Source organism: Lathamus discolor (assembly GCF_037157495.1).
Source record: "Lathamus discolor isolate bLatDis1 chromosome W unlocalized genomic scaffold, bLatDis1.hap1 SUPER_W_unloc_1, whole genome shotgun sequence".
Classification (NCBI taxonomy): Eukaryota; Metazoa; Chordata; class Aves; order Psittaciformes; family Psittacidae; genus Lathamus; species Lathamus discolor.
This window is the reverse complement of record NW_027069096.1, coordinates 265001-319780: the sequence shown is the minus strand read 5'-3', so window position 1 is coordinate 319780 and position 54780 is coordinate 265001. Positions and strand designations below refer to the sequence as shown.

At 45.7% G+C, this 54780-nt stretch overlaps 2 long non-coding RNA genes across 3 annotated transcripts; one reads left to right on the top strand and one right to left on the bottom strand.

Moving 5' to 3' along the window:
• Positions 1-11431: 11431 nt before the first annotated feature.
• Positions 11432-17519, bottom strand: LOC136006183 (uncharacterized). The gene is made up of 2 exons (XR_010609002.1): positions 16823-17519; positions 11432-12745 (listed from the first exon to the last, which is right to left on the bottom strand). It is a non-coding gene; the product is annotated as an uncharacterized LOC136006183 (long non-coding RNA).
• Positions 16795-38552, top strand: LOC136006182 (uncharacterized). 2 transcript variants are annotated; one of them, XR_010609001.1, is made up of 5 exons: positions 16795-17711; positions 19302-19645; positions 20548-26227; positions 26949-27101; positions 33237-38552. It is a non-coding gene; the product is annotated as an uncharacterized LOC136006182 (long non-coding RNA). The 2 variants fall into 2 exon arrangements; XR_010609000.1 differs by having other exon boundaries at positions 20548-27101.
• The last annotated feature ends 16228 nt before the right edge of the window (positions 38553-54780 follow it).

Genomic DNA, 54780 nt, shown 5'->3' with positions numbered 1-54780 from the left:
ACTTTTTTCCAAGGATGATTATTTACCTGATTTTTAAAAGGTAGTTATAAGACACTACCAGCTTGGAGTAAAGCATTTGAGTACATTTGAAAAAAGAATCTTTGTTTAGATGCAGTCACTTCCAGTAATGCCAATTTGAAAACCCATATGTATTCAGTGTGCAAGAACCTGAAGTGTAGGGAAATGAAAGATTTTCTTCTAAATATTCTGGTGAGGAAAACAAGTGTATACATAAATGGGATTAAATGCTATGTACTTATTTAAAAAACCAAAATGACACCACCCCCACCCCCCCACCCCCCAATGTTTCTAATGTCACTTAGCAACCAAAAAGAATGATTGTAACATACAGGAAATCTATTTCTTGTCATGTTAATAATTACTAATTGTTTTGAACCCACAGCCAACCTTATTATCTCTTAATGTTTACTAGTCTAACCTGATAAAGACTACAACATAGTCAAATACTTGCATTCCAAATATGTTGTGCATGTATACTTATGTTTGCCTTAATTTAGATGGTTTTAATTTTTGCTTATAGAATGACAAAGTATAAATAAATAAAAACTTGATTTTTTCCCCCAAAAATAATTTAAAATTGGTAGTTGAAAGAGGAGGGTTTTTTGATTGGACTGTCAGTATAATCTTCATCCAAATAATAGCTGTTAGACCATGGGGAACTTCTCTAAGAGACTTTCATTATTGTCATCCCCCCCACTAGTGCCTCCCATTTTAGTATCATCAGCAAACTTGACAATGGTCCATTCAACTCCTACATCCAGATCATTGATAAATATATTGAACAGAACTGGCCCTAGAATTGAGCCCTGAGGAATAGCACTGGTGACCACTCACCAGCAAGATGGAGCCCCATTCACTACAACCCTGGTAGCCCTGCCCTTCAGTCAAGTATTCACCCAGTGCAATGTATACCTGCTCATCTCACAGTTAGACAACTACATCCACTGTGGCTTCAGACCCATACACCTACAGAGAAGCACCACTGAGTCTGAAGCACCTTGGACCCTGGTGACTCAGAAAAACAGGGCTCCAACTCGATCTCCAACCTCCAGATCAATAACAGATATGATGCTTTAAAGGCTTTTGCTATCCATGAGTAAGTACAAGAAGAACTTGTACCAGCTGTGCATTGTGGTTAACATAGAAAGAAATGTCGAGTGATCATAGTAGGCAACTGTAATGGATGGGAACCTAGCTGAGAGTTGGTTCCTACTCATGACTGAGAGACATAAAGTATATTTTTTTTCAAAGTGTATTTGGTAGAGTATATATGACTGTTTGTTGGAAAGAGACAGGAAAACAGGTGTGGAGCTGTTCTATGACCTTCATACTTGGCTGCGCCGGGGCGCCTGGCCAAAGATCTCAGGGTGGACAACAGTGAGATCATGAGAAACTGGGCCCTACAAGTAAACAATGACAGATCTGGCATAAAGCCACTTGTTTTTCTAAAGGTATAAAAGCAGGACCCTCTTGTGGCTGAATCCAAAGCCACATGGCTGGACACACTGTGTAGGAACTGTTCCAGAGTTCGAGGATTCCAGGTTGAGAGAAATGCAATGCAATAAAGAATCACAACTAGTTTATTAATACAGGGAAGATATAGAGAAAACAAAAGATACAGTAAAAGATATTTCTGATGTTTGGTCATCTTATCAACCCCAAAGACCATGTAATGACAACCAACTCTGAGAAACATCATCACAATGCGAGGTGGCAGGCTCAACCTTAGCGGGTGTCCCCGCAGAGGCAACATTGACCTAGGTGGTATGAGGTTCTGCCTCCCCGCATCGCGTGAGGCTCAGGCTGTTATACTAGCAAAAATGCACACTCATTCTGATGTAGGGGGCCAGCTATACCTAGAAAGGTCTCCAAGGGTTGGGACTTTTCTGGGGATGAGCCAAAGCGGGACCTTCCAGGGAGGAGCCAAAGCGGGGCTTTTTGGGGAGGAGCCACCGTGGACAAACAGTACTTTTCTATTTTTGTGTGTTTCAAGATGGACCATTATCTATTGTCACTGACACAAGAACTTTCCCAGTTACCTAAGACTCCTGGCATTGGCTGCAACGGGGCTTCACAGCTTGAAGTGTGGGCCTGGATGATGATTTGGTGGTAATTGGTGATGTATTTCTTCTTAATCTGTTCTCTCTATGCAGTGATGATTTGGTGCATTGCTAATTTTCCTCTGTACTTTAATTATATCTCTGATTTGCTTTTTTGTACTTATTTACTATAGAAAGAGAGATATAGACCTGATTCACATTAGTGTGCTTGTTTGCTTTAGTGTGCTTATTCGCTTTTGTGTTCTTGTTTAATAAACTGTGCATGTTATACAGCTGGTATATGGTGGTTTTGTGGCATACCCTGCCTGTCAGCAGAGCAGTGACTCTCTGTTAAGGGGCACTGAGGCACCTGTCTGCCAGCCTGAGAGTTAGAAGTATGCTGCCTACTGGGGGCTAGGATCTGTGGTGTTGCCAAGAGCGTTCCCTGCCTTGTCAGGAGCACAGAGTACTACCCACTTACTTTTTCATGTGGGTACAAATGACACAAGCCAAAAAATAGGTAAGAACAAGGAAGAATACAGAGCCCTAGTGAGGCAGGTGAAAAACACTGGTGCCCAAGTCATCTTCTCATCTATCCTACTGCTTTGTGAAATGGGGACAGCCAGAAGCAGATGCATAGTGCAGATCAGTGACTGGCTTCGTGGCTGGTGTTGTCAGGTTTTTGGCTTTTAGGACAATGGGTTGTGCTTTAGTGATTGTAGACTGTTAGGGAGGGATAGGATCCACCTGTCTGAAAAGGGCAAGAGAATTTTTGGCTGCAGGCTGGTCAATTTGGTGAGATGGACTTTAAAGTGAGGACTTGGGGGGTGACGTCCAAAGTGGCAATGCTCGTGCCATTGCTTCCTCTGAGGGAGTAGGTCATACCAACCTGTGCAGTGACAGAGGTTCCATGACTGCCTTTCAAAATGAGGATCGAAGGGCTAACCACATTGAGGCTGTTTATGGTTACGGTGAATCCTCTTGCACCCCTTCTAGGGAACCTGGTTGTGAAACTACCTCTCTGATGTGCCTGTATATGGGAAATAAACAGGATGAACTGGAAATCTATGTGGGGTCACAGGGCCGTGATCTCACTGCAGTTAGCAAGACATGGTGGGATAGCTCACATGGCTGGAATGTTGTCATGGACATCTATGTACTTTTTAGAAAGAACAGGTTAGGGAGGTGAGGTGGTGGAGTTGCTCTTTATGTGAGAGAGCAACTGGAATGTATTGAGCTGTACCCAGGGACAGATGAATGAATTGAAAGTCTATGGGTGAGTATTAAGGGATAAGCTAATATGGGTGACACTATTATGGGCATTTATTATAGGATTAGGAGGAGGAACTTGATGAGGCTTTCTATGTGCAGTTGGAAATAGCCTTGTGGTTGCAGGCCCTGGTTCTCCTGGGGGACTTCAACTACCCAGATATTTGTTGGAGTGACAACATGGTCAAACACACACGGTTCAGGAAGTTTTTACAGATAACTGAAGTTAACTTACTGTTACAAGTGGTGGAGGAGCCAACCAGGAAAGGTGTGTTGATGGACCTTGTACTAACAAACCAGGAAAGACTGGTTGAAGACATAAAGGTTGGGGGCAGCCTTGGCTGTAGCAACCATAGTGGAACTCAGGGTTCTGTGTGAGGGAAGCAAAAGAGTAACCAGGACTAGAACCCTAAACTTACAGAGAGAGAAATTCAACCTCTTCAAAGACCTACTTAGTGGAATCCCATGGGATAGGGCTCTAGAAGGGAAGGGAGTCCAAGAGAGCTGGTCAATATTTCAGCACCACTTCCTCCAAGCCCAAACTAGTGTATTGCCATGATGAAATCAGCAAAGGGGGCAGGAGAACTGCATGGATGAGCAGGAAGCTCCTAGTAAATCTTAAGCTCAAGAACAAAACTTATGGGATGTGGAAAAAGGGTCAGGCCAGGTGGGAGGAATATAGGAACATCATCAGGGTATGCAGGGATGCAACAAGGAAGGCCATGGCCCACTTGTATTTGAGCCTGGCAAAGGACATCAAGTACAACAAGAAGGGCTTCTACAAGTATATCAGCAGCAAAAGGAAGATTAGGGAAACTGTGGGGACACTGCTGAATCAGATGGGTGTCCTGGTAACAGAAGACACAGAGAAGGTAGAATTACTGAACACCTTCTTTACGTCAGTCTATACCTCTAAGAATGGCCCTTGGGAGTCCCAGACCTCAGAGGTTAAAGGCCAGAGAAAGGAAAACTTCCCCCTGGTTGTAGAGGGTTGGGTTAGGGATAGGCTAGACAGACTTAACACCCATAAATCCATGGGCCCTGATGGGATGTACCCAAGGGTACCAAGGGAGCTGCCACATGCTGTTGCTCTGCCACTCTTCATCATCTCTGAAAAATCATGGAGAATAGGAGAGGTGCCTGATATTTGGAGGAAGGCCAGCATTACTCCCACCTTCAAAAAAAGCAAAAAGGAGGATTGGGGAAACTACTGGCCAGCCAGCCTCATCTCCATCCCTGAAAAGGTGATTGTCCTGGGTTCAGCTATTGCAGTCATTTTTCTCTTTAGTAGCTGGTGCAGTGCTGTGTTTTCAACTTCAGCCCAAGAACAACGCTGATAACACACCGATGTTCTGAGTTGTTGCTAGGTATTGCTTACTACATCAAGGACTTTTCAGTCTCATGCTTTGCTGGTAAGGAGGGACACAAGAAGCTGGGAGAAAGCAGAGACAGGGCACCTGACCCAAACTAGTCAAAGGGGTATTCCATACTACAGCACGTTATGCCCAGTATATAAACTGGGGGAGTTACCTGGAAGGCCCAGATCGCTGCTTGGGTTGGGCTGGGTATCGCTCGGCAGGTGGTGAGCAATTGTATTCTCTCCACTTGTTATTTCCCTTATCATTATTATCATTGGTGGTAGCAGTAGTAGTTTTGTATTATACCTTAGTTACTGGACTGTTCTTATCTCAACCCATGGGAATTGCATTCTGTCAGTTCTCCTCCCCATCCCTGCAGGAGCAGGGGGAGGAAGAAGGGGATAAGTGAGCAAGTGGCTACATGGTTCTGAGTTACTGTCTGGGCTTAAATCACAACAGCTCTTTTTGTGCCCAATGTGGGGCTCAAAGGGTTGAGATAAGGACATATCTGACTGGAGTGTGTCTAATTGTATTTGTGATATGCACTCATTATTTTGGATTAATAGTCACTCGTTACAATTTTGATTTATTTGCTCTCAGAGTTATGGTGCTTGGTCTCAGAGTATCAGCATGTCATACCTTACTTGCAGCCAGTATTTGCTATTCTACCGTTTATCATCTTTGGGGCCTGGGCTAAGGTTCTTGTTTTGCTGTACTTCATGGTAATGACTTGCAATACAATAGACTAATTGATCATGAAACTGGACTGGTATGTGTCCTTGGTGTGGTCATCACCTCTATAATATGGCAAGCATGTAATGGGAACATTTAACAATTACACATTTTTCTTTTTCCTCCCCTCTGGTGGTCAACCTAAGGAGGAGATATTCCGTCTCACCCTCCAGTCCTCCACCAGGCTATTTACAGTAGGAGTAGATTCTGGAAAAGTTAAAGATCTTGAATATCCTTTCAGTGCCCTTGAAAGCATTCTGCTCCTTTTGCTGGGAACCAGCTTGTTGCTGCATATACTCTCTACGTTTTGCCTACAGCGTGACAACCCTGAGAACAGCTGACCTTGTCCAATCTCGGAAACTAAGCAGGGTCCGGCTTGAGTCTTGTCTAAGGTTAAATGACTATTTAAGTGTACTACCAAGAGATCTTCCCCAAGTCTGGACAGCCATGAGTGGCAGGGTGTGTGGGATTGTATGGACAAGCACTTAAGCCAGTGGGCCCCTCCAGTGCTTTGGAACTTCACCCCTGAACAAGTGCGAAATCTAGAAAAACTAGTAAAACACTTAAACAAGGTGTGCAGTCATCCTGGCAATACCAGAGAGTGAAAAATCATGGCAAGGTGCTGGGGCTTAGCCTACACCTACAGAGCGTCTTTGGAAAAAGATATCTATGTATATGATGGCAAAGCAACAGACAGTGCAGCTACTCAACCCCAAGTACAACAGCTACACCAATCCCGACAACAGACACTGCAGCCACTCCAACCACAGTAATAGGCACTGCAGCCACTCCAACCCAAATGACAGACACTGCAGCTAAAACAAAGGACCAATCTGTGCTAACATAATTTGCCCCATAAGCAATGGGAAAAGCAAATGACAGCCACAAAGAACAACCTGTGCAGTAAAGAAAGATGAAGGCCTAATGCGCGTACTAGAGGGGATGACATCTGAATGAGAGTTACTAATACATGAATCAGAGGAAGAGGTAACTTCTTGACCCCGGACCTCAACCGAGCTATAGAATATGCAAAAAGATTTCACCCATCAACCAGGGGAGCACATCATCACCTGGTTGCTCCGATGCTGGGACAATGGGGCTGAAAGTGATGAACTAGACGGTAGGGAAGCCAAGCAGCTGGGATCACTTGATAGGGAAGGGGGAATTGACAAAGCAATTACAAAAGAAAAATGGTCCCTCAGCCTTTGGAGGCGGCTCTTGGCAGCTGTGAAAGAAAGGTTTCCGTACAAGGACAATGGTATGAGTTGTTCGGCCAAGTGGACTTCTCTAGAGAAAGACATGCAGTCTCTGAAGGAATCAGCCATTGTAGAGATGATCTATCGCAGGCCGGATGCCGGGAAAGGACCCATAGATCCAGATGAAGTTGAAAGTACATGACCCATGTGGTGGAAATTTACACAGAATGCACCGTCATCATATGCCCACTCATTGGCATCAATGACCTGGATTGAGGCTGCACCACCAACAGTCGCTGAATTGAGTCATCAACTCTGAGAGTTCGAAGGCAATCTCACCCTTTCCATCATTTCAGCTGTGGAAAAACTCCTGTCCCAGGAGGTCAAGCAATTGAAAGATGATCTATCCAGCTCCCCACATGTAGAGACCTGCATCTCAGTTATTAACAAAAGGCTCCCTATTGCCCAAGAGAGAAAATATAGGAGGTACACGCCACGGGTCACCCTACGGTTTTATCTGTGAGATCATGGAGAAAACATGAGAAAGTGGAATGGAACAGGTCCGTGAATTCAAGAAGAAAATGATGGTCAAGGATGATTGTCCCCAGAAAGTTGCTGCTCTAGTCTTTGGTGAGCAGCTTAACAGATGGAGTAGAAGAGCTAATTTTACTCCAACTCCTGTGATAAGGAATTCTCATCCCTTTCTATAGGATGTAAGTGAAGAATCTTATGATCACTATTAGAGGGGCCCTGCCTCCAGCCAGGTGGAGGAGAGGGACAATCGGGTTTACTGGACTGTGTGGATCAGGTGGACTGGCACATCCATCCTACAGGAGTATAAAGCTATAGTAGATACCGGTGCACAGTGTACCCTGATGCCATCAAGCTATCAAGGGGTGGAACCCATTTGTATTTCCGGAGTGACAGAAGAATCCCAAGATCTGACTGTACTGGAGGCTGAAATCAGACTAACTGGGAAGGTGTGGCAAAAGCACCTCATTGTGACTGGTCCAGAGGCTCCATGCATCCTTCACATAGAATATCTCAGGAGAGGGTATTTCAGGGACCCAAAAGGGTACCTATGGGCTTTTGGTATAGCTGCCATGGAGATGGAGGCAATACTGCACAAACTGAGACTCCCTGATTCCCATCCATAAGCTGATCTATACACTGGAGAGACAAGGAGCAATCAGCAGGACCTGCTCACCCTTTAATAGCCCCATGTGGCCAGTGCAAAAGTCTAATGGAGAGTGGAGACTAACAGTAGAGTATCGTGGCCTGAATGAAGTCATACCACCATTGAGTGCTGCCGTACCAGACATGCTAGAACTTCAGTATGAACTGGAGTCAAAGGCAGCCAAGTGGGATGCCACAACTGATATTGCTAATGCATTTTTCTCAATTCCTCTGGCAACAGAGTGCAGGCCACAGTTTGCTTTTACCTGGAGGGGCGTCCAGTACACTTGGAATTGACTGCCCCAGGGGTAGAAACACAGCCCTACCATCTGCCATGGACTGATCCAGACTGCACTGGAACAGGGGCAAGCTCCGGAACACCTGCAATAAATGGATGACATTATCGTGTGGGGCAATACAGCAGAAGTTTTTGAAAAAAGGAAGAAAATAATCCAAATCTTCCTGAAGGCTGGTTTTGCCATAAAATGGAGTAAGGTCAAGGACAGAAAGTTCCAGGGGAGACTCAAGGTCAACCCCTCAGCTTTTGGAAACCGGATGCAGAAGATGTGAAGACAGCTCTACTCCAACTGAAAAAGAGATACTGGCAGCCTATGAAGGAGTTTGAGCTGCTTCAGAAGTGATTGGCACTGAAGCAAAGCTCCTCCTGGCACTGCAGTTGCCCGTACTGAACTGGATGTTCGAAGGCGGGGTCTCCGCTACACATCCTGCAACCAATGCTACATGGAGTAAGTGGGCCACACTAATCACACAAGAAACTCAAGTAGGAAATCCCAGCCATCCAGGAATTCTAGAAGTCATCATGGACTGGCCAGAGGGCAAAGAATTTGGAATGTCACCAGAGGAGGAGGTGATGCATGCTGAAGAGGCCCCACCATATAATAAACTGTCAGAAAGTGAAAAGCAATATGCCTTGTTTACTGGTGGGTCCTGCCATATTGTGGGAAAGTATCAGGGATGGAAGGCAGCTGTATGGAGTCCCCAATGACAAGTTGCAGAAACTGCTGAAGGTGAGGGTGAAACAAGTCAGTTTGCAGAGGTGAAAGCCATCCAGCTGGCCTTGGACATTGCTGGAAGAGAAAAGTGGCCAGTACTTTATCTCTACACTGACTCATGGATGGTGGCAAATACCCTGTGGGGGTGGTTGCAGCAATAGAAGCAAAGCAACTGGCAAGGCAGAATAAACACATCTGGGCTGCTGCACTGTGGCAATATATTGCTGCCCAGGTGCAGAACCTGCTGGTGAAGGTACTCCATGTAGATGCTCATGTACCCAGGTGTCGGGCCACTGAGGAACACCAGAACCACTGAGGAACACCAGAACAACTGAGGTAGATAAAGCTGTGTCGTGGTTTAAACCCAACCACAAACCTCATTCACTCACTCCCCCCCTTCTTGCCCTCCCCCTGCTTCTGGAGGGATGGAGAGGAGAATCAAAAAGAATGCAACTCCCACGGGTTGAGATAAGAACAGTTTAGTAACTAAGGTATAACACAAATCACTACTGCTACCACCAATAATAATAGTGCTAAAGGAAATAACAAGAGGAAAGAATACAACACCTCAATACCAGCCAACCAATAACTCGCCCCACTCCCCACAGCCAAGCACTGACCAATACCTCCTCCAACCCTGCAGTCCCAACCCTTCCGGGTAACTCTCCGTTACATCCTGGGCATGACGTGCTGTGGTATGGAATACCTCTTTGGTCAGTTTGGGTCAGGTGTCCTGTCTCTGCTTCCTCCCGGCCTCCCCTCCTCCCTGGCAGAGCATGAGGCTCAGAAAGTCCTTGGCCAGACCAAACATTCGAGCAGCAACTGAAAACATCGGTGTTATCAGCACTGTTCCCAGGCCAAAAGATCAAAACACAGCACTGCACTAGCTACTAAGAAGGAGAAAAATGGCTGCTACTGCTGAACCCAGGACAAGCTGCTAAGATTGAAGTGGCTCAGATGGATTTATATTGGCAATATAAGGATGAATTATTTTTAGCCCAGTGGGTACTTTTTCGATGTCACTGCTGAAAGAAAACTGGCTAAATGTAATGCTATAGTATACATGATCTTCAAAGGTCTCTTCCAACCCTAATAATTCTGTGATTTTGTCTTACTTTCATCCAGTAGTCAGGTGACCTTATTGTAGAATATCAGATTAGTTAAACAGGACTTTCCCTTTTTGAACCCATGTTGAATATGCCTGATGATTGCATTGTCCTCTCAATGTTTTTCACTATCAGCCAGTATGATCTTCTCCATAATTTTTCCAAGTACTGAGGTTAGTCTAACAGGTCTGTAGTTTCCTGGGTCGTCCCTCACACCCTCTTGTAAATTGGAATAACACTAGCGAGCTTCTAGTTCCTGGAATCTCCACAGATTCCCAAGACTTTTGGTAGGGGCCCTGCTTGTTATAAAAACTTCGTCTTAGTCATGATCTGATTCAATTATTTTATTACAATTGATTAATATTGGGAGGCAATAAGCAAGCAGTGCTGGGTGCGCCGGGGAGTCTTCGCTCCACCTAGGATGCACGCCGGGGTCTTTGGGGTCTAGTCTCTTATACTTCTTGGTCCTGGGTCTCAGCCAGTCCCTTCTTCTTCTGTACCCAGATGCTGACGTGGCCCCTTTTCATTGTTCTTTTCTTGTTGCTGAGGTCTGCTTTTCGGTGAAGAAACTTCTTAGAAGAGGAAACTGAACTCCTTGGTAATGTATTAACAGGAAAACGTTTGTCACAGGCTTAACCTCAGCCCTACTTCTATTTGTTCCGTATCTCATATATTTATCTGTCGAATACCCAAGTTTCACAATATCCTGCAACAGGATTTGTCTCTCAGTCACCAAACCATGCAAACATTTAGGTAATTGAACAAAGGGATTATCCCTTTGTTTCTTCTTCTCTTTCATCATTGCATTGATATGAACAAACATCATAGTCATGATCATTCTTATACATCTTACACAAGGTACAATGATCACAAGGAGTTCCAAATTGTTGACACGAATCATTCCTGTATATTCCACACTGCTGATTGAGTGGGTCTTGCTGGAACATCTGCTAGCTCCTTCAGTACTCTGGGATGAATCCCATTTGGCCCCATGGATTTAATGAACATTCAGCTGATACAGCTGGTTCCTTGCAATTGTGTTCACAAATGATAAGTCACTGTTTCCACAGTTGTGGTCCTCCAACTCAGAGGACCAGGCAGCCCAAGTTCTATCTGTATTATTAAAGACTTATTATTAATTTTATTCACTCTCAAATTGTAGAATAATGTGGGGAGTAAAGGTGATAAGATTTGCATGAAAAAGAGTTTGGGAATGAGCTCTAAGGCCTTGGTGCTTGACAAGCCCTGGGGCGATGAGTTGGAATGTTGAAGGACAGGGAAGGTAAACCAGCAAGCCTTGGGAGGATGGGCCAGGATGTAGTTGTGGCGGGAATCTCAGTTGGAGGCCAGAGGATGTGGGGGTTGTGAGAGGGTCTGCAACATTGTGATTGGACTGTACCTGGACAGTTTCACAGTGGCCAGTGAGACTGAACGTTGTATGTATGTGCAGGTTGGGAAATTACCGAACAAGGGGATGAAAAAGGCTTGGTGGTAATTGTTATAAATTGAGACCACAATGGATCATAATCCAATTAAAATTTTATTAATTATAGCAAGTAGAATATGAGCAAAGACAGCGCTGGACGACAGGGGAGTCTGCGCTCCGCTAACTGCCGTCCTGAGCAGTTCAAACAGTCCCTTTTTATGCATCTTTACTTCGTGTTCATGAAGTAGTGGAGGTACTCTGCGCATGCTTCAGCTGTTGTTAGGGGGTCGTTTTCTGCCGAAGTGAGAAGTCTTCCTCTTTTGTCCCATTGTTGACCCCTCTACTCCTATGTCCTTTGTTCGTCTTATCTCTGCCATTTCCTGGAACATCTTACAGCTATCTTTAGGCAACATCTGCTATGTTTGCATAAGCGATAAGCGATTGCGGTTGGCACTGTTAGTCTATGTAAGCGATTGCGGTTATTGCCTAACCTTTACATTGGGCTTAACATAAATCTTAATAAACAATATCCTAATTCATAGTTTCTTACAATCCCCCCTTTTTCTTTTATCCTATTATTGTTTATTAGATGCTGCTTTCATTTTCAGAATTGTAAGCCAACCTTTTTCCACACTCCCAACATTTATCATAACACTCACAAGGTAATTCCTTACAATCACAGGTATATATTTTTTTTACGTGGCATGACACATTCACAACAATCTTCATCCTCATCAATAGATACACTCTTATATTTTACCCCAGATCTCGTAGTTAAAATAAGCAGTTTAGCTATGTCAAACTGTTCTCTAATAAAGTGTAAAATATAGCGTAATATACAAGGCCCAAATATAAGTCCCAAAACCAATATAATAAGTGGTCCTGCTAAAGCAGACAACAAAGTGGTTAGCCAAGGTGAAATATTAAATCAGTTTTCATACCATGACCTGCCCGCCTCACTATCTTTCTTACGTTGATTTAACCTTTTCCGGAGTTCTACATAAAGGTTGTACAGGGAATTCAGGTTGTCCCGCCCCAGTGAAAGTGGTTATCACTTTGGATGTTTCCCAGGATATTAATTCCCACTTTAATGGTTCATGCGGGTTTCCATTTGCTTGGGTTATTATCAATAACCAAACTAACGGTATACCAGGAAAAAGGGTGTCTGTCAATTTTGCCAATTTAAGTATGTTTTTACCAGTCCTGGGGAAGTTCGGCCATTGCTGGTTTTGCATCCCATTGTTCTGGTTTTTTTCTCCACAGTTTATTCCTCCTCTGCCTCGCCCGTCGACTCAGTTGCTTCGAGCCACGGGGTGTACCATCTTCTCGGCAGCAAGGGAATTCTTCAGGAGAACAGCTGTTTCGGGCTTTCTGCCTGTTTACATAGGCTTCCCACTTTGCAGCCTTAACTAATGGGGCAAAGCAAGATACAGTTAGTACTTTCCTTCTACACTTTATAATCAAAATTTCGGCTATAAAGGGGACTGGTTCATTGGAGTGGTAACAATAATATTGAGGGTTTATTCCTTTGGCAAAAATCTCCCACCACTCATGGGATTCCCAAATAATTTCTTGTTTTAGACTCTAATTGTTTTAATTTCCACTCAGTGAGAGTTCTTTGGATTTTCCAACACTGTGTGCAAACTCCTATTGGAGGGCATCCACATTCACAGTGTGTCCACCATTTATCCTGACATACCTTACACCTAAAACAAGCAAATGGATAACAATTGCAATTCAAATTATTACACCTAATTCGTATATCTAGAGTACATACATTATTTACATCAGCATATCTTCTATATTCACTATTGTGTGGTTGCATAAGTTTAGCAATTTCCTTCAACACACTTTGTACGCTTCCATATATAAAAGAAAAGGAGAAATAATTATAGCAAATATAAACAGCAATACACACTTTATACCAAAAGATAATGCGGCAAAATAATTAAATAAAGTCTCTATCATTACGTTCTCTTTTCAGGGTTATCTTGGTGTCCCCTGGAGTACTGATTACTTTCCAGTGGGGTCTCGTCACTGGGCCTTTAATGCCACTGGCTCCAATATTTTCTGGCCGTTAAACAAATAATGTCCCAAATATTTCACTTTTTCCTCCACAAATTGTAACTTTTCTTGTGATACCCGTAGGCCCTTTTGTGCAAGAAAGTTTAGAAGTCGAATGCTTTCTTTTCTTACATCCTCCTTATTATTCCCTGCTATGAGCAGATCATCTACATACTGTAACAGCACGTTCCCCGTTTGTACCTGGTATTCTTTTAAGAGCTCTTCCAGGTATGTTTGTAGCCCATATCCCTGGGAATACCTGATCCAGTATATCTTCAATCTGACTTCTCCCTCGACATGATTAGTGATCAAAATTAAGCTTTTAACATCTCTATATACTGTTGGTCCTTTACTTTTAAAGTGATCTCGCCTCCTTTGAAAGTAATGGTTGCTCCCAAGTGTTCTAACAAATCTCTCCCCAAAAGAGCTTTTGCAGAGTTAGGCATATACAAAAACTTATGGATGCCCCATTGCTTTCCCAATTGATATTTTAGTAGTTTACAAAAATAAGCCTTTTCACCTTGGCCAGTCGCCCCTTTTATCATCATATAATCGTCCCCAATGGTATTAAAGCTTTGTTTAAAACTGAATACATTGCACCTGTATCAACCAAAAATTCCATTATAACCAGTGGATCTGCTAGGGAAGATTCCCCTGGTCCCGTCAGCCTAGTTCCAATTCAGTCACCCGAGCCACCCCATGGCACTCCCACCAGGGCAGTCTCACTCCCAGCGTCCAAACTCCTCATAGCACTCACACCGATCCGGTTCCACAGAAGAGGAGGTCACTCCCCCACTTCTGTCCGACATTCGTCCTCCACCAGTTTTAAAGCAATCAGCGCAGCCGTGGCTGTAGCACGACCCAGCTTTTTCTTTTCTACCTATTTCCAATTCCTATACACTCTCCATGCTCAAACACAGGAACTGCGGCAGCTTCCCTCCTTTCCCCTTTTGTTTTCCCTTTTTTATTTATTTACTTATTATTTTTCACAGGTGCTCACCCTGCTCTGCAGGGGTTACAGATGCCTGCCTCTGCAACAGCACTTCTGGTTTAACCCCTTCTTAACCCTGAATGTGAATGTGCTGCTTGTTGCCAGTGACAGCAATTTCCTCCTCCCTATCAATACCTGATAGGACAGAGGCAGAGGGTGCTCCTCTCGGAGGTACCTGTGATATATAATTTTCTTGATGACTGTCCCAATGTCACAGGCTGAACAACATCTCTCCAGCTTAGCTTTCTGGTTTTCCAAAACCAAAATTAGGGATCTGGCAGAGTTATATTAATTTCACATTCTGTCTGCCACTCCAGGTGCTTTCTTAAAGCGAAACATATCTGCATACATTACTTCATTGCATTTTCCTGGCCACCTCAAAACCAACATAAATTGTAAAAAAAAATGCATTAGAATTCAGAGTTCCATTTTTAGGCCATTTTTCCTGATTTTCCAAAGTTTATAAAGGCCACCATTGATTACAATATTTTACCAATGTTTTCTTGTTTACCGAGCCCCCAGAAGAACCTCCCAGTTCTTTCCAATGTGCCAAAATGTAACCCAATGGGCTTTTCTTCAGAATTCCCTTGTTTTGACCGGCTCCCATTTCAAACAATCTCTTACAAATCTCTATAGCTTCTCTTTCCCAGTGCTCTGCAAATGCACTTAAAATATGAGAGCACTTACACACAAGTTTTATGATATTCTCAGGGGATTCAGTAAGATAGTATCTCTGGGTTCTGCAGATCAACTCCCCTGTCATTAGAACATAGTTTCAGTTCCAGCAAAATTTACACTGCCCTAGTATCCACAGCAGGTTCCACTGTTCAAAACTTATTATGCACTCATATGTCAGGTTACGAAGGTTTTCCTAATATCCCCCGTTGATTGTCCCAAAAAGAGAGACATTAATTGTTGTATTCCCGTTTTATTTTTTCCTTTGTAACCACATCTTCTCAAATTTTCTTTGATACCTTTTATAAACCCTTTCTCAGTTTTCCATTCTAACTTCCCGGAAGTCCGCCAGGATTTTGTGGCTTTTCTCCACAAAGTAATCTTTTATTTCTGGTCACCGATTAGATAATTATAATTTTCTACCTGGCAGTGTTTTGTAAGACACCCCGAGCAGTATCTGCCCCACCGCTGTCCTGAGTGGCAATATCCACGTGAAATGCCATCCGTCACATACAGTTACACTCCTACAAGGCACATACTCTCACAGGGCATATAGGAAATTCCCTTGCCTTTGTATTTCGTAAAGTTATCCACTGTGGGAGGGGTAGCCGGACCTTCCCCCGCTTTCTAAGCTGCTTGATGGTTATACACAGACAAGACACAGGACAGAAAAACATAAACACTTCGTCCGTCTCCGGCCGCTCCCCTCGCGGAGACACGGAACCGCGGATTAGGACTCCACACTCGCTTCGTAGCTTCGCTACGTCTCAGTCACACAGAAACACATGGGATCCCACACACTCACGCTATGGTTCCGCTTACCCTTCTCCTGCTTCCTACACGGTCATTAGCAGGTCCGTCCTGGCTCCCAAAACCTGGGATGCAGCGAAATCCGGGCTCGCCCGATCCGCCTCCAGGATCGCTTGCAGCCGCGCTATCGGTCGACAAGCCCCCCCAGCTTGCAAGCCCTACCTGCCACGGGGAACTCCGCTGTGCGCCAGACGGCTCTGCACGCCTTACCAGCAGCCCCGGGCCACGCGTACGCCTTACAGGCCCCCCAAAGTACCTAAATTCCAAGCATACCGCCTCTCCGCAGCCGGCGCAGGTCGCTGTCTGTCCCCGCAGTGAGCGGATGAGAAGCGGAGCTCCTCCAGGCAAGCGGCCTGGGGGGGGGGCTTAGGATATCCGCTCCTCACCCCATCCTGCAGCCGAACAGAGGCCTCCTGCCTGGCTCGCCAAATTGATACGCGGATTGACTCCACAACTCGTTAAAGTTGTAAAGTAGGTATGCTTTATTCAGCGCTGAGGTGCATGGGGATCGTTCCTCCAAAGTATGCACACCCAGGGTCGTTTTTCCTTTACATTTATTCCCTTATGCCTATACATACAATGGGTACCCTTCCCATGGGAGTCGAAGGCTTGCTGCCCTTCGCCCCCATCTTCTGGAATATCTCCGAACACGCACTCACTCGCTCCCCCTTGTTCCTGGCCCAGTCCCTCGCGGGAGATGGGAACCGCAGTACTTAAGGGTCCACACTCGCTTGGTTCAGTATATCGAACCTCTCATTCGTTATATTCCAGGAAACCCAATCCTGCCCGAACGGTAAACCCGCGAACAACTCTGCCGTGAACAATTTCACTCTGCAGATCTGCCGTGAACAATCTCACTCTGCAGATCTGCCGTAAACCAATTTTCACTCTGCAGACCTCCGCCGCGAACTATTTCGCTCTGTGGAAAATTTCGCAATATACTTACGCGTCCTGCGTCTTCGTCCGGACTCTCGTGCACAGAATTTTTATGGGATTTTACCGGTTTTTCCTTTGCTCATATTCTAGCATTTAGGTTCGTCGGTAAGGATGAGGTAAGCTGTTGGTCGCGGGGCCGCGAAATGTCGCGGGGCGCCTCCCCGGAGGACCAAAGCCCACCGTTCCTAATCCGAGTCACGGCACCAGAAATTGTTATAAATTGAGACCACAACGGATCATAATCCAATTAAAATTTTATTAATTATAGCAAGTAGAATATGAGCAAAGACAGCGCTGGACGACAGGGGAATCTGCGCTCCGCCAACTGCCGTCCTGAGCAGTTCAAACAGTCCCTTTTTATGCATCTTTACTTCCGTGTTCATGAAGTAGTGGAGGTACTCTGCGCATGCTTCAGCTGTTGTTAGGGGGTCGTTTTCTGCCGAAGTGAGAAGTCTTCCTCTTTTGTCCCATTGTTGACCCCTCTACTCCTATGTCCTTTGTTCGTCTTATCTCTGCCATTTCCTGGAACATCTTACAGCTATCTTTAGGCAACATCTGCTATGTTTGCATAAGCGATAAGCGATTGCGGTTGGCACTGTTAGTCTATGTAAGCGATTGCGGTTATTGCCTAACCTTTACATTGGGCTTAACATAAATCTTAATAAACAATATCCTAATTCATAGTTTCTTACAGTAATAAATGAAGATTTGAGTCTCTGCATCAGCTTGAGTCAGTGTCGTGAAACGCCACAAATGGCGCCCACCATGTGGAGCATGAAAAGCGATTAATTGTCGATCAAGTGGCGTGGCTCAGCCAGACTGCTTGCTGAATGTAAGCAAAGGTGTACGCTGAAAGGAAGCGAATTCAAACCGTACGGATTGTCTCTCACAGGACGGGGGTAAGTGGCTGAGAATTATGGGGTCTGCTTTAACAAAGGAACAGGGAAATATTTTATAAGTTTTTGCTATGGTTCTTAAGCAGTATGGGAAAAAAGTTGACAAGGAAGAATTGAAAAGTATCCTTCTCTGGGCACCTAAAGTCGATCCACCTATTGATTCCACTAATATTTATACCCCGGAGATTTGGGACAAAATTGGTGTTAATTTGTGGGACTGTGCTACAAAAAATGATGAAATTGCCGCCACTTTATTGGGCTCTTGGTGAACTATTTCTGAAACTTTGAAAGTTCATGCCGGCTCACAAGCACAGGGGGCAGAAGCGGCACCTTCGGCTCTCTTACCACCGCCCTCTTTGCCGGACTCTGCTGTGAGGTCAAAAAATCAGTCTGCTGTTGTTGCTCCTGTGGTTCTGCCACCTGATAGTTCTGATGCTGACCTGGATGGTCCTTTTAACCCGGAGCCTGTGGATCCAAAAAAGGAGCCTGATTTATATCCCCCAGATCCTTATGACAAATGGGCAGCTGTAAAGGGAGAAGTGAGACGGGCGGGGGATGCAGATGGAATGTGTGCTTTCCCTGTGGTGTATCTGCCGGATCAAGACCCGCGGTGGGGAGGTCTCTCCTATGCTCTTATCAAAGATATCAGGCGAATGGTGACAGACCATGGTCTCGGGGCCCCATATACAACTCATTTGATACAGTCTCTCTGTGATACTTATGTGTCTGAATTTTGTGTTTCAATTATTGTAATTGTGTGAAGTGTGCTTGTGGGATCACTTGCGTGTGTGTGTGTATTGAGGGCAGACAGTGTTCTGTGTATTTTTTGTTGTCGGGTTCACATAGAAGTTTTTAACAGGGGACATAAAAAAGCAGTGAGGCCCCTTTAGTTTGATAACCATGTTCAAAAGAAGCTGCCCTCCTATTTGGCTCCCAGTGATCCACTGGTGGAAAGGCCAGGATGGACATCGGAGCTGTGGAGTGAAGAAAAAAAACCCCAACCCTTTCAATCTATAGAAGTATTGGGGCAGTTTGTAGAGACACCACAAACAAAGCCTAAAGAGCACCTGCAACATGCTGGGCACATGGGAGGAGCCCTGCTTAGTGTGTTTAAAGTAACCTGGGGGTGAATCCAGGACTTGGAGGAACAGATCAGTTGAAACAAGAACTGCTAACTGAAAAAGTGAGAGGGGTAGTGCAACCACAAGCTTTATCAGCCATCACCCAAGCAGCATCAGGGTGGCAGAAGAAGAAGAAAAAAAACCGAGATGAGGCAGACCTGAAAAAGGAAGGAGCCAGGGTTAGGGTTAGGGTTAGGGTTAGGGTTAGGGTTAGGGATAACCTGCCTGGCCCTTTAACTCGGGTAATGACACAGCAAACTACTTGATTGTTAACACTTTGCAGTTTACTTCTGCATCTGCTTCACATTGCTTTTGCATCAGAATGCCTCTGCTTTAAAGAAACACTTCAACTAATTTTCTTCTCAAGAACTGATAATGTGTGTGTGTGTGCGTGTGAGCGCGTGTATGGGGGGTGTGTGTGTGTGGGGGGGGGGGGGGGTGTGTGTGTATAATTGTGTCCTCCTACCTACAGGTCCATTGCAGCTGCCTGCAAAGTTTGTCAAGCCTTACCATGGACAGCCCGGTGGAAGAACTCAATGCTTCAGCTGCAGGAGCTGACCGTGAATACCCCGAGCAGAATGAGATAGAGGAAGAGTGTCCTGGGTTTACCAGTAGCCGTTTTTCTCTTTCTTAGTAGCTGGTGCAAGCTCTGTGTTTTGACTTCCAGCCTGGGCAGAGAGCTGATAACACCGATTGTTTTTAATTGTTGCTAAGTAATGTTTACCCTGACTAAGGACTTTGTGAGTCTCATGCTCTGCCAGGGACGAGGCCGGGAGGAAGCAGAGACAGGACACCTGACCTAAGCTAGCCAAAGAGGTATTCCATACCACAGCACGTCATGCCCAGGGAGGTAACTGGGTGTTACTCAGAAGGGCATGGTCTCTCTTCGGGGGGGGGGGGGTGTCGAACTCATTCGGCAGTGGTATTGTATTCTCTTCTCTTGTTATTTTCTCTTATCAATATTATCATTGGTGGTAGCAGTAGTGATTTGTGTTATACCTTAGTTACTGGGCTGTTCTTATCTCAACCCGTGTGAGTTACATTCTCTTGATTCTCTTCCCCATCCCTCCAGGAGTGGGGAGATGGGGGGGGGGGGGGAGAGGAAAGAAAGAGGGAGAAAAAAAAAGGGGGGGGGGAGTGAGTGAACGAGCTTTGTGGTTGGGTTTAAACCATGACAAAGAGAAAAATGAATGACTGCAAAACCTCACTTGGGGGCAACTGAAAAGTAACAACTTGAATATGTGTGCTTGTAAACTAGCTATTATTAGAGGTTGTGATTTTGTGCATAAACCACCTGTATTTACTGGCCAGTTGCTAATAAGAAACTACATTTTGTATTGTATAGATTTGTTCCTCGTAAAAGAGATGTCAGAGCATGCAAATTTGCTGTAGCTGCTAGAAAATGCTAAGGCAAAACCTAGAAAGATTCTAATATGATGGTAGTGTTATAAAGCAGGTATTGATAGTAGATATATAAAACAAAAAAGGCGGAGTTCAGGATTAACCCCACAAGAATGCATAGCGAAAGCTTGTTATGTTTTGGATATTTTAAATTGCTGGACGGAGGATGGACCTCCTATACAGTGCCATTTTGGGGGGGGTTAAGGATTTTGAACACAGGAAAGCTCATCTTAAAGTATGTAATCTTGAAACTCATGAATGGGAAGTCCCGTTCCCTTTAATAACCTAGGGATGAGGGTATGCTTGTGTTTCCACAGATAAAGGACCTTGTTGGGTCCCTGCATGATGGGTTCATCCTGCCTTGTCTTCTGTCTCTTCATCACAAGATGACTGACCCTACCGTGATGATGCAAAGGGTTAACCGATGTACAGGGGGTTTAGGGTTAAGCCACTTGCCTGACAATGTTACTGCTTGTTCATGCTTATCGTACTCGCTGTGTATGCTAGAACAAGATATAAAGACATGGCTATTGTTAAAAGGTAGGGACCGTAACTTGATTCCTGTCCTTTGGATGCCTAGGCTGGCTGAAATTGGTTCTGCGGTTTGGACAATGACCAAGCCTCCAGGGAGCATGAATAACGACTAGGGGTGAAAAGTTCAGGCTCAAGGAAGGCTCCTTTACTTCATTTTTTGACCCTTGCCCACTATCACCAGGAGGCTCTGCTCAAGCACAAAGGACCTTTTAGCTCATTATAATACAAAGCGAGGATAGCACATGAATATGTATAGGTATGTTGTGCAACCTCATGCATATGTATAACCTTAGAGGATAAATGTAAAGGGAAAACGAGGTGCACATGCCTTTGGAGGAGCTATCCCCCATATGCCTCAGTGCTGAGTAAAGCATTTGGCGAGCCAGCCAGGAGACCTCTGTTCAGCTGCAGGATTGGCTGAAGGGTAGACATCCTAGGCGCCCCAGGCCGCTTGCCTGGAGGAGCTCCGCGTCTTGTCCACTCACTGCGGGAATAGACAACAACCTGTGCTGGCTGTGGAGAAATGGTATGCTTGGAATTTAGGTTTGTAATTTAGGGGGCCTTGGAATCTAGGTTTGTAATTTAGGGGGCCTATAAGTCATACGCTTGGCCCCGGGCTGCTGGTAAGGCGCACAGAGACGTCGCGCACAGCGTAATTCCCCTTGGCAGGTAGGGCTTGCAAACAGGTTGGGAACTCATCAACCAATAGAACGGCCACTAGCGATCCTCGGGGTGGATCGGGTAAGTCCAGGGACTCGTTGGCCGGTGGGGTGGCCATGAACCAGGCGAGTTCCAGGTCTCTGCTGCATCCCTAGTTTTGGGAGCCAGGCCGGACCTGCTAATGACTGTGTAGGAAGCAGAAGGGTAAGTGGAACCACTGTGTGAGTGTATGGGATCCCTGTGTGCAAGAATTCTGTGTGTGGCTGAGACATGGCATAGCTATGAAGCGACTGTGGAGTCCTGATTTGCAGTTCTGTGTTCTCCGTGAGGAGAGTGGCCGGAGACGGACAAAACGTATTTGTTCTACCTCGTATTCTCATTTCTGATTTAAACAGTGGAGGAGGAGTAGATGAAAGTAAACCGTGGCTAACGTGGGGGTTAAGAAGAGTTCCCTCTCTGCGCCCCAGTGGATGTATAAGAAAAGTATAACCTCTAATATTTGTGGTCCTATTCTTGAGACCTGGACTTTGCACTCAAAGAATTATAGCCTCACATACAGGTGCATAATAACTTTTGAACAGTGGAACCTGCCGTGGATACTAGGACAGTGTAAATTTTGTTGGAACCGAAACTATTATCTAACAGCAGAGGAGTTAATCTGCAGAACCCAGAGATATTATTTTACTGAGCCCCCTGAGAATATCATAAAACTTGTGTGTAGGTGCTCTCATATTTTTATAAGTATATTTGCAGAACACTGAGAGAGAGAGGCTATAGAGATTTGTAAAAAACTGTTTGAAATGGAAGCCGGTCAAAGCAAGGGAATTCTGAAGAAAAGCCCATTGGGTTGCATTTTGGCATATTGGAAAGAACTGGGAGGGTCTCCTGGAGGCTTGGTAAATAAGAAAACATTAAGATATTGTAAGCAATTATAGCCTTTATATACTTTGGAAGATCAGGAAAAATGGCCTAAAAATGGAACTCTGAACTATAATACATTGTTACAATTAATGGTGTTTTGAGGGGGCAAGGAAAATGGGATGAAATAATGTATGCAGATATGTTTTTCACTTTAAGAAACCACCCAGAGTGACAGACTGAATGTAAGATTAATATAGCTCCACCAGATCCCTTAAATTTGGCTTTGGAAGAGGACAGGGAAAAAATGAAAGTTAAGATGGAAAGATGTTGTTTAGCCTGTGATATTGGGGAAAGATATTTAAAGTTAAAAAGTAATAATCAGGAAGATAGGTTGGAAAATTATGTATCACAAGTATCTCTGAAAAGAACATCTTCTGCATCTGTCCTATCTGATATTGATAAGGAGAAAGAGATTGCTGTCACTGGCTACAAGTGGTGGATTCACAGAGTTAAGAAAGGGTTAAAACAAAAGTGCCATTGCAGAAGCAGGCATTTGCAGCCCCTGCAGAGCAGAGTGAGCAGCTATGAGAAAAATAAATAAATAAATAAAAAAACCCCACACAAGGTAAAGGTAAACCAAGGGGGATTGCCATGGGGAGGCTCCCGTGACTGAATTGGAACTAGACTGACAGGGACCTGGGGAATCTTCCCTAGCAGATCCACTGGTTATAATGAAGCTAGGGAACAAAGAAAAGAAAGTGGAATTTTTAGTTGATATGGGCACAACGTATTCAGTTTTAAACGAAGTTGTAATGCCTTTGGGGGATGATTATATTATGGTAAAAGGGGCGACTGGCCAAAGTGAAAAGGCTTATTTTTGTAAACAATTGAAATATCAGTTGGGAAAGCAATGGGGCATTCATAAATAAAGCTCTTTTGGGGAGAGATTTGTTAGAACACTTGGGAGCAACCATTACTTTCAAAGGAGGTGAGATCACTTAAAAAGTAAATGACCAACAGTATGTAAAGATGTTAAGCTTAGTTTTGGTTATTAACCACATAGAGGAAGAAGTCAGGGAAGGTATACTGGATCAGGTATTCCCAGGGGTATGGGCTACAAACATACCTGGAAGGGCCAAAAATGCACCCCCGATACAGATTAAGCTCAAGGAGGGAAAACAGCCAGTCAGGATTAAACAATATCCCCTGAAGAAGGAAGATAGGAATTTGCCCAATAATTGAAAATTTCCTACAATTAGGACTGTTAAAGGAGTGCCAGTCTGATTTTAACACCCCTGTTCGTAAACCTGACGGGCCATACCGAGTGGTACAGGACTTACGAGCTGTTAACAAAATAACTGAGGACCTTTACCCTGTGACAGCAAATACATATACCCTATTAACATGAAGGGTTTGCCTTTACCTGAAGCAGGAATAATCCAGACTGTCTTCCCCAGCAAATTCTTTATGTGCACCACAGGAACTTTATTCCCATCTTCAGTATGTAAAAGTTCTGACTGTGCTGCGTCACCCCTGTTGGCAGATCCTCTGGTGTTGACCAACCAGATGGCTTTTGCTAAATGTGTATCCTAATGTTTGAAAGTCCCACCACTCATTGCTCTCAGTGTGGTTTTTAACAGCCCATTGTACCATTTGATTTTCTGAGAGGCTGGTGAATGGTAGGGCATGTGATATACCCACTCAATGCCATGCTCTTTGGCCCAAGTGTCTATAAGGTTGTTCCAGAAATGAGTCCCATTGTCTGACTCAATTCTCTCTGGGGTGCCATGTGAGACAAGGGGGAAACAAAATCACAAAATGGAATATATAAACCTTTAGAATCAATTTTAAGTAATGTTAAGTTGGGTTAATGGGTGCAGACTTTGGATCCATGATTATGGTGTTCTGGTAAGACCGCTATATGAACTGTTGAAAGGAAACCCTCCCTCTTTAAAATGGACTGATACAGCAGAGGGGGCTTTTAAAAAAATTAAAAACAGAGCTAATGAGAGCTGCAACTCTGTGGCTTCCGGATGTGACTAAATCCTTTAGGCTATATTCCTATGAAGAACAGAGAATAGCCTTGGGGGTCCTTGCTCAGAAACTAGGACCATGCAGAAAGGCAGTGGCGTATTTTTCAAAACAGCTGGATGAAGCGAGCAAAGGATGGCCTGGATGCCTAAGGGCTGTGGTGGCGGTTGTCATGAATATTGAAGATGCTTGCAAATTCACCTTGGGACAGAATTGGTAATTGGGTTGGTCTGGTAAGTGTACGCAAGGTTTGGAAGCCTTCCGTAAATCGAGATTGGAAATCTCGTGGGTAAAGGCGTATACCCGGCTGCTAGCGTCCGTTTGGTATACACCCACAAGAAGCAGGGGGCCTCTTGTGGTTTGGGTCCTACAAGACGCAGGGGGTTTTTTGTGGAAATGGTTTTGGATCTTGTTGGTATTTGATTTATTTTGTGGCTTGTTACATTAAGGATTTTGGTCGTGTGATTCGGTATTGGTGACAGGATGCTATAACTGTGTTATTAACTGTTTGATAGAATTTTAGTCTCTGTCTCAAGTGTTGTTACTGTGTGGAGTGTGTCTGTGGGATCCCATGTGTGTGTGAATATGAGACTGATAATGGAAGATCAGCAGAGTGAAGAGATCTTGAAAAATAATCTTTTAGGGTGCATTTTGGCACACTGGAAGGAACTTGGAGGGTCTCCTGGAGGCTCAGTAAATAAGAAAACATTGGTAAAATATTGTAACTGATGGTGGCCTTTGTATATTTTGGAAAATCAGGGAAAATGGCCTGAAAATGGCCTAAAAATGGAACTCTGAACTATAATACATTGTTACAATTAATGTTGTTTTGAGGTGGCAAAGAAAATGGGATGAGGTAATGTATGCAGATATGTTTTTCACTTTAAGAAACCACGTGGAGACTGAATGCGAAATTAATATAGCTCTGCCAGATCCCTTAATTTTCGCTTTGGAAAAGGACAGGGAAAAACTGAAAGTTAAGATGGAGAGATGCTGTTCAGCCTGTGATATTGGGGAAAGATGTTTAAAGTTAAAAAACAGTAATCAGGAAGATAGGTTGGAAAATTATGTGTCACAGGTACCTCTGAGAGGAGCACCCTCTGCACCTGTCCTATCTGATATTGATAAGGAGGAAGAGATTGCTGTCACTGGCAACAAGAGGCAGATTCACATTTAGAGTTAAGAAAGGGTTAAAGTAGAAGTGCTGTTGCAGAGGCAGGCATCTGCAGCCCCTGCAGAGCAGGGTGAGCAACTGTGAGAAGAAAAAAAAAATGGGAAAACAAAGGGGAAAAGGAGGGGAGCTCCAGCAGCTCCTGTGTTTGAGCCTGGGAGGAGGGATGTTGGGCAGAGGTGGGGGAGTGGGTTCTTCTTCTGTGGAAGCGGATCGGTGTGCGTGCTATGGGGAGTTTGGACATTGGAAGTGAGACTGCCCTGGGTGGGGGGGCAGTGCCATGGGGTGGCTCTGGTGGCTGAATTGCAACTAGACTGACGGGGACCTGGGGAATCTACCCTACCAGATCCACTGGTTAAATTAAAACTAGGGACTAGAGGAAATAAAGTGGAATTTTAGTGGTTACAGGAGCAAGTCAATTGGTATTAAATGAGAGAGAAAAGAATTCGTTACAGATGTGGGAGCTACTGGCCCCCAGGGAAAAAAAAAAAAAAAAAAGAAGAGAGGCATTCTTTCTGAAACCTTTAAAGTACAAATTGGGAAAACAAATAGGAATGCATAAATTTTTATGCATGCCAAATTCTCTAAAATCTTTATTAGGGTGAGAAGCAACATTTAAAGAAGGCAAAATGGAATTTAGAGTTAAACTCAAAACTGCAATTAATTGATTATTTTTATCTGTAATTCAGCAGAAAAGCAAACAGGAGGACCTCCCTGAAATAGAAGAAAACCTTAATCAGGTATATCTGGGAGTATGGGCATCTCAAGTTCCAGGCAAGGTGAAAAATGCTTTGCCTCTTAAAGTGTAAATAAAAAGGGGGGGGGGGGGCTTGCTCAATTAGAATAAAACAATATCCCTTAAAATTAGAAGATCAAAGGGAATCAAAAATCATTGATAAATTTTAAAATATAGATTATTAATTGAATGTGAATTGGAATATAACACTCCTATCTGGACAGTAAAGGAATATGATGGAAAAAGTTGCAGATTGGCTCAAGATCTCAGGGCAATCAACAAAACAGCAGAGGATATTCGTCCAGTAGTAGCTAATTTGTATGACATTGACTAAATTGAAGAATAATAAGAAATGGTTTGCCATCCTGTATTTAAAGGACGCTTTCTTTTGCTTACCATTGGCCAAAGAAAGCCAAAGTTATTTGTTTTGAATGGGAAAATCCTGACACAGGAAGGGAAACTCAATTAACTTGGACAGTATTACCTAAAGGGTTTAAAACAGTCCAGCAATTTTTGGAAATCAGCTAGCATGAGAACTAGAATCATGGAAGCCACCTACTCAGAAAGGACTCTGTTACAATATGTGGATGACCTATTAATTGCTACAGAAACAAAGGAAGAATGTATCCAGTGGACAGTGGAATTATTAAATTTTCTGGGACTGAATGGTTATCTGGTATCCAAATGAAAGGCCCAACTAATCCAAACCTGAGTTTCCTACCTAGGATATGAAATAACAGGAGGACAGACAGAACTTGGAGCTGCTAGAAAAGAAGCCATTTGCCAGACTCCATGACCGTCGAACACCGAGGAGCTCCGGGCATTCCTGGGAATGACTGGATGGGTGCAGACTTTGGATCCATGATTATGGAGTTCTGGTAAGACCACTATATGAACTGTTGAAAGGAAACCCTCCCTCTTTAAAACGGACAGATACAGAAGAGGGGCTTTTAAAAATTTAAAGAGCTGCAACTCTATGGCTTCCGGATGTGACTAAATCCTTTAGGCTATATTCCTATGAAGAATAGAGAATAGCTTTGGGGGTCCTTGCTCAGAAACTAGCACCATAGAATCATAGAATCATAGAATGGTTAGGGTTGTAAAGGACCTCAAGATCATCTAGTTCCAACCCCCCTGCCATGGACAGGGACACCTCTCACTAAACCATCCAACACAAGGCTTCATCCAACCTGGCCTTGAAGACCGCCAGTGATGGAGCACTCACAACCTCCCTGGGCAACCGATTCCAGTGTCTCACCACCCTAACAGGAAAGAATTTCCTCCTTATATCCAATCTAAACTTCCCCTGTTTAAGTTTTAACCCATTACCCCTTGTCCTGTCACTACAGTCCCTGATGAAGAGTCCCTCCCCAGCATCCCTATAGGCCCCCTTCAGGTACTGGAAGGCTGCTATGAGGTCTCCACACAGCCTTCTCTTCTCCAGGCTGAAAAGCCCCAACTTCCTCAGCCTGTCTTCATACGGGAGGTGCTCCAGTGGCCCTCCTCTGGACTTGTTCCAGCAGTTCCATGTCCTTTTTATGTTGAGGACACCAGAACTGCACACAATACTCCAGGTGAGGTCTCACAAGAGCAGAGTAGAGGGGCAGGATCACCTCCTTCGACCTGCTGGTCACACTCCTTTTGATGCAGCCCAGGATACAGTTGGCTTTCTGGGCTGCGAGCGCACACTGCAGCCGGCTCATGTTCATTTTCTCATCAACCAACACCCCCAAGTCCCTCTCTGCAGGGCCGCTCGTAATCTCTTCTTTGCCCAGTCTGTAGCCGTGCCTGGGATTGCTCCGACCCAGGTGTAGGACCCTGCACTTGTCGTGGTTGAACTTCATAAGGTTGGCATCAGCCCACGTCACAAGCGTGTCAAGGTCCCTCTGGATGGCATCCCTTCCCTCCAGTGTATCAACCGGACCACACAGCTTGGTGTCATCGGCAAACTTGCTGAGGGCGCACTCAATCCCACTGTCCATGTCAGCGATGAAGATGTTAAACAAGACCGGTCCCAACACCGATCCCTGAGGGACACCACTCGTTACCGGTCTCCAGCCTGACATCGAGCCATTGACCACAACTCTTTGTGTGCGGCCGTCCAGCCAGTTCTTTGTCCACCGAGTGGTCCATCCATCAAATTGATATCTCTCCAATTGAGAGATAAGGATGTCGTGTGGGACAGTGTCAAACGCTTTGCACAAGTCCACGTAGATGACGTCAACTGCTTTACCCTTATCCATCAATTCTGTAGCCCCATCATAGAAGGCCACCAAATTGGTCAGGCAGGATTTCCCCTTAGTGAAGCCATGCTGGCTGTCACCAAGCACCTTGTTGTTTTTCATGTGCCTTAGCATGTTGTCCAGGAGAATGTGCTCCAAGATTTTACCAGGCACAGAGGTGAGACTGACTGGTCTGTAATTCCCCTGGTCTTCCATTTTCCCCTTCTTGAAGATGGGGGTTATATTTCCCTTTTTCCAGTCATTGGGAACTTCACCTGACTGCCATGATTTTTCGAATACGATGGCCAGTGGCTTAGCAACTTCATTCGCCAGCTCCTTCAGGACCCGCGGATGGATTCCATCAGGTCCCACGGACTTGTGTGCGTTCAGATTTTGAAGATGGTCACGAACCAGATCCTCTCCTACAGTGGGCCCCAAGGTCTTCATTCTCACAGCCCCTGCATCTACTTTCTATGAACTGGGTGGTGCAGTCAGAGCCTTTGCCAGTGAAGACCGAGGCGAAGAAGTCATTCAGAACCTCAGCCTTCTCCAAATCCTGCGTAGCCAGTTCTCCCAAAAGCTTCCTCAGGGGGCCTATTTTGTCCCTAGTCTGTTTTTTGTTTGCTACGTACCTGTACAATCCCTTCCTATTATCCTTAACATCCCTGGCTATGTTTAATTCTAACTGGGCCTTAGCCTTCCTAACCTGGTTCCTAGCTTCCTGGACAACATCCCTGTACTCTACCCAGGCCACCTGTCCTTGCTTCCATTTTATATAAGCCTCTTTTTTCCTTTGAATTTTCCTCAGCAGCTCCTTATCCATCCAAGGAGGTCTCCTGGCCCTCATGCTGCATTTCCTTCTAGTTGGGATGCAGCACTCCTGAGCTTGTAGCAGGTGATCCTTGAATATCAACCAACAGTCTTGGGCCCCCCTGCCCTCCAGGGCTATATCCCATGGAACCTTACTAAGCAGGCTCCTGAAGAGGCCAAAGTCTGCTCTTTTGAAGTCCAGGGCAATGAGCTTGCTGCACGCTCTTCTCACTCTCCTGGGGATCTCAAATTCGACCGTCTCATGATCGCTGCATCCAAGGCTTCCCTGTAGTACCACATTCTCAACAAGCCCTTCCCTGTTGGTGAGCACAAGGTCAAGCATGGCACCTCTCCTTGTCGGCTCCTCTATTACCTGCAGAAGGAAGTTGTCTTCCACACAATCGAGGAACCTCCTGGATTGCTTGTGCCGTGCAGTGCCATCGTTCCAGCAGATGTCAGGGTGGTTGAAATCCCCCATAAGAACAAGGGCCTGCGAGCGTGAGGCTTTTCCTATCTGTCTGTAGAGTGCTTCATCCACAGGTTCTCCTTGATCAGGCGGCCTGGGACAGATTCCCACAGTAATGTCTCCCACAGCTGTTTTCCCTTTAACCCTGACCCACAAACTCTCTGTAAACTGCTCACCTGCCCCCAGACAGAGTTCCATACTCTCCAGCCTATCCCTAACATAAAGGGCAACTCCCTCTCCCCGCCTGCCAGGCCTTTCCTTTCTAAAGAGCCTGTAACCTTCCATTCCAACACTCCAGTCATAGGAGCCATCCCACCATGTTTCTGTGATGCCTATTATATCATATCCCCGTAGATGTGCACACATCTCTAATTCCTCTTGTTTGTTCCCCATGCTACGGGCGTTTGTATAGAGGCATCTGAGACGAGCTCCGATTGAAGCCGGCTCGTTGGCTGGAGCAGCTGGAATATATCTACATTGTTCCGAGCATTTATTATAGGTGCTGGCAACTGACTGGTTGTGTTGGGATGGAATGATGCCCCCATCCCCCAACACATCTAGTTTAAAGCCTCCTTGACCAGTCTGGCTAGCCTCCTACCAAAACTGTTCTTCCCCTTCTTTACCAGAGCAGCTCCACATAGACCATACAGAAGGGCAGTGGCATATTTTTCAAAAAGCTGGCTGAAGTGAGCAAAGGATGGCCCGGATGCCTAAGGGCTGTGGCGGCGGTTGTCATGAATATTGAAGATGCTCGCAAATTCACTTTGGGACATAAGATTACTGTGCTAGTGTCCCATGTGGTATCAGCAGTCCTGGAAAAGAAAGGAGCCCACTGGTTATCTCCTTCATGGTTTTTAAAATACAAGGCCACCCTTGTGGAACGGGATGATGTAGAAATTGTGATCACTAATGTTGTGAATCCAGCATCCTTTACAGGAACAACTGACAGAACTACTAAAACACAACTGCTTAGCCACCATAGAGACTGTGTATTTGAGACGACCAGACTTGAAAGAAAAACCTCTGGAAGATGCTGATTCTTGGTTTACTGAGGTAGTAGCTTCATGAATGAAAGCAGGTGAACGAAAGGCAGGATATGCCATTACCACCACTTCACAGATAATAGAAGCTAAACCTTTACCAGCAAACACCTCTGCCCAGAAGGCAGAAATAATAACATTAAGGAGATCCCTGGAATTGGCTAAAGATAAAAGGATAAATATTTGGACTGGTTCTAAATACGCATTTGGTGTGGTCCATGCACATGGTGCTATCTGGAAAGAGTAAGGACTTTTGAACACACAAGGGAAACAGATTAAACATGCTACAGAAATTCTACAATTACTAGAAGCTGTTCAGCTACCTGAAGAAGTAGCTATTATGTACTGTAAAGGACATCAAGGTGACTCTGATCAGGAATTTGGAAATAATTTGGCCAATTTTGAAGCCAAACGAGCAGCTGAACAATCTCAAATCATGTCCTTAATCCCTGATGGCAAACTAACAATTGAGAAATCTAAACCTAGGTATTCAAAAGAGGATAGAAAATTGATTCAAGATCTAAAGGGAAAGGAAAATAAAGAGGGTTGGGTTCAAATACCTGATGGGAGAATTGTAATCCCCTATAACCAACTCTGGAAGTTAGTTCAGGACGAACATAATAAAACTCATTGGGGTAGCAACTCTTTGCATGAATATTTAGACAAACAAATTGTAGGAAGGAATCTATACACCACAGTTCAATTAGTGACAAAACAATGTCAGCTATGTCTTAAGAATAATCCTAAAACTGAAAATAGAAATCAAATTGGGACAATTGTGAGAGGAAGTTATCTGGGACAGCAGTGGCAAACAGATTTTTCTGAATTATCAAGAAAAGGAGGTTATTGATATTTGTTGGTGTTAAAGGATGCTTTTTCAGGCTGGCCAGAAGCATTCCCTTGTAGGATAAATAATGCAAGACAAGTGATTAAAATATTATTTAATGAGATCATACCTTGTTTTGGAGTACCAGAGGCAATTTCTTCAGACCGAGGTTAACACTTTAGTGCAAAATTGTTACAAGAAATTAGCAAAAAAATTAGAAATTGATTGGCAACTACATGTTCCACACAGGCCTCAGGCCAGTGGGCAAGTAGAAAAGATGAACCATGTGATTAAACAGATTAGTAAAATATGTCAGGAAACAAATTTATATTGGTACCAAGCTTTACCACTGGCTCTATTAAGAATTCTAACTAAACCTTCGTCAAAAGAAGAGGTTAGCCCATTTGAGATTTTGTATGGAAGACCATATCAGTCCCAGTTTACAGGAGAAAGTATTCAGGAAGTGGGGGAAGGCTATCTCTGACAGTTTCTGATCCATCTGGGAAAACAGTTAGAGGAGATAAATAAGAGAACAGTAGGGACAAGAGCACGAGGTCTGGATTATTTGATTCACCCTTTCCGATCTGGAGACTGGGTTTATGTTAAGAAATTTTCAGGAGATCCTCTACAGGAGAAGTGGAGCGGACTGTACCAGAGATTACTGACCACCTTTACAGCAGTGAAGATAAAGGAACAACCTGCTTGAATACATTACTCGAGAATAAAGAAAGCACCAGAGCCAGAGAAGAAATGGCAGATCGAACCTTTAGGACCCTTGCGTATGAAATGTCATAATTTGGACTCATGATAACTGGAGCACAAGCTTGGGACCAGAACTTATACCTGAAATTAGTGCAGAATGTCACTAAGATTTTCAATCGTAGTGACTGTTGGGTGTGTGCACAGTTGCCTAAATCAGGAGAAAGCCTGGATCTCCCATTAATTGGAATTCCAATTCATAACACTCTCATGGACAAATTCGTGGGTGAACACTAGAAATCTGTATGCGAAGGAAAGTTTAAAATTTGGAATAGTTAATCTTAATCCAAGTAATAAATATTACACCTGTGCACAAAGATGTATTACACCAGGAACCTGGGTAGGAAATCATGCTTGTTCAAATGCCACAGATGTAGGTCACCATTCAAAATGCAATCATACTATTAATATAGATGGTATCATAGTTCAGTGGTGGCCCATTCCTAAAGGGAAAGGATGGTATTGGTTATGTGGAGAAAATGCTTACAAGATTCTACCCCCCAACTGGAAAGGAGCATGCACCTTAGGTGCTGTAATACCCAATTTTACTATTATCGACAGGTATCCTTCCGGGGCCTGGATTAGAAGTTTTGCTAAACGGATTAAGCGAGGATTTAACCCTATTATTGAACGGCACACTGCATTTCATAGTTTTATAAGAGGGCTAATTCCATCTTTAGGAGTAAGTGAATTAGAAAAAGCAATTGTAAATATCTCAGCAACTATAGAGGAAATGGAAAATAAAAACACTGATATAATCCAGGCAGAACAACAAGATATAACCAGCCTATCTAAAGAGGTATTACAAAACCGAATGGCTCTAGACATGTTATTGGCATCACAAGGAGGGGTTTGTTCCATAATCAATGAAAGCTGTTGTTCCTATATAGACCAAAGTGGCAGAATTGAAACAGATCTGGAGGAAATTTGGAAACAATCTAAGATATTTCATGAAACGGCCATGGATGACACCTCCTGGGGTTTTGAAGAGATATGGAAAAGGTTAACTTCATGGTTACCCAGTCTCTCCTGGTTAAGGCAAGTGGTTGCAGGAATATTGACGTTAATTACTTTAATATTAATTACTTGTGGTATGATACAATGTTCCCTCTGGTGTTGCAAACGATCTATGATAAATTATGAAGATTGGAAAAGAAATGAAATTAAGCACCAAGTAGAAACAGGAAATTATTTCAAAAAGACTTTTGATGGCAATGGTAACATATAAAATGTTGCAAAAGAATTTGCAAAAGGACAGAAAAAGGGGGGAGTTTGAGACAAGGGGGGCACCAAATCACAAAATGGAATATATAAAAACCTTTAAAATTAGTTTTGAGTAATGTTAAGTTTGATGGCTTTGTAACAGTAGCAGTGGAAAATTACTGAGGTGCAGGATACATGGAGAAAAAATAGAGTACAGCTAGAGAACATACTGAGAATTCCCACACGAGATAAATTGTTATAGTTGACAGAGTTTTAAGAAAAACAGTCTAGAAAAACAGGACATAGGGATAAGGAGTATCTGGGAACGGCACGTGTCCAGGATGGGCTTCCAAACCTTGCGTACGCTTACCAGACCAACCCAATTACCAATTCTGTCCCAAGGTGAATTTGCGAGCATCTTCAATATTCATGACAACCGCCACCACAGCCCTTAGGCATCCAGGCCATCCTTTGCTCACTTCATCTAGCTGTTTTGAAAAATACGCCACTGCCCTTCTGTATGGTCCTAGTTTCTGAGCAAGGACCCCCAAAGCTATTCTCTGTTCTTCATAGGAATATAGCCTAAAGGATTTAGTCACATCCGGAAGCCACAGAGTTGCAGCTCTCATTAGCTCTGTTTTTAATTTTTTTAAAAGCCCCCTCTGCTGTATCAGTCCATTTTAAAGAGGGAGGGTTTCCTTTCAACAGTTCATATAGCGGTCTTACCAGAACACCATAATCATGGATCCAAAGTCTGCACCCATTAACCCAACTTAACATTACTTAAAATTGATTCTAAAGGTTTATATATTCCATTTTGTGATTTTGTTTCCCCCTTGTCTCACATGGCACCCCAGAGAGAATTGAGTCAGACAATGGGACTCATTTCTGGAACAACCTTATAGACACTTGGGCCAAAGAGCATGGCATTGAGTGGGTATATCACATGCCCTACCATTCACCAGCCTCTCAGAAAATCAAATGGTACAATGGGCTGTTAAAAACCACACTGAGAGCAATGAGTGGTGGGACTTTCAAACATTAGGATACACATTTAGCAAAAGCCATCTGGTTGGTCAACACCAGAGGATCTGCCAACAGGGGTGACGCAGCACAGTCAGAACTTTTACATACTGAAGATGGGAATAAAGTTCCTGTGGTGCACATAAAGAATTTGCTGGGGAAGACAGTCTGGATTATTCCTGCTTCAGGTAAAGGCAAACCCACTCCTGGGATTGCTTTCGCCCAGGGACACAGATATACTTGGTGGGTAGTGTGGGAAGATGGGGAAGTCTGATGAGGACCTCAAGGGGATTTGATTTTAGGGGAAAACAATGAACTTAACTGTATGCTGTTGCCTGCTGTGTAATACTGTTATAGCCCATCAATTAGATGTCTTCAGGTCACCAGCAACTGGCCCTGACTTCCCTCCAACCATCATCCCAACAGAGAATGAATTTTGATAGAACCAGACAAGTTCTGCAGTATCATCAGCAGGCAACTATCCAACACTACACGCGGCCGCCTCTCCTGCTCTGAAAGACTTACAAGAGATGAAGCCCGACATTATGGGCCGAATGGACTCAGCAGCTTTACAGGGATTGGTCCATGCACTAAGGAATGATCTCTATATATATATCTGTGTGGTTGTGTATATATATATATGTATGTATATATATATGAGTGATGGTATATTGAAAATGGGATCTGAACATGACATGAATGGTATGGAATAAGGGGTGGGTACTGTCCTGGGTTAAGCAGTAGCAGTCATTTTTCTCCTTCTTAGTAGCTGGTGCAGTGTTGTGGTTTTGACTTTTAGCCTGGGAACAACGCTGATAACACCAATGGTTTTAGTTGCTGCTAAGTAATGTTTACTCTGACTAATGAGTTTCTGAGTCTCATGCTCTGCCAGGGAGGAGGGGAAGCCAGGAGGAAGCAGAGACAGGACACCTCACCCAAGCTAACCAAAGAGGTATTCCATACAACAGCACGACATGCCCAGTGTATAAACTGGGGGCAGTTACCTGGAAGGGATGGATCACTGCTCTGGTCGGCCTGGGTATTGGTTGGGGGGTGGTAAGCAGTTGTATTCTCTTCCTTTATTATTTCCCTTGTCATTACTATTATTGGTGGTAGCAGTAGTGGTTTTGTGTTATTCCTTATTTACTGGACTTTTCTTATCTCAACCCGTGGGAGTTACATTCTTACGATTCTCCTCCCCATTCCTCTGGGAGTGAAGAATGGGGGGGGGGGAGTGAGCGAGCGGCTGCGTAGTTCTGGGTTGCCGGCTCGGCTTAGACCATGACACTACTTCATTCCCGTCTTTCCTGCTGTCCTGGTTTTAGCAGTAGCAGTCATTTTTCTCCTTCTTAGTAGCTGGTGCACTGCTGTGGTTTTGACTTTCAGCCTGGGAACAGCGCTGATAACACCGATGAATTTAGTTGCTGGTCAGAATGTTTACTCTGACCAAGGACTTTCTGAGTCTCATGCTCTGCCAGGGAGGGGGGAAACCAGGAGGAATCAGAGACAGGGCACCTGACTCAAACTAGCCAAAGAGGTATTCCATACCACAGCACGTCATGCCCAGTATATAAACTGGGGGCAGTTACCTGGAAGTGCTGGATCACTGCTCGGGTCAGGCTGGGTATCGGTTTGTAGGTGTTGAGCAGCTGTATTCTCTTCCCTTGTTATTTCACTTAATATTATTATTGGTGGTAGCTGTAGTGGTTTGTGTTATACCTTAGTTACTAGACTGTTCATATCTCAAAGTTACATTCTTTCGATTCTGTTCCACATCCCTCCGGGAGCAGGGGGGGAAGGGGAGGAGTGAGAGACTGGTTCTGATTTATGGCTGGGCTTAAACCACGACACCTCCCTATCTACTTCCGTTCCTTCCTTCATTCCTTCCTTCCCACTTTCTTTGCATCTTTCCTTCCTTCCTTTTTTCCTTGCTTCCGTCATTCTTCCCTCCCTCTCTTCCTCCCTCCCTCCCTCCCTCCCTCCCTCCCTCCCTCTCTTCCTTCCTTCCTCTCTATTACCTGAGTTTCTTGGCATTGCCTGAAACAAGGCTTCCCATCTGGAAATGTGGGCCTCCAAAGAGGCACGCCCAGTATGTAAACTGAGAGTTACCCAAAGGGCTGGTTCACTGCTCAGTCAGGCTGGGTATCGGTTGGTGGGTGGTGAGCAGTTTCATTCTCTTCCCTTGTTATTTCCTTTGTCATTATTATTATTGGTGGTAGCAGTAGTGATTTGTGTTATACCTTAGTTACTAGACGGTTCATATCTCAAAGTTACATTCTTTTGATTCTGTTCCCCATCCCTCCGGGAGCGGGGGGGGGGGAAGGGGAGGAGTGAGAGACTGTCTGGTTCTGATTTATGGCTGGGCTTAAACCATGACACCTCCCTGTCTACTTCCCTTTCTTCCTTCCTTCCTTCCAACTTTCTTTGCATCTTTCCTTCCTTCCCTTTCTTCCTTTTTTCCTTGCTACCGTCATTCTTCCCTCCCTCTCTTCCTCCCTCCCTCTCTTTCTTCCTCCTTCCATTCCTGCCTCCCTCTCTTCCTCCCTCCCTCCCTCTCTTTCTTCCTCCTTCCATTCCTCCCTCCCTCTCTTTCTCCCTCCCTCTCTTCCTTCCTTCCTCTCTCCCTCCCTCTCTTTCTTCCTCCTTCCATTCCTCCCTCCCTCTCTTCCTCCCTCCCTCTCTTCCTCCCTCCCTCTCTTCCTTCCTCTCTATTACCCGAGTCTCTTGGCATTGCCTGAAACGAGGCTTCCCATCTGGAAATGTGGGCCTCCAAATAGGCACGCCCAGTATGTAAACTGAGAGTTACCCGAAGGGCTGGTTCACTGCTCAGTCAGGCTGGGTATCGGTTGGTGGGTGGTGAGCAGTTGCATTCTCTTCCCTTGTTATTTCCTTTGTCATTATTATTATTGGTGGTAGCAGTAGTGATTTGTGTTATACCTTACTTGCTGGACTGTTCTTATCTCAACCCGTGGGAGTTACATTCTTTCAATACTCCTCCCCATCCCTCCAGGAGCAGGGTGAGGGAAGAAGGGGGGGGGGAGTGAGAGAGTGACTGCATGGCTGATTTACGGCTGAGCTCAAACCACGACAGTTCCTTTTGGCGCCCAACATGGGGCATGAAGGGTTGAGATAACGACAGATCTGACCGGAGTGTGTCTAATTGTATTTGTGATAAGCATTCATTGTTTTGTATTAACAGTCACTCGTCACAATGCTGATTTATTGGCTCTCAAAGTTGTTGCTCTTGATCTCACGGTTTCAGCATGTCATACCTTACAGCTGGTATTCACTGCGTTAGTGTTTATCAGATGGGGGCTTGCGCTAAGGTTCTTGTGTCATTGTACTTTATGGTAATGACTTGTAATACGGGTGGGCTCCGGCAGCAGGGCAGGATAGATGTGGCCGTGGACTTGTACCTGACCATCCCGCTGCTCTTCACCGTCCTGGCCCTCGTCCTCATCTCCGTCTTTGTGAGGCTGTGGGGAGCTGAGGGGGAGCGGCCCTGGGAGCCACCGGTGGCCTAACTGGCCTAGGAGAGCAGTCCCAGGGACCAGGAGGGTGGGAGGGAGCAGCTGCTGGTGGAGAAGGCCGGGGCGGTCGAGGGGAAGGAGGCAGTTGCTGAGCAGCCGGAGAAGACGGCAGATGAACCGGGCCCCGTGGCCGAGCCCAGCCCCATGGTGGCCAAGAGCATCCACCGGCAGCTGCCCACCGAGCCCCATGAGGATGCAGAGAGCAAGATACCACCTTTGGGAGCCTCATCCGGGTCCCGCCTCAGGCACCCGGGACAAGTGGAGGATGCAAGAGACAATGCAGCACTTTCCAGCAAGGCAGAGGAGGAAGATCTGAGCAAATAAACAGCTAAAGAACAGTTAACATTCTGCACTAACAATTGGTTTCAAACTATATAATGAAAATACAGATGCATATCCATTTTTACAGATCTTAACAAATAAATTTCTTGTGGTTCTGTTGTTATACCACCCATCAATCCCACATGTCCACAGGATTCAAGGCTGCCATTGCTTCCAACAGCAGTTTGAAAGGAATCGTATATGTGGCAACTGACAGGCACAGGGTGTCTTGTCCTGTCGCACTGGCTAATGCTCTATGTTGGCTGAGCGGTGAGACAAGGGGGGCACAAAATTACAAAATGGAATATATAAACCTTTAGAATTAGTTTTGAGTAATGTTAAGTTTGATGGCTTTGTAACAGTAGCAGTGGAAAATTACTGAGGTGCAGGATACATGGAGAAAAAATAGAGTACAGCTAAAGAACATACTGAGAATTCCCACACGAGATAAATTGTTATAGTCGACATAGTTTTAAGAAAAACAGTCTAGAAAAACAGGACATAGGGATAAGGATTATCTGGGAACGGCAGGTGTCCAGGATGGGCTACAGCTAAACTAACTGATAAGTAGGAGGATAGGAGTCTCTGGTGCTAACAAACCAATTAAACTGGTATAAACATCTACTGCGCATGCTTCAAAGGCTGCCAGAAGTGATGAAGATTGTTGGAAGAAGTAAACGACCCTCAGAGACCACCACCACAATTCTGTACGCATGCGGGGAGCTTTCTGGAAAATAATGTGATCAATACGTAGCCTCATGAATATGTATGTATGCGCAGTGACTATAAAAGGACAGCGTGTGTGGCAACTGAGGAGACACACGTTAGGGGGAGCTATCCCCTGTGTCTCCCGGCGCTGCAATAAAGAATACCTGCTTGTCAGCTTGAAAACTTTGTTGGCAAGTTTGTTCCTGGAGTTTTCTCCGAATCACTTCCTTCCTTGACCTTCCTTCCTTCCTTTTCTAAATATAAGCCTGCCTTTCTGGACCTTCCTTCCTTCCTTGCTTCCCTGACCTTTCTTACTTCCCTTTCTATCTACCAGCCTGCCTTTCCCAGGAAGGAAAGAAGGAAGGAAGGAAGGTCCAGTAAGGAAGGAATAAAGGAAGATAGCTAGAAGGAAGGTCCAGTGAGGCAGGCTGGTAGATAGAAAAGGAAGGAAGGAAGGAAAGAAGGAAGGAAGGAAGGAAGGAAGGTCCAGTAAGGAAGGCTGGTAGTTAGAAAAGGAAGGAAATTCCAGTAAAAACGTATGTAAGGAATTTGGAAGGAAGGAAGGAAGGTCCAGAAAAGCAGGCTGGTAGATAGAAAAGGAAGGAAGGTCCAGTAAGGAAGGCTGGTAATAAGAAAAGGAAGGAAGGAAGGAAGGAAGGAAGGAAGTTCCAGTAAGGCAGGCTGGTAGTTAGAAAGGGAAGGAAGAAAGGTCATGGAAGAAAGGAAGGAAGGAAGGAAGATCCAGTAAGGAAGGCTGGTAGTTAGAAAAGGAAGGAAGGAAGGTCAAGGAAGGAAGGAAGGAAGGAAGGTCCAGAAAGTTAAGTAGGAAGGAAGATAGCAAGAAGGAAGGTCCAGTAAGGCAGGCAGGTAATAAGAAAAGGAAGGAAGGAAGGAAGGCAGGCAGGCTGGTATTTAGAAAAGGAATTAAGGAAATTCCAATAAAAACGTATGTAAGGAATTTGGAAGGAATGAAGGAAGGTCCAGAAAAGCAGGCTGGTAGATAGAAAAGGAAGGAAGAAACGTCAAGGAAAAAAGGAAGGAAGGAAGGAAGGTCCGGTAAGGCAGGCTGGCAATAAGAAAAGGAAGGAAGGAAGGAAGGAAGGGAGGAAGGAGCCTCACCTCAGAGCGACAAGAGCCACTGAGGAGGGAGCCTCAAGTCCTCAACAGGACTTGCCCAGGACTCGGAAGCTCAGCTCCCGCGAGGGGCTGACTCACAGGGGGCGGAGCCAAGAGGAGTGGCACCAGCTGGGAGTGGCTAAAAAACCTTCCCAGGGAGCGCGGCGACCAGGAGCGCGGCGAACAGAGCCGGCAAACAGAGAGCGTCGAGGCAGAGGGTCGAGGCAACAGAGAGCGTCGAGGCAGAGGGTCGAGGCAGTTTGCGTGGCAGTTCGCGCGGGCAGGCGAGCGGGCAGGGGAGCGTTCCATCCGCCTCATCGAGAGGACTCGCCTGGAGTACAGGAGGGGAAGGAGTGCTGAGGGACGTAGACGGATTGATTGACCAGATAGATCATGGTTACAACACGATCGAAAGCTGTAGTGAGTACTAATGTGGGTATCCAGACTGAGCCTTCCTGCAGACATGCAGCTGTGCAGGTCTCTGGCTGCAGCGAATGCCTGAGCCTGGCACTTGTATTGGAGGGAGCCAGTGACACTGCTTGTGTTCGCTGTGAGCAAATAAATGACCTGCTCAGGCAGGTGGCTGAACTGAGGGAGGAGGTAGAAAGGTTGAGAGCCATTAGAGAGTGTGAAAGTGAAATAGATTGGTGGAACCACACCCTAAGGCGAGGGCAGAGGGAAGTGGTTCAACAAGCTATGGATCCCCTTCCCTCCTACCATCAGACAGAAGGAGAGAGCTTAATGGACAAGGATGGATGGAGGGAGGTTCCTCCTCGGAGAGGTAAGCGAAAACCCTCACAATCCCTTCCTCCCTCCCAGTTGCCCTTGAATAACAGGTACGAGGTCTTGGAAATTCAGGGCCAGGTGAATGGAGATGGTGAGGCAAATCTATCTAGTGAGTCACCCAGGGCTAGTCACTCACCCCCATGCCTCAGAACTTCCCCAACCAAGAAGAAAAGAAGAGTAATTGTGGTGGGTGACTCCCTTCTGAGGGGAACAGAAGGGCCCATTTGTCGACCGGATCCACCCCACAGGGAGGTCTGCTGCCTGCCTGGGGCTCGGATTAGAGATGTTAAAAAGAAGCTCTCTGAACTGGTGCAGCCGTCTGACTACTACCCACTGCTGGTTTTTCAGGTTGGCAGTGACGAAATTATTACGAGGAACGTAAGGGCAATGAAGAGAGACTACAGGGCCCTGGGACGGCTGGTTAAAGGGTCTGGAGCGCAAGTGGTGTTTGCCTCCATACCTGTTGCAAGCGAGGGTGAAGGGATATATAAGAAGACTCTGCAGGTTAATGTATGGCTACGTGACTGGTGCCAAAGGCAGGGGTTTGGGTTTTTCAGTCACGGGCTGCTGTATGGGACACCTGGTTTGCTGGTGACAGGCGGGATACACCAGTCCCAGAGAAAAAAAAGGGTTTTGGGGCAGGAGTTAGCAGGGCTTATTGACAGGGCTTTAAACTAGTTAGGAAGGGGGGAGGGGATTTAACTGGGCCTGTTGGGGACAAGCCCAAGAGGAACATGCTAGGGATTGAAGGATGGCGGGCTAAGGAGGACTATCAATCTCTTGTTTCACTTGTGGGAAAGGATAGCTCTTTAGACCCTGTCCCGCAGGGGAAAAAGAGTACTAGGACTGGCTCCCTGAAATGCCTGTACACCAATGCACGCAGCATGGGGAATAAACAGGAGGAGTTAGAAGTCTGTGTGCAGGCTAAAGGTTATGATCTAGTGGCGATTACAGAGACATGGTGGGACAGTTCACATGACTGGAATGTGGTCATGGATGGCTATGTCCTTTTTAGGAAAGATAGGTCAGCGAAGCGAGGTGGTGGAGTTGCTCTTTACGTGAGAGAGCAACTAGAATGTATTGAGTTCTGTCCGGGGTCGGATGAGGAGCAAGTGGAATGTCTGTGGGTACGAATCAAGGGGCTGACTGGCACGGGTGATACAGTTGTGGGGATCTATTACAGACCTCCTGATCAGCACGAAGGAGTTGATGAGGCTTTCTACAGGCAACTGGAAGTAGCCTCGCGACTACATGCCTTAGTCGTCGTGGGGGACTTTAATTACCCCGATATTTGCTGGAAGACTCACACAACCAGTCATTCACAGTCTAGGAGGTTCCTCGAGTGCATTGATGATAATTTCTTAATGCAAATGGTGGACGTACCAACTAGGGGAGCAGCGCTGCTAGATTTAGTACTCGCCAACAAGGAGGGTTTGGTCGAAGTGGTGACGGTCAATGGCAGCCTTGGCTGCAGTGACCATGAGATGGTGGAGTTTAGGATCCTGTGTGGGAGGAATAGAATACCTAGCAAAGCCGCAGTTCTGGATTTCCGAAGGGCCAACTTTGGCCTCTTCAGTCAACTGCTAAGGGAAATCTCATGGGAAAGTGTACTAGGCGGTAAAGGGCTCAAGATAGTTGGTTAGCATTCAAGGACCGCTTCTTCCAAGCTCAGGATCGGAGCGTCCCAATGAGTAGGAAGTCAAGTAAGGGATCTAGGAGACCGGCGTGGTTAAACAAGGAGCTGCTGGGCAAACTCAAGTGGAAAAGGAGAATCTATGGATTATGGAAGGAGGGGCTGGCCGCTTGGGAGGAATATAGGACAGTTGTTAGAGGATGTAGGGAGGCAATTAGGACAGCTAAGGCCTCCTTGGAACTCAATCTTGCTAGTCGGGTTAAAGACAATAGAAAGGGCTTCTTCAAATACATAGCAAATAAAACTAAAACAAGAGGCAATATAGGCCCACTGCTGAACGAAGTGGGTACCCTGGAGACAGAGGATATAAAGAAGGCAGAGGTGCTGAATGCCTTCTTTGCCTCTGTCTTTACTCCTGCAGACTCTCCCCGAGGGCCCCGGATTTCTATAGCCCCAGAAGGAGTCAGGACAAAGGAGGAGTTTGCTTTGGTAGATGAGGATTGGGTTAGGGATCAGCTATGCAAACTGGACATCTGTAAATCGATGGGTCCGGATGGAATGCACCCACGGGTGCTGAGGGAGCTGGCGGAGGTCATTGCTAGGCCACTTTCCATCATCTTTGGTAAGTCGTGGGAAATGGGCGAGGTGCCTGAGGATTGGCGGATGGCAAAGGTCACACCAATCTATAAGAAGGGCAAGAAGGAGGACCCGGGTAATTATAGACCGGTCAGCCTTACCTCCATCCCTGGAAAGATGATGGAACAACTTATTCTTGACTCCATCACTAGGCATATCACGGATAAGGGGGTCATTAAGAACAGCCAACATGGTTTTATGAGGGGGAAGTCATGTATGACCAACCTTATAGCCTTCTATGAGGAAGTGACTAGGTGGAGGGATGATGGTAGAGCGGTAGATGTAGTTTTTCTTGATTTCAGTAAGGCATTTGATACTGTCTCCCACAGCATCCTCATAGATAAGCTAAGGAAGTGTGGGCTTGACGATCAAGTAGTGAGGTGGATCGAGAACTGGTTGAAAGGAAGAAGGCAGAGAGTTGTGGTCAATGGCGCAGAATCTAGCTGGAGGTCTGTGACTAGTGGAGTTCCTCAGGGGTCGGTGCTGGGACCGGTGCTGTTTAATATTTTCATCAATGACCTGGATGAGGGAACTGAGTGCACCCTCAGCAAGTTTGCTGATGACACAAAACTGGGAGGAGTGGCTGACACACCAGAGGACTGTGCTGCCATTCAGCGAGACCTGGACAGGCTGGAGAGTTGGGCGGGGAGAAACTTGATGAAATTTAACAAGGGCAAGTGTAGAGTCTTGCATCTGGGGAAGAACAACCCCATGTACCAGTACAGGTTGGGGGTTGACCTGCTGGAAAGTAGTGAACGGGAAAGGGACCTGGGGGTCCTGGTGGATAGGAGGATGACCATGAGCCAGCAATGTGCTCTTGTGGCCAAGAAGGCAAATGGCATCTTAGGGTGCATTAGAAAGGGAGTGGTTAGTAGGTCAAGAGGGGTTCTCCTCCCCCTCTACTCAGCCTTGGTGAGGCCGCATCTGGAATATTGCGTCCAGTTCTGGGCCCCTCTGTTCAAGAAGGACAGGGAATTGCTTGAAGGAGTCCAGCGCAGAGCCACAAAGATGATTAAGGGAGTGGAACATCTCCCTTATGAGGAGAGGCTGAGGGAGCTGGGTCTCTTTAGCTTGCAAAAGAGGAGACTGAGGGGTGACCTCATCAATGTTTACAAATATGTGAAGGGTAGGTGTCAGGATGATGGAGCTAGGCTTTTTTCAGTGATATCCAGTGATAGGACAAGGGGCAATGGGTGTAAACTGGAACATAGGAAGTTCCACGTTAACATCAGGAAGATCTTCTTTACTGTAAGAGTGACAGAGCACTGGAACAGGTTGCCCAGGGGGGTTGTGGAGTCTCCTACACTGGAGATATTCAAGGCCCGCCTGGACAAGTTCCTGTGTGATGTACTGTAGGATACCCTGCTCTTGCAGGGGGGTTGGACTAGATGATCTTTTTAGGTCCCTTCCAACCCTTGGGATTCTGTGATTCTGTGATTCTGTGAAGGAAGGAAGGGAGGAAGGAAGGAAGGAAGGAAGGAAGGAAGGAAGACAGGTATTTAGAAAAGGAATGAAGGAAATTCCATTAAAAACGTATGTAAGCAATTTGGAAGGAAGGAAGGAAGGTCCAGAAAAGCAGTCTGGTAGATAGAACAGGAAGGAAGAAAGGTCAAGGAAGAAAGGAAGGAAGGAAGGAAGGTCCAGTAAGGCAGGCTGGCAATAAGAAAAGGAAGGAAGGAAGGAAGGAAGGAAGGAAGGAAGGGAGGAAGGGAGGAAGGGAGGAAGGGAGGAAGGGAGGAAGGGAGGAAGGGAGGAAGGAAGGAAGGAAGGGAGGAAGGAAGGAAGGAAGGAAGGAAGACTGGTATTTAGAAAAGGAATGAAGGAAATTCCATTAAAAACGTATGTAAGCAATTTGGAAGGAAGGAAGGAAGGTCCAGAAAAGCAGTCTGGTAGATAGAACAGGAAGGAAGAAAGGTCAAGGAAGAAAGGAAGGAAGGAAGGAAGGTCCAGTAAGGCAGGCAGGTAATAAGAAAAGGAAGGAAGGAAGGAAGGAAGGAAGGGAGGAAGGGAGGAAGGGAGGAAGGAAGGAAGGAAGGAAAGAAGGAAGGAAGGAAGGAAGGAAGGTCCGGTAAGGCAGGCTGGCAATAAGAAAAGGAAGGAAGGAAGGAAGGAAGGAAGGAAGGAAGGAAGGAAGGAAGGAAGGAAGGAAGGAAGGAAGGAAGGAAGGAAGGAAGGTCCGGTAAGGCAGGCTGGCAATAAGAAAAGGAAGGAAGGAAGGAAGGAAGGGAGGAAGGAAGAAAGGAAGGAAGGAAGGAAGGAAGGAAGGAAGGAAGGAAGGAAGACTGGTATTTAGAAAAGGAATGAAGGAAATTCCATTAAAAACATATGTAAGCAATTTGGAAGGAAGGAAGGAAGGTCCAGAAAAGCAGTCTGGTAGATAGAACAGGAAGGAAGAAAGGTCAAGGAAGAAAGGAAGGAAGGAAGGAAATTCCAGTACGGCAGGCAGGTAATAAGAAAAGGAAGGAAGGAAGGAAGGAAGGAAGGAAGGAAGGAAGGAAGGAAGGAAGGAAGGAAGGAAGGAAGGAAGGAAAGTCCAGTACAAACGTGTGTAAGGAATTTGGAAGGAAGGAAGGAAGGTCCAGAAAAGCAGGCTGGTAGATAGAAAAGGAAGGAAGAAAGGTCAAGGAAGAAAGGAAGGAAGGAAGGAAGGTCCAGTAAGGCAGGCAGGTAATAAGAAAAGGAAGGAAGGAAGGAAGGCAGGCAGGCTGGTATTTAGAAAAGGAATTAAGGAAATTCCAGTAAAAACGTATGTAAGGAATTTGGAAGGAATGAAGGAAGGTCCAGAAAAGCAGGCTGGTAGATAGAAAAGGAAGGAAGAAACGTCAAAGAAAAAAGGAAGGAAGGAAGGAAGGAAGGAAGGAAGGAAGGAAGGAAGGAAGGAAGGAAGGAAGGAAGGAAGGAAGGAAGGAAATTCCAGTACAAACGTGTGTAAGGAATTTGGAAGGAAGGAAGGAAGGTCCAGAAAAGCAGGCTGGTAGATAGAAATGGAAGGAAGAAACGTCAAGGAAAAAAGGAAGGAAGGAAGGAAGGAAGGTCCAGTAAGGAAGGCTGGTAATAAGAAAAGGAAGGAAGGAAGGAAGGAAGGAAGGAAGTTCCAGTAAGGCAGGCTGGTAGTTAGAAAGGGAAGGAAGAAAGGTCATGGAAGAAAGGAAGGAAGGAAGGAAGATCCAGTAAGGAAGGCTGGTAGTTAGAAAAGGAAGGAAGGAAGGTCAAGGAAGGAAGGAAGGAAGGAAGGTCCAGAAAGTTAAGTAGGAAGGAAGATAGCAAGAAGGAAGGTCCAGTAAGGCAGGCAGGTAATAAGAAAAGGAAGGAAGGAAGGAAGGCAGGCAGGCTGGTATTTAGAAAAGGAATTAAGGAAATTCCAATAAAAACGTATGTAAGGAATTTGGAAGGAATGAAGGAAGGTCCAGAAAAGCAGGCTGGTAGATAGAAAAGGAAGGAAGAAACGTCAAGGAAAAAAGGAAGGAAGGAAGGAAGGTCCGGTAAGGCAGGCTGGCAATAAGAAAAGGAAGGAAGGAAGGAAGGAAGGGAGGAAGGAGCCTCACCTCAGAGCGACAAGAGCCACTGAGGAGGGAGCCTCAAGTCCTCAACAGGACTTGCCCAGGACTCGGAAGCTCAGCTCCCGCGAGGGGCTGACTCACAGGGGGCGGAGCCAAGAGGAGTGGCACCAGCTGGGAGTGGCTAAAAAACCTTCCCAGGGAGCGCGGCGACCAGGAGCGCGGCGAACAGAGCCGGCAAACAGAGAGCGTCGAGGCAGAGGGTCGAGGCAACAGAGAGCGTCGAGGCAGAGGGTCGAGGCAGTTTGCGTGGCAGTTCGCGCGGGCAGGCGAGCGGGCAGGGGAGCGTTCCATCCGCCTCATCGAGAGGACTCGCCTGGAGTACAGGAGGGGAAGGAGTGCTGAGGGACGTAGACGGATTGATTGACCAGATAGATCATGGTTACAACACGATCGAAAGCTGTAGTGAGTACTAATGTGGGTATCCAGACTGAGCCTTCCTGCAGACATGCAGCTGTGCAGGTCTCTGGCTGCAGCGAATGCCTGAGCCTGGCACTTGTATTGGAGGGAGCCAGTGACACTGCTTGTGTTCGCTGTGAGCAAATAAATGACCTGCTCAGGCAGGTGGCTGAACTGAGGGAGGAGGTAGAAAGGTTGAGAGCCATTAGAGAGTGTGAAAGTGAAATAGATTGGTGGAACCACACCCTAAGGCGAGGGCAGAGGGAAGTGGTTCAACAAGCTATGGATCCCCTTCCCTCCTACCATCAGACAGAAGGAGAGAGCTTAATGGACAAGGATGGATGGAGGGAGGTTCCTCCTCGGAGAGGTAAGCGAAAACCCTCACAATCCCTTCCTCCCTCCCAGTTGCCCTTGAATAACAGGTACGAGGTCTTGGAAATTCAGGGCCAGGTGAATGGAGATGGTGAGGCAAATCTATCTAGTGAGTCACCCAGGGCTAGTCACTCACCCCCATGCCTCAGAACTTCCCCAACCAAGAAGAAAAGAAGAGTAATTGTGGTGGGTGACTCCCTTCTGAGGGGAACAGAAGGGCCCATTTGTCGACCGGATCCACCCCACAGGGAGGTCTGCTGCCTGCCTGGGGCTCGGATTAGAGATGTTAAAAAGAAGCTCTCTGAACTGGTGCAGCCGTCTGACTACTACCCACTGCTGGTTTTTCAGGTTGGCAGTGACGAAATTATTACGAGGAACGTAAGGGCAATGAAGAGAGACTACAGGGCCCTGGGACGGCTGGTTAAAGGGTCTGGAGCGCAAGTGGTGTTTGCCTCCATACCTGTTGCAAGCGAGGGTGAAGGGATATATAAGAAGACTCTGCAGGTTAATGTATGGCTACGTGACTGGTGCCAAAGGCAGGGGTTTGGGTTTTTCAGTCACGGGCTGCTGTATGGGACACCTGGTTTGCTGGTGACAGGCGGGATACACCAGTCCCAGAGAAGAAAAAGGGTTTTGGGGCAGGAGTTAGCAGGGCTTATTGACAGGGCTTTAAACTAGTTAGGAAGGGGGGAGGGGATTTAACTGGGCCTGTTGGGGACAAGCCCAAGAGGAACATGCTAGGGATTGAAGGATGGCGGGCTAAGGAGGACTATCAATCTCTTGTTTCACTTGTGGGAAAGGATAGCTCTTTAGACCCTGTCCTGCAGGGGAAAAAGAGTACTAGGACTGGCTCCCTGAAATGCCTGTACACCAATGCACGCAGCATGGGGAATAAACAGGAGGAGTTAGAAGTCTGTGTGCGGGCTAAAGGTTATGATCTAGTGGCGATTACAGAGACATGGTGGGACAGTTCACATGACTGGAGTGTGGTCATGGATGGCTATGTCCTTTTTAGGAAAGATAGGTCAGCGAAGCGAGGTGGTGGAGTTGCTCTTTACGTGAGAGAGCAACTAGAATGTATTGAGTTCTGTCCGGGGTCGGATGAGGAGCAAGTGGAATGTCTGTGGGTACGAATCAAGGGGCTGACTGGCACGGGTGATACAGTTGTGGGGGTCTATTACAGACCTCCTGATCAGCACGAAGGAGTTGATGAGGCTTTCTACAGGCAACTGGAAGTAGCCTCGCGACTACATGCCTTAGTCGTCGTGGGGGACTTTAACTACGCCGATATTTGCTGGAAGACTCACACAGCCAGTCATTCACAGTCTAGGAGGTTCCTCGAGTGCATTGATGATAATTTCTTAATGCAAATGGTGGACGTACCAACTAGGGGAGCAGCGCTGCTAGATTTAGTACTCGCCAACAAGGAGGGTTTGGTCGAAGTGGTGACGGTCAATGGCAGCCTTGGCTGCAGTGACCATGAGATGGTGGAGTTTAGGATCCTGTGTGGGAGGAATAGAATACCTAGCAAAGCCACAGTTCTGGATTTCCGAAGGGCCAACTTTGGCCTCTTCAGTCAACTGCTAAGGGAAGTCTCATGGGAAAGTGTACTAGGCGGTAAAGGGGCTCAAGATAGTTGGTTAGCATTCAAGGACCGCTTCTTCCAAGCTCAGGATCGGAGCGTCCCAATGAGTAGGAAGTCAAGTAAGGGATCTAGGAGACCGTCGTGGTTAAACAAGGAGCTGCTGGGCAAACTCAAGTGGAAAAGGAGAATCTATGGATTATGGAAGGAGGGGCTGGCCGCTTGGGAGGAATATAGGACAGTTGTTAGAGGATGTAGGGAGGCAATTAGGACAGCTAAGGCCTCCTTGGAACTCAATCTTGCTAGTCGGGTTAAAGACAATAGAAAGGGCTTCTTCAAATACATAGCAAATAAAACTAAAACAAGAGGCAATATAGGCCCACTGCTGAACGAAGTGGGTACCCTGGAGACAGAGGATATAAAGAAGGCAGAGGTGCTGAATGCCTTCTTTGCCTCTGTCTTTACTCCTGCAGACTCTCCCCGAGGGCCCCGGATTTCTATAGCCCCAGAAGGAGTCAGGACAAAGGAGGAGTTTGCTTTGGTAGATGAGGATTGGGTTAAGGAGGAGTTTGCTTTGGTAGATGAGGATTGGGTTAGGGATCAGCTATGCAAACTGGACATCTGTAAATCGATGGGTCCGGATGGAATGCACCCACGGGTGCTGAGGGAGCTGGCGGAGGTCATTGCTAGGCCACTTTCCATCATCTTTGGTAAGTCGTGGGAAACGGGCGAGGTGCCTGAGGATTGGCGGATGGCAAAGGTCACACCAATCTATAAGAAGGGCAAGAAGGAGGACCCGGGTAATTATAGACCGGTCAGCCTTACCTCCATCCCTGGAAAGATGATGGAACAACTTATTCTTGACTCCATCACTAGGCATATCAAGGATGAGGGGGTCATTAAGAACAGCCAACATGGTTTTATGAGGGGGAAGTCATGTATGACCAACCTTATAGCCTTCTATGAGGAAGTGACTAGGTGGAGGGATGATGGTAGAGCGGTAGATGTAGTTTTTCTTGATTTCAGTAAGGCATTTGATACTGTCTCCCACAGCATCCTCATAGATAAGCTAAGGAAGTGTGGGCTTGACGATCAAGTAGTGAGGTGGATCGAGAACTGGTTGAAAGGAAGAAGGCAGAGAGTTGTGGTCAATGGCGCAGAATCTAGCTGGAGGTCTGTGACTAGTGGAGTTCCTCAGGGGCCGGTGCTGGGACCGGTGCTGTTTAATATTTTCATCAATGACCTGGATGAGGGAACTGAGTGCACCCTCAGCAAGTTTGCTGATGACACAAAACTGGGAGGAGTGGCTGACACACCAGAGGACTGTGCTGCCATTCAGCGAGACCTGGACAGGCTGGAGAGTTGGGCGGGGAGAAACTTGATGAAATTTAACAAGGGCAAGTGTAGAGTCTTGCATCTGGGGAAGAACAACCCCATGTACCAGTACAGGTTGGGGGTTGACCTGCTGGAAAGTAGTGAAGGGGAAAGGGACCTGGGGGTCCTGGTGGATAGGAGGATGACCATGAGCCAGCAATGTGCTCTTGTGGCCAAGAAGGCAAATGGCATCTTAGGGTGCATTAGAAAGGGAGTGGTTAGTAGGTCAAGAGAGGTTCTCCTCCCCCTCTACTCAGCCTTGGTGAGGCCGCATCTGGAATATTGCGTCCAGTTCTGGGCCCCTCTGTTCAAGAAGGACAGGGAATTGCTTGAAGGAGTCCAGCGCAGAGCCACAAAGATGATTAAGGGAGTGGAACATCTCCCTTATGAGGAGAGGCTGAGGGAGCTGGGTCTCTTTAGCTTGCAAAAGAGGAGACTGAGGGGTGACCTCATCAATGTTTACAAATATGTAAAGGGTGGGTGTCAGGATGATGGAGCTAGGCTTTTTTCAGTGATATCCAGTGATAGGACAAGGGGCAATGGGTGTAAACTGGAACATAGGAAGTTCCACGTTAACATCAGGAAGAACTTCTTTACTGTAAGAGTGACAGAGCACTGGAACAGGTTGCCCAGGGGGGTTGTGGAGTCTCCTACACTGGAGATATTCAAGGCCCGCCTGGACAAGTTCCTGTGTGATGTACTGTAGGTTACCCTGCTCTTGCAGGGGGGTTGGACTAGATGATCTTTTTAGGTCCCTTCCAACACTTGGGATTCTGTGGATTCTGTGGATTCTGTGGAAAAGGAAGGAAGAAAGGTCAAGGAAGAAAGGAAGGAAGGAAGGAAGGTCCAGTAAGGCAGGCAGGTAATAAGAAAAGGAAGGAGGGAAGGAAGGCAGGCAGGCTGGTATTTAGAAAAGGAATTAAGGAAATTCCAATAAAAACGTATGTAAGGAATTTGGAAGGAATGAAGGAAGGTCCAGAAAAGCAGGCTGGTAGATAGAAAAGGAAGGAAGAAACGTCAAGGAAAAAAGGAAGGAAGGAAGGAAGGTCCGGTAAGGCAGGCTGGCAATAAGAAAAGGAAGGAAGGAAGGAAGGGAGGGAGGAAGGAAGGAAGGAAGGAAGGAAGGAAGGAAGGAAGACTGGTATTTAGAAAAGGAATGAAGGAAATTCCATTAAAAACGTATGTAAGCAATTTGGAAGGAAGGAAGGAAGGTCCAGAAAAGCAGTCTGGTAGATAGAACAGGAAGGAAGAAAGGTCAAGGAAGAAAGGAAGGAAGGAAGGAAGGTCCAGTAAGGCAGGCAGGTAATAAGAAAAGGAAGGAAGGAAGGAAGGCAGGCAGGCTGGTATTTAGAAAAGGAATTAAGGAAATTCCAGTAAAAACGTATGTAAGGAATTTGGAAGGAATGAAGGAAGGTCCAGAAAAGCAGGCTGGTAGATAGAAAAGGAAGGAAGAAACGTCAAAGAAAAAAGGAAGGAAGGAAGGTCCGGTAAGGCAGGCTGGCAATAAGAAAAGGAAGGAAGGAAGGAAGGAAGGGAGGAAGGAAGGAAGGAAGGAAGGAAGGAAGGAAGGAAGGAAGGAAGGAAGACTGGTATTTAGAAAAGGAATGAAGGAAATTCCATTAAAAACCTATGTAAGCAATTTGGAAGGAAGGAAGGAATGAAGGTCCAGAAAAGCAGTCTGGTAGAAAGAACAGGAAGGAAGAAAGGTCAAGGAAGAAAGGAAGGAAGGAAGGAAGGTCCAGTAAGGCTGGCAGGTAATAAGAAAAGGAAGGAAGGAAGGAAGGAAGGAAGGAAGGAAGGAAGGAAGGAAGGAAGGAAGGAAGGAAAGAAGGAAGGAAGGAAGGAAGGAAATTCCAGTACAAACGTGTGTAAGGAATTTGGAAGGAAGGAAGGAAGGTCCAGAAAAGCAGGCTGGTAGATAGAAAAGGAAGGAAGAAAGGTCAAGGAAGAAAGGAAGGAAGGAAGGAAGGTCCAGTAAGGCAGGCAGGTAATGAGAAAAGGAAGGAAGGAAGGAAGGCAGGCAGGCTGGTATTTAGAAAAGGAATTAAGGAAATTCCAGTAAAAACGTATGTAAGGAATTTGGAAGGAATGAAGGAAGGTCCAGAAAACAGGCTGGTAGATAGAAAAGGAAGGAAGAAACGTCAAGGAAAAAAGGAAGGAAGGAAGGAAGGTCCAGAAAAGCAGGCTGGTAGATAGAAAAGGAAGGAAGGAAGGAAGGAAGGGAGGAAGGAAGGAAGGGAGGAAGAAAGGAAGGAAGGAAGGAAGGAAGGAAGGAAGACTGGTATTTAGAAAAGGAATGAAGGAAATTCCATTAAAAACGTATGTAAGCAATTTGGAAGGAAGGAAGGAAGGTCCAGAAAAGCAGTCTGGTAGATAGAACACGAAGGAAGAAAGGTCAAGGAAGAAAGGAAGGAAGGAAGGAAGGTCCAGTAAGGCAGGCAGGTAATAAGAAAAGGAAGGAAGGAAGGAAGGAAGGAAGGAAGGAAGGAAGGTCCGGTAAGGCAGGCTGGCAATAAGAAAAGGAAGGAAGGAAGGAAGGAAGGGAGGAAGGAAGGAAGGAAGGAAGGAAGGAAGACTGGTATTTAGAAAAGGAATGAAGGAAATTCCATTAAAATTATGTAAGCAATTTGGAAGGAAGGAAGGAAGGTCCAGAAAAGCAATCTGGTAGATAGAAAAGGAAGGAAGAAAGGTCAAGGAAGAAAGGAAGGAAGGAAGGAAATTCCAGTACGGCAGGCAGGTAATAAGAAAAGGAAGGAAGGAAGGAAGGAAGGAAGGAAGGAAGGAAGGAAGGAAGGAAGGAAATTCCAGTACAAACGTGTGTATGGAATTTGGAAGGAAGGAAGGAAGGTCCAGAAAAGCAGGCTGGTAGATAGAAAAGGAAGGAAGAAAGGTCAAGGAAGAAAGGAAGGAAGGAAGGAAGGTCCAGTAAAGCAGGCAGGTAATAAGAAAAGGAATGAAGGAAGGAAGGCAGGCAGGCTGGTATTTAGAAAAGGAATTAAGGAAATTCCAGTAAAAACGTATATAAGGAATTTGGAAGGAATGAAGGAAGGTCCAGAAAAGCAGGATGGTAGATAGAAAAGGAAGGAAGAAACGTCAAGGAAAAAAGGAAGGAAGGAAGGAAGGTCCGGTAAGGCAGGCTGGCAATAAGAAAAGGAAGGAAGGAAGGAAGGAAGGGAGGAAGGAAGGAAGGAAGGAAGGAAGGAAGACTGGTATTTAGAAAAGGAATGAAGGAAATTCCATTAAAAACGTATGTAAGAAATTTGGAAGGAAGGAAGGAAGGTCCAGAAAAGCAGTCTGGTAGATAGAACAGGAAGGAAGAAAGGTCAAGGAAGAAAGGAAGGAAGGAAGGAAGGTCCAGTAAGGCAGGCAGGTAATAAGAAAATGAAGGAAGGAAGGAAGGAAGGAAGGAAGGAAGGAAGGAAGGAAGGAAGGAAGGAAGGAAGGAAGGAAGGAAGGAAATTCCAGTACAAACGAGTGTAAGGAATTTGGAAGGAAGGAAGGAAGGTCCAGAAAAGCAGGCTGGTAGATAGAAAATGAAGGAAGAAAGGTCAAGGAAGGAAGGAAGGAAGGAAGGAAGGTCCAGTAAGGCAGGCAGGTAATAAGAAAAGGAAGGAAGGAAGGAAGGAAGGAAGGAAGGAAATTCCAGTACAAACGTGTGTAAGGAATTTGGAAGGAAGGAAGGAAGGTCCAGAAAAGCAGGCTGGTAGATAGAAAAGGAAGGAAGAAAGGTCAAGGAAGAAAGGAAGGAAGGAAGGAAGGTCCAGTAAGGCAGGCAGGTAATAAGAAAAGGAAGGAAGGAAGGAAGGCAGGCAGGCTGGTATTTAGAAAAGGAATTAAGGAAATTCCAATAAAAACGTATGTAAGCAATTTGGAAGGAAGGAAGGAAGGTCCAGAAAAGCAGTCTGGTAGATAGAACAGGAAGGAAGAAAGGTCAAGGAAGAAAGGAAGGAAGGAAGGAAGGTCCAGAAAAGCAGTCTGGTAGATAGAAGAGGAAGGAAAAAAAGTTAAGGAAGAAAGGAAGGAAGGAAGGAAATTCCAGTACGGCAGGCAGGTAATAAGAAAAGGAAGGAAGGAAGGAAGGAAGGAAATTCCAGTACAAACGTGTGTAAGGAATTTGGAAGGAAGGAAGGAAGGTCCAGAAAAGCAGGCTGGTAGATAGAAAGGGAAGGAAGAAAGGTCAAGGAAGAAAGGAAG